The sequence below is a fragment of the Thermobia domestica genome, chromosome 18, assembly GCF_964235325.1.
Source record: "Thermobia domestica chromosome 18, izTheDome1.hap1.1, whole genome shotgun sequence".
In the NCBI taxonomy this organism is placed as follows: domain Eukaryota; kingdom Metazoa; phylum Arthropoda; class Insecta; order Zygentoma; family Lepismatidae; genus Thermobia; species Thermobia domestica.
In genome coordinates, this window is record NC_137471.1 from 160,036,595 (window position 1) to 160,108,683 (window position 72,089).

Here is a 72,089-nt window from a genome sequence, read left to right on the forward strand (position 1 = left end):
GGGATAAAATCGACCAAAAACCAAACACGTGGTATAACGTATTGCTTACGTTTATATTTTGGCAATTTTGTACCCTAGAAGGGAATGAGGTGGACCGCCCAAATTTATCACGATACATATTAGGGTCCTGTGCTATAATACCCAATGTTTAAATTGGTCAATTTCCAAAATTTAAGGGGTGGGCCAAGGTACCCCTCCCAAATTTTTAAAGGAGTGCACAAATATACCCATATCTTATGAAAGGTAATGGACCCCTGTATACGCCCATATAACTATATAAGGTAATAACACCTCATCCAAGGGGATAAATTAGGTCAAAAACCCCGAAATTTGAATTTTTGGCAATTTTTTACCCATGAAAGGGAACGACATAAACACCCAATACTGATAGAGGTACATACTATGGTCCTAGGCTACTATACCAAATTTTTAGATTTGGCAATTTCCAAAATTTAAGGGGTGGGCCAAGGTACACCTCGCAAATTTTTCAAGGGGTGCATTAATATACCTATGTCTTATGAAAGGGAATGGACCCCTGTATACGCCCATATAACTATATAAGGTAATAGGACCTCATCCAAGGAGATAAATTAGGCCGAAAACCAAGCACGTGGTATAACGTATTGCTTTCGTTTATATTTTTGGCAATTTTGTACCCTTAAAAAGGGAAGAGGTGGACCACCCAAATTTATCATGATACATATTAGGGTCCTGTACTATAATACCCAATGTTTAAATTGGGCAATTTCCAAAATTTAAGGGTGGGCCAAGGTACCCCTCCCAAATTTTTCAAAGGGTGCATTAATATACCCATGTCTTATGAAAGGTAATGGGCCCCTGTATACGCCCATATAACTATATAAGGTATTAACACCTCATCCAAGGGGATAAATTAGGTCAAAAAACCCCGAAATTTGAATTTTTGGCAATTTTTTACTCATAAAAGGGAACGACATAGACATCCAATACTGATAGAGGTACATACTATGGTCCTAGGCTACCACACCCAATTTTTAAATTTGGCAATTTCCAAAATTTAAGGGGGGTGGTCCTATGTACCCCTGCCAAAATTTAGGGGGTGGGCCAAGGTACCCCTGGCAAAATTTAGAGGGGGTGGTCCTAGGTACCCCTAGGTCATTGACCCCGGGCCAGGTCATTGACCTTTTACCCCGGTCATAAAAGAGAGTGAGGATGAGTCATTCGCGCCAACGCCGGTCCCTACTACTCTTGTATACGCAAGTCAATGACTCATGATAGGTTGAAAAACTTAGTGTTACTCTATATTGAGAATTGCTAAATCTTTAACGTTGATCTTTAACAAATTGTGGATATGTTTGCTCCTGCCCACACGAATAGAAAGATCCTCTTCAAGTAGAGGCATGAACCTATAAGTTATTTTCTTTACCTGTAAAAGTGTATTTTCTTCCACTTAAGTCAACCAGCTACACATATTTTAAACGCCATGATTACATAACTATTTACTTATATTAGAAATCAATTGCATTAATGAATCCTAGTTGTTTGAGGCACTAAATTCTCACATTTTCACTGTTTTCCAAAGAGTAAAATCATGAACAATAAAGATGGAAATATCTTGCTGTGCAGGAGGGCCCACAGGCATCGGGAGACCTATAAAGAGTAAAGGAAAGATCGAAAGAGGAGGCCCAAGAATTAGTAAAACAACTTTTTTCTAGGGGCCAAAATAAACGTATTCATGCATGATCCCCAGAAAAAATCTAAGCTACGGCACTGTCTCAGTGACGTTCGCCAAATATGAACACCAAATATATTAATTTAAAACAAAACAAATGCACCTGAATTTTCCACCACAAAGCACACTTGGCGTGAGCTGGAATCGAACCAAGGACCCCATGCAGCATAGTTCAACTAAACTTATTGTTCCTTGGTATAACTGGGTAAAAGTTTCTGTTATGCCACAGTTCAGTGAAACCTCTCTTAATGGACGCCTCTATAATACGGACAGATTTTCTTGTCCCGGCAAAAATATATGTTCTCCTACGGAACAAAAGCCCTCCCTTTTACGGACACTCTGATACGGACGCGAATTTTTTTCAAAGTTACAATAACCTCTTAAAAACGGACAAGAAATATTCTCGGTTCTGCGACATATTACAGTTGGCAGAAAAATATTTTCCCCACAAGCGTATCTCAGTCTAGACCTAGTGAACCATTAAACAGAACACTTCGACCTGAACTTGAAATTCTTTTTTCTGCCTAATAAACTGCCTTCTCGTGAAAACTCCAAAAAGCCTTCAATAAGCAATAACACTCATGCAGGGTCAATCGTATGGACAAGAATTTTAGGTGAAAGACCTTTCTGCCCATAATAAATTTATTCCTGTTTCCTCTCGACTTTGCATCTTTCCCGAACGCATCTTTTGAGAAGGTTCTGAGAATTTGAAATAAATGAAAAGCACTTTCCCTCCCATATTGAAGAATAATATGCCAAAGATGTTTGGATATTTTCAATCAGTTGATAGGCGGTATGTGAACGAATATATTAACACATTCCCCAGCAATAATATTATTTAAGAGATATGAATTTCTAATTCAGCCCTCCCAGCAATTCAAATACGTACTAAATAGAGAATTTTCATATTCAATTTTATGTATTTACCTCCATACATAATACATTCACTGTATATTACTGCATACAATTAACCGTTGTGAAAATTTCTGTAACTTCTCTATAGCGGAGAAAAATTCACGTCCCATTGGTGTCCATTATTCAGAGGGTTCACTGTATAAGCTAAAGCCCGGATTTTTATGTAGTACAAAGTACCGAAATATGTACATAAATATGTAACAAAAATCAATGAAATATGTAAGAAATATGTTAAAAAATATGAAAATATGTAAAAATATTTTTTCGTGTTTATTTTGTGTCTGTGCTATTTTCTTAGCTAATCAATATACTGTAACATATTTATGTAATAAAAGCTTAACAAGTGTAAATAACTTCTTACAGATATGTACAAATTTTCAGGAGAAACATATGAAAATATGTATCAAGAAAGTAACAAATCACATTAATGAACATATAAACATAAAAAATATTTATTTAAACAAAAGGCACTTACTTTTGGGACGAACAATGAACCACTAAATAAGTTTACGCAATGGAAAAACTTTGCCACTAACTTGTCACTGATACGTTCAAATTTTCACTAAGAACAAATAAAATTGTCTCGTGGAGAAATGAAAATCACATTATTGAATATCAAAAGAGAAAAAATATTTAAGAGAAAGAATGCTTACCTTTGGTACTTTGAAATTTATAACTGCGCGATTGAAAACTTCACTAACTTTCGATAGATACGTTCAAGCTTTAACAAGGAACAAATAGACTTTGTAAACACATTATTGTATATCAAAATAGAAAACATCTTCAAAACAAAAAGCGCTTACTTTCCAGACGAAAAATAAACCACTAAATTTTTTATATAATAAACTGCGTATTCAAACACTTCGTGTCACTAACTTGGCACAAATACGTCCAAATTAAAAAAAAAAAAAGAATGAAATTGTCTAGTAGGAAAATGAAAGTCACTGTATTGAATATCGAAATAGAAAAAAATATTTAAAATAACGAGCGCTTACTTTCAGAGCACTACGTATTTTATATGATGGTATTCAAAAAATTCACTGACTTGCCACAGATACTTCAAGCTTTCACTAGTAACAAATGAAATTGTCTCAGAAAAATGAAAACACATTATTATATATGATGAAAAAAATCTTACAAAAAAATGTGCTTACTTTGCTGATGCACAATGAACCACTACATACTTTTCCAGGTATTCAGGAGTTAAAGAGAGTCGTTGGTCAGTCAGGATCCTTTTATAGGCTGAGAAAGACCTCTCCACGTCGCAGGAAGTGACAGGCGCGAACTTCAACAAAGAACATTTTCCAGGGCTGATTTCCTCAGGGCCCTTCGTTTCTTCCCCATCCAATATCCTTCATGCAGTCCTCAATGTTAGGTATCCTGGATTCCTCTTCAAAACTGACTGGAACTTCCGGGCAATTTTCGCATCTGTTTCTCCCTGCACAATATTGAGTTTCTTCTCCACATCATCTATTGTTGTCATTGCTTCTTTCAAAGTAAGTCCTAATGTTTCAAGTTTCTCGATAACGTTTGCAATCCACCCGAAATTATTTGCAATGTACGCTAGTGAACATTGAAAAACATGATTTTTGAACGCACTTTGAGAATCACCCACTGCTGCACTGGACTCTGCAGGAAATGTGGTGACAACTGACTTTACAGTATCAAAATTTTCATTGTAGAAGTTAACAGCCTGTATCCAGGTGCCCCATCGTGTCAGTACAGGCTGTGCTGGTAGCGACACATTTGGTAGCTTTGTTGTAGCACTGCACACGACCAGGTGCGTTTTAGTTTGTTTTGTCGGCACACATCCGAGTGATGTCTGCTTGCAAAGGCGATAAGCACAAAAATCCTTATATTGTTTTCTTTCTTTATATATAAAAAACATCCTTTTCTTTCTTTTTTTCAGGATTGAAAGCGATAACTGACGACGTTTCGTTGCATATTGCACGATTTGTTTTAACCCAATTTTCCCGCAATTCAAATCGGTTGAACAAAGTGAGAGAAAAATACAGATATTTAAATAAAGTACTTTTTGAGTTATTTTTCTATATATAGGCCTATTTTTATTTGCGTATTATTTAAAAAAATTAGCGGAAAGGAGCAAAGAAACTGAATTCATGTAAAAATATGTACAGTAGATGGAAAATATGTAACAGACTTCAAAATATGTAAAAATATGTAACGTGATTTTGGTTTATATGGCTCCTTACTTCGTAATTTGCGAACATTTCATATTTTCACCAGCGTACATACAAAGGAAAAAATATGTGAAAACAAAAATCCGGGCCTTATGTATAACAAACGGTTCTGGGAACTCGAAATATTGTAACCGGTTCTAACGAACCAGCTGAATAGCACCACTGGTTATAGTGAGTTCACCTTAGAAGATTTGAAGTGACACAGAATACCTAAAACAAAATAAGTAAATTATGTGGCACTTCATTTCGCATTCAGTTCTTCTGCCAATGTCCTGTGCTGGCCACTTTTGACAAGCTAATACAAAAGAATAGTTGAAGCAAAAGTTGAGTTAGCCGTTTACAATAAACGTATGTGCATAACGTATGCCCTGTGGGTTATTATGAATCTGTAAGCAAATATTCGGCCATGCGCCCATCAGGGTAACAATTAGAACTAGCTAAACATACTCGTTTCAGGGTATTAGACCAACAATTCAGCCTCTTTCATCTTAATAAACGGAAGTTTCTAAAACTCGGACACGTGTCTGTTTATTTTTCCGATCTCCTTTCTCCCTCCATCGCCATCAAAGCCTCTTTTCTTCCCTTCTAGGACATATATTTAAAAAATAGAACGCTTAATTTCGTATCTATTTTAAATGAGAAATCCAAATACCAAATTCCATGATTCTAACCTTCAAACCATAACTTTTTTCTTTTCCCTTCATTACTTCCGATTTTTATTAAATATTAAAAACACAGCAAGACGTTCAAATTATTTTAAATTATGAGCCTAAACACAAAAGACCAAGTTTCTAAGCTTATGGGATTCAGAGAAATGGACATCTTATTAAAATACCTCCCACCTCATTCCCTGTCCCACTCATTTTCTTCCATTCTAGGCTAGTGTAAAAACTGAAATACGAGGCTAATTATTTTAAATGACAAGTACAAATAAATCTTCAAGTATCTAAGCCTAAGAGATTCAGAGATATGGCCACATTATTAAGGTACTTTCCACCTCCTTCTTGTAGAATTCTCCCTTTCTTGTAGAATTCTCAAAAATCCTCCCTTACTGGTACCATACGTCACAAATCCTACGTACTGTCCAAATTTCAAGTTTTTAACTTAAGCGGTTTGTCCTGTGCGAGGATCAGTCAGTCGTCACTAAAAATTTTGAATTTTAGGTGCTGATTTACTATTGGCGCACCACATTTTGGAAGATCTACAGGCAAACGATTCTACCAAATTTTGACATATTCCTTCCACTTTCCGGTTTCCTTTTTGCACAACATGCACTAAATGGGGAGCTCTAAAGACTACAGTGCATAAATCACGAACCAACTAAAAGGTACAAATGCTATCTCACCCAGTCAAGGCAGAAGCACAGCAGGGGGGGCCCGGAGAGGCAGCAAAGGGGTGCGTCTGCAGGTAGCAGGCACGTCAGGAACAGGGGGTATAGGCATAGACGAGGATGTGGTAAAACACTTAAAATATCTGTAATAATTCTTATCTACAAAAGAAAAAATAATTTCGATCCTTTAAACAAAGTGATACACCAGTGTTAGATTGTCTTCCTTTCTTACCTTTGCGACAGAAAATAGTGAATGTAGGGTTACTGCCCTTGTCCTTAATTTTTACTTCTTTTCCACACATTACACACTTGATTTTACGCTTCATCATACCATGACTCTGCAGAAACTTTACAATCCTTCTCTCTTTATCACACATTAAAAAAAAAGTGTGTTAGTATTACATCCATCGCAGATGTTCATAATCGACGTATAAACCGGAAATTCCCGCCTTTTGCTTCTACCCTATTTGCATACTTGCATTCTTCACCCTTCTGCTTCAGTAAATAGTTACATACAGAATACGTTCACTACCGTTTAAAATGTATTTCAATATGATATCCACTGACAGAAATTATTTATATTCACACCTGCTTCTTTTACGAAAAGTGTTTCACATCGTATTTTACCTATAAACTTTGTTTTCGGTAGAACAGTCTGCCGGAGTGAACCCTAATAATTACAATACTTCATTAATTATATCAAGTGGCACGCCAAACGTAAAACTGTATGCAAATTCTTATGACATGTCATTGAAATGGTAATGTACTCTCCTTTTCTCTTTGAAAGCATCCCCTCGCTCTCGCTCGAAACCCCCATCTTTGCCCTGCGCTGACTCGGTTAGATGTCATTACTGCTTTTTAGCGGCCAGCTACTAGAGATTGGCTTGTATTTTTTGCACTCTAGTCTTTATGCCATGCATCCGGCCTCGTATATATAAACGCAAATCATAAAAGAATAATTGGGGAAAGTTCTAGAACACAAGCCACACATATAGGTTAGCACATAGGTTGGTTCTTTTCTGTAGTGAAATGTAATATTTAATCGAAACAGTATTGCCGAGTGAGCGTGAGCGAGCGAAGGCCGGTTAGAGCCCCGCAGGGCACGTTGTTTCCAGTCTTTATTACAGCTAAAATGGAAGGGGGCCTTGCCGAATAATTATAATTTATTGACAATTACTTGCGATGCCCCTCTTGAATTTTATCTATGCCATGTGAGACATTTCAAGTCGCCTAGCGCAAATCATTTAGGCGACAAGAAGGAAATGAGTAAAAGAATCGGTGCAATTTTACTATACGGATCCACAGATTGTAAAATGCACGAAAAAACTTGGAGAAGTCTAATTTTCCCATTTTATGTCGAGAACAGAACCCAACGGTAAAGTTCTAGATCACAGGTCCCTCTTCCCATTTAGTTGTAATAAAGACAGAAAACGACGTGCCCTGCGTTTCTCTAACCCGCCTTCACAAGCTCGGCAATAGGCTTTTAATTAAAATTTGAACTTTGGTACAGAAAAGAACCAACCTTACTACTAACCTATATGGGGGGACCTGTGTCCTAAAACCTTCCCGAACCGAATGAACCAATGCGGGGCTTCTAACCCCTTCCCACTCCTATTGTTACCCCTTAGCCCTACTCCTATTACTACTTACACTATGGATCCGTATACTAAAACTGCACGAAAGAATCAATTTTTTAACTATTATTTCGAGTGGTTAGCCAAAAGTAAACTTGCGCGGAATTTTATGTATAAAGAAAAAATACAAATTTAAAAAATATAGGCGTTTATACCGAATTGAGAAGTCACTCTCATACGCACAAGAGATAGAATACTTTTCCAAATGTTCAGCAGCTCACAAAAAACGTTCAATATTTAATTCACAATACTTTTCCAAATGTTCTGCAGCTTACAAAAAACGTTCAATATTTAATTCACACGGTATTCGCTATTCCTGTATGCACTCATTCACTCATTCACTTTAATTCATTCACTCATTCACTCATTCAAAATATAATATGCACTCATTCACTTTAACCGCAGAGAGTTAAAGTAAACTAAAATTTTTATGATCGTTATACTTACCGACTTCTTTCTTTCTTCTTCACTATCATTAGTGTTGAAGGAGTGCCTCCGACTTCAGGACGACATTGTAGAACTTTGTATCACACCAACAAGAACTAAAAAATAACATTTGTCGAAAAATAAACTGGAGTTCGAGATGGGCTCTCCTATAAAGACGCAATATTGCCCCGGACCTTTCTTGTTGTTAGTCATCTCCAATACAAGTAGCGCGCGCGGAATGCTGGTACTTTTGATAAACAAATGACGGCTGTTGTGGCGATACTAATTTGCAACCACACAGATGTCTGTGTGATATCAGTCAGGATAACATAATTTTCAGATTTTTAACAAAATATATTTGTTTGATGCTGCTACAATTAGTACAATGATTGCTAATGTCACTACGATATTCTCATGAGAAAATTTGTGATGTAGGCTACAATTGGGGATATCACAGAGACGTCTTAGATATGTACCATTTGTTATTTTGGAAAAAAATAACATTAAGATTTCTCAGTAATGTACACTCATGTCCAAAGTGATTGTTGTATATCTATAACTGCCTTCTTGTAAGAATATATTTGGATAATGATTTTGCAGTGTACTTTTAATACTGATACTATATGTAGAATCGGGAAATGTATATTTGTGGTAAATTTCATAGAAAAAAATATTATAAATACGAAAATTAGAATGAGTGAAACAAAACGTTGCTAAATTGACAAGAAAGTTTTATTTTCGTTTTATTGTTCTTATTGACTGCTCTTTTGACAAAGTTCGCCACATACACGTTTTTGCCGATTATACACATACTATTATTATAAGAAATACCGGGCTAATTCGTTATCAAATTATATTCCTACAACAATATATTTATAGACATGCGACAATAATTTTGCACATGAGTGTACCACTGACATCTCTGGGCTATGGTGGGACATCTCCAGAACGTCTATTAGGGTTTGCAGCTGTCGGCGGCTGGCCAACTTCTTTACCACTATTGTGCCGCCATTCTCCCGAGTCGAAAAATGCGCTCATATCGACCGCCTATTGACTCACTCTTTACTTTCATATAAATTCCATTCGACTTACTTTACATTTCAATATATTTGTTTCAACGAATGTCCTACCTGAAGCGCCGACCCGTGGATAGGGATACATATATTACGATTTTAACGCGACACACCGGCTGGGAATACAGTGGCGGTATGTTGCCTGAACGATTGCACTGCTATTTACATAATAGCTGAAAACCACCGAAGACCTTCTTAGGGGGGGGTATTGAGAGACTTTGATCCTTCGCCAATTCCATTCTAAAAAAAAAATATTCTTATGTTGTATTATACAGAATTGTACACGAAAATGCTCAAAAACCGAGCTTTTATATTAACAATTCCCTGCGGGAAACTCTCAGACCCCCTACTTGACTAAGGTGTATTCCAAACTCCCGGAAGAATCACCCGAACAGCAGACAAACCCTAAATACGCTCAGCCTGAAAACACGACATTTATATGAATTAAGACAAGAAGACACACAAATTCATACGAAAGAAACAATTCAAGTGACACATCCTGACTATAAATAAAACTACATGAACTGACATAAATTAAAGAGGTACTTCCCGTTGACGTGGAAAGTTGAAATTTGGCATGATTGTAGCTTTCTTGGACTAACCGATAGGAAAATTGCCAAACGTTTTAATTTTTATAGTGTCTAAAAAGGAACGAGGAATTTCCCCGTGTTATTTAAATGGGTCTTTTTTTTTTACCTATAATCGCATGTTTCAGGCACTTGGAATCGGAGTAAAAACTTGAAAGTCGGTATGTTTGTTCGTTTTCGTTAGCATTACCTAACTAGATCACTAAAAATAAAATTTTCCAACTTTGGAGTGGCTTAATGGGGAACTGAATAATCTTTCCCATCTTATTTATATGGAACACCTTTTACCTCCCAAAATTATTGGGCACTTCCTGTAGGGCTACAATGATTAAATTTGACATGATTGTAGCTTTTCAGATAGAAAAATTGCCAAAAGTGGATATTTTTAATTTTTAGGGGTCTAAAGGGGAGATTCTTAATAGCCCCATGATATTTAAATGCGTCTTTTTTGGACCTATAATCTCATATTTTAGGTACTTTTAATTGGAATACAAACTTAAAATGCTGTATGCTTGCATGGTTTCGTTAGCGTTACATAAATAAATCACTATAAAATAAAAATGTCCAACTTTAGAGTGGTTTTATGGGGAACTGAAAAATATTCTCCATCTTATTTATACGGGATATTTTCTAAACACCAAAATGTTTAAGCACTTCATAAAACATTACTAGCTAAAAGCACAAACTATATTTCATAAACACGACGGAACACAGTTTCTATTCATTATTAATATCTGTTTTATTATTTTTATTCAACATTCAATAAAATATTCTGGAAATAATTCTAAAATATTGTATGAAAATATTTCATTTAAGTTACAATAGAAAGTAACAAAAACATTTCCATACAAAATGAATAGACGTTTTAAAAATATTTCTTATATTACGAACGAATTTATTTTTGAATATTCGAAACATTTTAAAACTTATGTTTCATATGTTTTCTCGTAACAATAGAAACGATTGCAAATAACATGTTGGAAAACGTTTGTAAAATATTGGCGAACCTTGTGCGAACTTGTAACGAACCTTGTGCCGAGGATTGTTTGACACCTACCTTAATTCTATTCAAGACAAATAAGCAAAGATTAAGTTTAGCCAAACTATCTTTTGACACGGTAATGATATCTGGCATAAATAAAAAAAGGAATCCCCCAATTAATGCAGGCTTCAAATCTCCCAAACGAAAATGCAAGGTTATCAAGATTACAAATACTAAATATTATTTTAAATAAAAGAAAATATTCAATTGGTTTTTTATTACAATCAAATAACTATTTAAAAAAAAAATACAAACTAACAATAACAATTTAAATTCTGTGAATGAGCCTCTTACTATGAAAATTAAAATAGTAATTTAAATGCAACTGAATAATAGGTGAAAATTACTTGAAAAATAGTTAAATATACTTTGATTAAATAAATAATTCCAAACAAGAACAATCCTAACGCTATTATCAATTACAAAAGTTAATAAAAAATAACCGCAATAGAAAGTGTCGAAACTTAGTCAAAAGCGACCGCGACTCGACCAAAGATTTTAATTACAATATAACGCGAAAAACTATCAAACGCAAAACTATTAAATGCAACTGAATAATAGTTGAAAATTACTTGAAAAATAGTTAAATATACTTTGATTAAATAAATAATTCCAAACAAGAACAATCCTAACGCTATTATCAATTACAAAAGTTAATAAAAAATAACCGCAATAGAAAGTGTCGAAACTTAGTCAAAAGCGACCGCGACTCGACCAAAGATTTTAATTACAATATAACGCGAAAAACTATCAAACGCAAAACTATTAAATGCAACTGAATAATAGGTGAAAACTGCTTGAAAAATAGTTAAATATACTTTGATTAAATAAATAATTCCAAACAAGAACAATCCTAACTCTATTATCAATTACAAAAGTTAATAAAAAATAACCGGAATAGAAAGTGTCGAAACTTTGTCAAAAGCGACCGCGACTCGACCAAACATTTTAATTACAATATAACGCGAAAAACTATCAAACTCGCAAAGCAAGAAACAAGAAAATTTAATTCGACGCAAAATTTAATATCTCAATGGAAATCTCAAAAAGACTATAATGGAACGATAAATACAATTTTTATTTCGATATCAAATTACGAATTATTTTCATACCAAGTTTTAAATCTAATAACAATAGCTACTTCTACTTGTGTTAGAAGGAAAAAATGTATTAGTCAACTGTTAGTTAATTAACCAATCCAAGGTTACCAGGGTTTAAGTCCTAGAAACTACAACTAGGTCTGTACTTACCAATTTTCAAATTGCTCTATTCTGCCATTGGATTCGTCTGTCCTCAATCACCTCTACTCGATTCTACTGTTCCCAATTAGTTCAGTTAAAAGAAGAAAACTTTGTAGGAAATCGGATGATTCTAAAGAACGCCAAACAGATAACTTATAAATACTTCGTATTATTCCGATCCGGTAATTCAAACGAAGAGAATAATTCGACTTCAAACTTTATATTCCTCCATACTCCATTAAACATTCGACCAAATACAACAGTCAGGTACTTCCAGATGGACGTTCGACCCAGCAACTAACCTGGCTCACGGCTTTCGCTCACGAGCGAGGCAGCCGCCCACGCGCAAACGACCAGACACTACGTCACGCGATTTAACTTTGAGTTTGTTACAAACAAACTCGCTTCAACAACCTTCGCTCTTCTCATTACCTAAGATTTTACTTTTTCTTTTTTTAAAAAAAGGCAAACACAATAGATTCTCTCAAACGAGAAAAATAAAAAATTAGGAGTAAATTATACAATCAGATATACATTTTTCTTTCTTTCTTTCATTTCTTGTCATTAGTCCATATTTTCATTTCACATCCAGAGACCAGCATATACAGAGTGTTCCAAAAAAGAGGCAGCTCCAACTCAATGTAGCAGAGCATGGACATGGGCATGCTACATGGACTACATTTCCTATTCTGCCTTTTTTATCATGTATGTAAGACATTTTTAGTATTACTTTGAAAACATTTTCCCTCTCAACATTGAAAACATATTACATTACATTTAACACAATAGGCCCTATGCAGAGGCGTTTTGACGTATGTTTAGCGTCATAATAAAAGCCTGACTACTGCAGAAACCATATGTTAGTCGAACTCTTTAGTATGGCAAAATCACGCGTCAGAATGTCTCTGCATAACGCCCAAAATTTGTAGTACAATTTATGAAAATTTTCCTTACATTATTTTCCTGCTAACGCTCTTAAAATGTACTTCCTGTACTTCATAAAATGTTTTCCAAACATTTCTTGAAAAGCATTTCCGGTAAACATTTGGAGTACTTTTCAGATATAACAAAGAATATGTTTATTTTCAGTATATTCTGAAAATAATGTAAAAATGTTTCTATAATATATCAGAAAATGTTGTCCACTAAAAACACAAAATATTTTCCAAAACACAACAGAAAACAATTCCTATTCATTTTTAACATGTTTTCTTTTTCCTGTTTTAAAGTTTTATATTAAAAATTCGAAAAAAATATTCTGGAAGTAATAATAAAATATTGTACGAAAATATTTTATTTAAGTTATAAGAGAAGATTACTAAAATTTTTTCGTAAAATTAAGTAAATTTTTTAAAAACATTTCTGAAAATTATTTATTACATTACGAAATAATTTATTTTTAAAATATTTTAAACGTTTTTTAAAATATATATTCAATATGTTTTGTCGTAAAAATAGAAAATATTGCAAATATCGTATTGGAACACATATTTTGAATATATGGAATATATTTCATTTCATTGTTTTCCATATCATATATGAAACACATTTTTAGTATCATTTCGAAAATATTTTCCTTCTAACAGTGAAAACATATTACATTATATCCAATACAATATTTCTAATACATTTTGTAAATATTTTCTTGGATTTACTTTCCGGCGAGCATTCTCAAAATGCACTTTCGGTAATTTCTAAAATGTTTTCAAAACATTTTTGGAAAAATTTTTTTCGGGAAATATTCGGAATACATTGGGGAAACCAGCATGGAAATCTCCAGAGAAAGAAAAACTTTTGGAAACCAACGAAAATATTTTCTTTTGGCTGAGAAAATATTCCTTGCTGTGTAGGTTGCTAGTACCTTCATATTTCTTTATGCGTTTAAATTTTCTGCTCATATTATCTCTTAATCTACATGCTCTTAAACAAGTAGAAAGAAAGTACGAAATAAATACAAAACTATTTAGAAGCTTGAAAACCGGTTTTATTTGTCTGCAAATTGTGGAGTTTTGTGTTGAAAGATAAAAGAGTTGAATTATTTTGTTTTTAAATGTTTATATATACTGTTGGTACACTTTAGAAGTTTATTAGGAAGATACATACGTAATAGATATATACATCAATACAAACTTTCTACATCTAGAATCAAAGCAAGATGAAAGAACACGCGTTGACATTCACAAAATTTGTGAACTAGAAATACATCAAGTTTCTAGAACTCGAAATACATCAAGTTTTTTCATTACAAAGAAATGAAGTTGTTATTTCATTTTATGAAAAAGTTTCTTTCTAAATATTAATGCTGTGCTATGTAATTAGTTATTTTATTTTTAAAAATACTTCACACAGAAAAAAATACGCTACAAGAAATTGATAATTATACTCAAGTACTGTCCAGCAACCAGATTTCTTAATAAATTTTACAGTCACTCACGAAGATACAATATGAAGCTCTGAAAGTCATTTTTAGACAGCTGAGCTTTTGTCCTAAAAATGCACTGATAACGAAAACAAGAACTGCTTCTTTACATATACAAATGTTTTTGTTTGCATGCAAATTTATGATCACAAGCCTGGGAATGTCATTATTTGAAATAATGTATAAATTACATAAATTTGCCAAAATTTACCAAAAGAGGAAAGTGAAATACATCTCACAGATTCATGGATATATCATACCTTTATTCTTCTTAACGACATTAGATCAAAAATAGCAAAAGCGCCTCTCCTCTGTTACAAGTTTCAATAACAATGTCACATTACTAATATTACTCTTATCTTACTTCACCATCCACTAACGTACCGTATATGCGGCGAAATATTAAAGCCCTAGGCAAATATGTCACATGCATCACATACGTCAATAGAACCAAGGACTACACTTCTGTTTACTTACGCAGCGGAAAAAAAGGTGCTGCAGTTCTCATCCTGAACTTAAACCAAAGTTAGAGATATAAGCTCCCTAAACTTATCGGCAGGTGAAGCATTTTCCATCCGCTAATACTAGTCAAACAAAAACAAATACAAACTGCATGTATATGCATTGATTCATTGAGATTGAAAGCGTTAGAAACAGTTAATTGAAATAAGAAAACGTTATGGATGGACATTATTATTTATTATGGGTTTAATTTGTACTTTATGAAAATTAACGTATTCATTCTGTATTTTATACATACTTTCCCCTTGTCAACTTAAAATTCAATGCAGAAATTGACGAAATTTCTCGATCTGCGAAACTGCTTAAGTTGACATGGGGAAAGTCAAACTACAATGCTTCAAATTTCCATATTTTGCGAAAGTTATAAGTTAACGGACAGTTGTAGTTTTTTTTCTTTTAATGAAGCAAGTTCAAAAATGTTCAGTAACATTCAATTGGAAAAAAATAGAATGTTATCAAAACCTAAACAAAGATATCAAATAATTATATTCATTCACCTAAAATTGAATACTTTACTTACGCCAGTAACTAAACCTACATAAAATAAACCCTAAGGATAACAACTTTTATTAGATAAACACTAGTGAATTCTATCAATTCAAAACAAGAAAATAAACTTAAGATAATATGCCGAAAGGAAACTTAATATGGTATTGATTGATATAGCTTAAGAAAAACTATCAAACTTTCACTAAACATAAATTTTACGAGTTGAGTTTGATTGTCAATGTTTGCATATTGCATTGTAAGCGTTTGTAACGTTTTTTTAATTTAAAATTTAATTCACCAGTGCAACTTGTGCCAACCTATTGCAGTTTGCAAGCGAGAGTTTTTAGATTTTTGTTCAAAAATATTAATATATCTGCATTTTCAGGGAGAAGTCTAGATCTACTGGCAGTAACGATATTACCAGCAAGTGCAAATACTCGTTCAGATTCGACTGAAGTTGCTGGAATCACCGTGAATCTTTTAGCAAGACATGCTAATTTTTGAAGCCGATGTTCGTTAAGTTTCCACCATTCAAGGCTGTTGCCACTTTGCGAAAGACACTGATCTGATTTATAAAGAGTAAGCTCATCTGTTACATTAGGACTTTTTGAACACGATGGAAATATTCCAAGCAAATAGTCTAATGCTGATGACCCACCAGACGATTGCTGTGATAAATCATCTTCTGATCCTACAGATTCTACGAGCATATCATCAACCAATCTATGGATCTTTGTTTGCATTTTAAAATTCAGAAATGTCACTGTTTGTGATTCTTGTGTGTCACTGCATGACACCACTGCGTGGTAGCGATTTGTGTTCATGCAAAACAGAATGTGCGTACATCAGCACAATACAAAACTGAAAAAAGCTATTTATTAATGCTTATTTTCATTACCGCAAACTAAACGCAAATATTACGTTGTGTCGAGCTCGAAAACCGCTAGTGAATGAGGGCTCAGAGCGCTTGAAAAAATTGATTTACACAATAATTTTGTACTCGGAGTCCAGGAAATGAACACCAATAGGCCTACATACATTTCAATTTCTTACTGGTAAATAGTTATCCGGACTTTCGGTATCCAGTTCTCAAACAAGCCAAAAAGTTCGATATAGTAGATTAATTCAACGACGGTACTAAGAAAGAGCTGTTTCAAAGAAACAGTACACAGTAATTTTTGAAAAGGCGGTAGATGAGCCTCCATAGGAATGCCTCCGTCTGTCTTTATTCGTGAAGACAATAAATCAAGCAATTTTTGTACTAGTATTACCATTTCTTCTATCTACTACATAATATTACGCAACTCTATCATACAGGGCATAGTGTTTAATTTCAGTATTCTCCCCAATAAATTGATCACTTATGACTATAAATATCTATATATTAAAATGCTAGGTTTATATGTTTGTGGGCAAAGAAAAGTTTATATGTTTGTCTCCAATCCTTTTGACAATGAGATCTCGAAAACCGCAAGTGCTAGAATCGTGCCATTTTTGCTGGTCGATTCCAAATTTTGTGTAGATTGGCCCAGTTCTAATTGGATATTTAAAAAACGTGGCCATTATTTCTTTAATACATTTTTTAGGGTACACTGGAACTGTTGACATTTTAAAAAATAACACATTCTATAAGTTATACACTCCAACACAACATGTTTGTATACAGTGGTTGTATATTTCTCAGGCGTTTGTTTCATGATCAATTGATAATGAAAATCGAAGAAAACTATTTCTCGAGTGATGGAGAATCTTTAACATTTAGAATGTTTTGCTAATGAACACCATATATCAGTGGCATTGTAATAAATTGTGTATGTAATGTATTTGCTTATTACATACTGCATGCAAGAAGAAAGAAAGCACTGATCATACATGAATTAGAAATTCCAACCAGCTTGCAAACGGTGCGAGATATTGAAAAAAATAATCGTAAAAATCTCTCCTTTGTGGTACCCCTTGCCGATTTTTATCAAGACGTCTTTCATTTATTGTGTCTATAAGGGGACATGTAGAGATGTTGTGAGGAATGACAAGGAGATTCATGCTCATATGTGAATGATGCGCTGTGTAGAGAGTGCAGGTTAAGCTAGTCTAATTAAAATAAATCCAGGTTCTGAAAATCTATCGATAATAAGGAAAGTAATTGTATTCGAAACAACTAGAGATTTACAGAAGAGTGAATATTGAATCGAAGGAAAAACATGTTTTTAAGCGTAACTAATAATAATAATAATAATAATAATAAAGTACCGTTATAACAAAAATCCCAACTGGGTTTTGATGAAAGTTCAAACTGGATTTAAGTAGAAGCTCAAAGGTAGTTCTTGATGAAAACGGAAGCCAATTTTGATTGAAAAGTAAGCCGATTTGAAGATCTAAGACATATGTAGATTCTCAAGGAACCAATACCGGATTCGGTGAACATCGCAATGGTTTTAGTAAAAACTAAAACTCAAAACTGTTCTGGAAAATACATAAAACTATCTGTGGAAAGGAAATGGGTTCCGGAGAACAACGAAAAAATTTCTAGTCAGAAATAGAACCAGTTTTGGAAAAACTGATACAGGTTTTGATGAAAAACTGAACCAGCTTTGAAGAAAACCGAAATCGGTTTCAGTACAAAAATCGTACCGGTTTTTGAAGAATACAAGAACCGGTTTTGGAGAAAACCGAAACCGGTTTCGATGAAAACCGAACCGAAAATGAAGAAAACCTAAACCGGTTTCGGCCAACCGAAACCGGTTTTTCGAAGAAAACCGAAACTGGGTTCTGAAGAAGACCGATACCGTTTTTTAAAACCGAAACCGGTTTTTGGAGAAAACCGGTTTCGGTGAAAAGTTTTTTTAAAATTTTGAAAAAAGGTTTAGGTTTTTCTTGGAAACCGGAAACAGAAAAACCGGTTTCTGCGCCTACCACTAGTATATACTGTATGTGTGTGTCGTCTTTTTAAGCGTATGAGTAATTGTATGTTTATCTGTTTATGTATATAATTATTTATTTCTGTGTATTTATATATATTTATAATATTATTTAATTATTTATGCCAATTATTTGTTAGTTTAGATTAGTTGTGCTAGGATCGTCCTTTTGATGTGTGTGTGTAATTTACAACAGATAGGAAGCCTCGGTATAGGGAAAAACGAATTAGAATACTTGAAGTGGATTGGCTGCTGCCAGGAGCCAATCAGAAGCAAGATATCTCAGCTCTTGTGTGTATATAAGACTGCACGTTTTTCATGTATCACATAGTGTCTGATGAAGCCAAAATGTTAGTTGACGAAACTGTAACACGTATGTAATATTTTGTTTTGCTCAGCAAATATTTTGTTTGTGTTTAAGTATATATAAAGCAAAGCTTCTACTTATGGAAAATATTACAGGTGTAAGGATAAAATAGTATTGTAACGCCGCTAGTGGCGCATCGAGCCGGAAGCTTCATATCGTGTGGAATGAGTTGATAGCCGGTAAATTTGCAATTAAGTTTGGGAGTGAGATGCGTTTTACTGATAAGTAATGTGTCAAATTGTTCCTCGTGTAATAACTAACTAACTAACTAACTAACTCCATGGCCTATGGAACCCGGAGGTTCAGTGCCGCGTTCACAAAAGCTCTCCACCGACTTCTATCCTTAGCCAACTGCATCCAGCTTCCACTTTGTATTCCTATCTCTGCGAGATCCATCTCAATATTGTCCTCCCATCTGCGCCTAGGTCTTCCTAATGGTCGTTTTCCTATGGGTCTACCAGTCAAGACTTTGAAAGCGTTTCCACTTTCTTCCATTCTAGCTACATGACCTGCCCACCTAAGCCTCCTAGACTTGACGACCCTAACAATGTTGGGTAAACCGTATAAACTATGTAGTTCCTCGTTATGAAGCTTCCGCCATTCCCCATTCTCGTTCCTCTTGGGTCCGAATATTCTTCTCAGGACCCTGTTCTCAAATACTTTCAGTCTATGTTCTTCCCTCAGAGTAAGCGACCATGTTTCACAACCATACAGAACAACAGGCATGATTATCGTTTTATATATTTTAAGCTTCAAATTTCTCGACAGAATTCGCGACGACAAGAGATTTTGAACCGAATAGTAACACGAATTCCCTGCTTTTAGTCGTCACATAATTTCTTCGTGAATATGATTTTCGTCTGTTAATATTGATCCTAAATATTTGAAAGTATCTACTTTATCAAAAAATTTATCATTTAATATTTTAACGCCTCCACAATTTGCCGTATTACGGTCCCGACGCACTTCCATGTATTTAGTTTTCTCTGCATTTACTTCTAAACCCATGTCCCTGCAAGCGTTTAATAAGATCTCTGCATTTATTTCTACTGTTCTCCTATCATCCCCTATTAAATTTACATCATCATCATATGCCATAACCTGGTGAACACCGTTCAACTCTAGGCCCTGGTTGCTATCTTTGATTTTCCTTATGGCGTATTCCAGCACAATGTTAAATAATAATGGCGACAACGCACCTCCTTGTTTCAGGCCATTTTCGACGTGGAATCTCGTGGATAAAAATTTTCCTACCCGGACTTTACTTTGGGATTCACTTAAACATATCTTAGTTAATCTAATTAGCTTTCTCGGTATTCCAAGTTCTGTAAGAACGTTGTATAATGTTTCTCTCCTAACCGAGTCGTAATCCTTTCTAAAATCAATAAACAGCTGATGTACCGGGGTATTGTATTCCCACTTCTTTTCGAGTATTTGGCGAATGGTAAATATTTGGTCGATAGTTGATCGATTTCGTCTAAATCCGCACTGATAATCTCCAATAATTTCATCTGCGTATGGGGTCAATCTTGCTAACAGAATATTTGAAAGGATTTTATAGGATGTTGACAGAAGAGAAATGCCTCGATAATTATTACAGTCAGTTTTGTCGCCTTTGTTGTGAATTGGAACAATGATTGATTCTTTCCACTCTTGTGGCAATTCTTCCTTGTTCCAGATAAGGAGAACGAGTTTGTGTATCTTGTTCCACAATTTTTCGCCTCCAGCTAAAATTAACTCAGCCGGAATTTCATCTACACCCGGAGATTTGTGTTTCTTCAATTTCTTTATAGCGGCTTCCACTTCTATTCGATTGTGTTCTGGAATATACGGTTCTGCGGTGTGTATCTCCTTTTCTCCACGCACATTAGTTTTTGGCTGCGTGTTCAGCAAATCGTCAAGGAAATCTTTCCATCTATTTAAGAGGCTATCCGTATCGGTGAGAACTGTTCCGTCAGATTTCTTTAATATATAAGCACGAGGTTGATAGCCTTTCTTAAATTCGCTGATCCCCTTATACATGTCCCGAATATTTTTATTTTTACTATTATCTTCAAGTTCCTTAATTTTAGCTTTCAAAAAATCCCGTTTCTTTGTTCTAAAGGTTTTGGAAGTTTCCCGCCTGATATCTGCGAAATTTTGTGTAGTTGTTTCATTCGGATTTTGTAGCCACCGTAATTTCCTGTTTTCTCTTCTCTGCTAGTTTAATGCATTCTTGGTCGAACCATGGTTTGTTCCTACGTATTTCCGCGTGTCCCAATTTTTCTATTGCTGAATTTTTAATACTATCTCTAATTTCAATCCAAGTATCCTCAACACTAGTGCATTCCGAGTCTTCTAAAACCGCGAATCTATTCGAAACTTCAATCTGGTATTCCTCTCTTACCTGGCTCTCTTCTAATTTCTTTAAATTAAATCTCTCCGTTTTCGGACATTGAATATTACCTTTATTCAACGATAATCTCTCCCGTATTATCGCTACTACCAGGTAGTGATCAGTGTCACAATCAGCCCCTCTAAACGACCGGACGTCAATTATGCTAGATTGTCTTCTTCTATCTACTAAAACGTGATCAATTTGATTATGTGTTTTCCCGTCTGGTGATGTCCAAGTGTATTTATGAACGTCGCGATGTGGGAATTTTGTACTCTTCACGATTAGGTTTTTGGATGTTGCAAAGTTCACGAGTCTAACACCGTTGTCATTACTTTCCTTATGCAAACTTTCGTTCCCTATAATCGGTTTGAAAATATCCTCTCGTCCTACCTTCGCATTGAAATCCCCTAATAGAATCTTCATATGGTATCGCGGGAGGTGGTCAAATATCCGTTCCACTTCTTCGTAAAAACTATCTTTTATATCGTCACCCTTATCTTCAGTTGGAGCATGTACATTTAAAACAATAATATCACACCACCATCCCTTAAGAGTAATAAAAGAAAGTCTGTCAGTAACAAATTCAACCCGTTTAATTGCTGGTAATATTCGTTTGTGAACGAAAAACCCTGTTCCTAACTGGTGATTTTTATTTCCTTCCCCGTAAAAGAACGTAAAATTTCCGGAATTCTCAGATCCATTTCCTTCCCACCTAACTTCCTGAATTCCTACTAAGTCCATCCTGTATTTCTCTAACTCATTCGTTACAGATTTTAACGCGCCTGCCCTATAAAGACTTCTAATATTCCATGTTCCAAATCTCATGTCCATTTTCTTTTGCTGATGTCGTGCCAAGTTATCAGTCCTTATCCGAGGCTTTTGTGAATGTTTCTGAACAAGTACCTTTTTTACAGGATGAGGATGTTAGCCTTACCCAAACCCCCAAGCTGGAGGACCACTCCTAGTCGTCTATCCGCGACTGCTTATTCAGTATATTCGCAGCTAACCTCTATATCTAGAGGCCTTCTCCTCGATCCGCAACCTGAGGACGCGCCATTCCGTGGTGACAGTTGTTAAAATATGAGTTTATGAGGTAAGTACAAGAGAATGTTGAGAAATAGAAATAAAAGTCATAGTCAAATAACTAGATACATAATCACTATGAAGTTAAATAGTTGTTACGGGTGGAGATACATGAAAGTGCACGTACGAACCACTGTAAGTGTCATGAAAATCGAGGTGAAGAATGTTGCGAGCTGCGTGCTGAACGTGTTTTAATATTAATGGTTGTGCAAAAGACGAACGTTTTGAAGAGTGTGGGTGACAAATGCTAATAGTTTATGCATATAAAGAAACTGATTAGTCTTTCGAAGTCTCACCTTTTCGATTTTGAACATAATGAGTCAATAGTGGTACTACAAGTTTCGGCCTGAATTCTTCTGGAGCAAGCCGAGACTTGCACTTGTAGCTGTATCTCGGAGGCGGGAATTGATACCAAGTGTTGCAGATTGGAACTTGTTGCAGATTCGGACAGTTTTCATAGGAAAAGGAAAAGTGTGCACCTCTTTGTAGGATTACAGGTTCATAGGTTGCACCTGTTAGTAGGATGTAATTTGTTTTCTTGACAGCGTTTACCTGGGAGAGGAATTGGTCGTAATGAGCAAGATTGTTCAAATCGGCATCTCTTCTTGAAAATTAAGATTTGTTTATGCAAAAAGTCGTTGATAGTATCCTGTGATGTTCTCAGAATTCGAACTATGTACGTTGGTCCCTGATTGTTCCGAATACGGATGTGATGAGAACAGGATAAGAGTGAAAATGATCATAATGATGATTAAAAATTATACTACTTGTGTACTCCAGCCAAATTACGCTCGTGAAAACTCTCAATTTCTTGCAACCTGTTGCCTGTTAATGAATTAGCATCACTGTGCGCCCACATGAGTGCAATAAAAAGAGTCTAGACTTGGCAGCTACGCCTCACTACATGTGCGCCAGCTGAGAAAGTATGTGAATGCACTACGTTTTACCGGCAAATCGAAGTGGCTAGCAGCCTATGAGAAGGTTACGCCCTCTATAACGTGAGTGATGGAAAAGAATTTATTTACAAAGTGTAAGTGGAGATCTGTGCTCTATCGAAATTTTACAATTATACGGTATAAAAACTAACAAAAAATCAAAAAGAAAAAGAAAAATGGGCGTATGGAACTTTGATCCTTAGCATTATAATGTAAGTAAATATATATAACAGAACTTAATATAGACAGATTGATTCAATATAAATACAATACAATTAGAGAAAATAAAAAATGTGTAAAGGGATAACGAGGACGGAGAATGAGGAGAGGTGCGAAGCAGAAGTTAACACATGTGTATTGTTAATCAGACAAATGAATGTGTCTTTTGCGTAGGGTCATCTCTATGTGATGATGGGAACCGGAGAAGCCAAACTGCGCAGAAAGTGATTACTGTGCAGGATAGGATGGATGAAAAAGTGGAAGATGCTAATGAATAACATAATCAGATATAACCTTCAGCCCCAGATTAGCCCCAACTCGTAACTTTTTTGAATTATTTGTAAACAACTGCAACTACAGTTTTCTTAATTTGTATGTTAGTAACTTTGGGTGAGACACTTGTCGGTTTGCGGGGAAGATGTGGATTTCGTATTGATATGCTTAAAAGACCTCCAAAATGTGGAATTAAAATTTTTATTCTTGTTGGTGAAACATTATACTACAAACAAATATAGAAGTGTATGTGAGGACACAACCAGAAGGCCCGTTCCTGATAGATAACAAACCTGAAGAAGTAGTGAAGAGATTGTGTCAACAGATTCATGGTTCATCTTGCAAAGAGACCTTTGTACAATAATCGGTTTACAAGCTGCAATTTGGTTAAATAAATGGAATGAGACAGTAAGTTAACTATTATAGGGACAATTCGTAAAAACAAGAGAGTTGCCCCCGCGTTTGTGAATGCGAAACGGAGGAAAGAATACAGTAGTGTATTTGGTTTTCATTAGAACTGCACCATTGGTTCCTATGCATCTAAGAAAAATCTGTGTTTAGTGCTGATCTCAAGTATGCACAATGACGTCAAATTAGATGAGAGTATCAGAGATAACAGGAAGCCAGATATCGTCACATTTTACAACGATACTAAAGGTGAGGTGGACATAGTAGACCAGATACCTACTGAATATGACGAAGAAAGAAATACTACACGATGGCAAATAACGTGATTTTATCACTTCTAAAATGTAGAACCGACTAATAGTAATGTTATACGTTTATACACATAGATATTTTGCCAAAAGTGCTGTAAGTGGATTTGCCTAAGTCACGCAAAAATGATGTGTGGAGACTGCTGCAGAATTGAAACGTGAATATACCACTATTAGGAGAAATCCTGGTTTACTTCTTTCTAGTTAATAAATATTTTATTTTCAGTACCGGTATCTAAGCAATAAAAGTCACATAATTATCGAACTTCATTTTAACAAGAAAGGTATTACCTCAATAAAATTCTATAGTTTCGCTTAAAGCGTATCCACTGCCTGGTGTTTGTATTTAATATTGTAAATAGAATACAAATTTAAATCCTAGTTCACATCTTATCAGACAAAAATGTTCCTGTGTCCAAGAGACAAAATGTTACCATTCATAAAAATGTTTTTCACCTTACCACTATAAGGTTAAGAACAATGAATCTCATATGGGTAAAGTGTACTGGCAGAGCGTAAACATTAGGGACAAGGAGTATGCTGATAGCGATTTGGTGTGGGGTCTAAAGTGAGGTAGTATATATTGCATGAATAAAAGGGTGCTGAGTTTAGAAGCGTTTGTTGATATAGGTGATATTTACTTTTTCGATATATTACTGTAAAACGGACAAGTTTTTCATTGGTATAGCTCCAGAGTGGGACTACGTAACCGGACAATGAAAGGTACGTGGAAAACTTTTCGTTAGAAGGTCAACAGTTTTTTTATAGATTTTGAATAATGAAGTTATCCACACTGTAAAACTGTATGTTGTTTGGCAGTAACAAATCTTTGTATGTACTTAGGATCGTCTATGCATAAAATAGAGAAAGACGGCATCAAACCGCAGAAAAGTTAAAGTTCGAGGAAAAATATTTGTGCTATCTCTATGCTTTATCATTTCCATTGTGAACCCAGTAGTAAGTCTACGGCTAGAGTCTGCGTTTGAAGTTGGAGATGCAGTGAAATATCGTTATCATTTATTGGTAGAGAACACTCAATTAAAATAATTTACAATGTTCAACTCAGATAGCAAGAAATGAGTAAGAGTGACTTGGACAACGTAATCCCACGCTAGAGAAGTGTGCCAAATCTTACGTTTTATATTCTGCGTTTAATGTGGTGATGTACAGTAGAATGCTGCTCAAAAGTGCAGTGAACAGAAAACCACCTTTAAACTATACTACAAAAACGTACAAAGTGTAACAAACAATTTTACAGACTGTGCCGTAAATATGGCTGTTTAGTGGTGAGCGAAACATGTCTGAAAATATCAATAAGGAACAGTGGAATGTCGTTTCTCAACCAATTCTCTACATAGAAATAAGACCGCAAGACCATAGAGGCGGATTGTTTGTAGTACTAAAACAAATGGGGCAGCAGAGCACAGAATGATCTCGTACGTGAGTGTGAAACTATTTGAGCAGAGGTAAGTCTGTCCAAAAACAGTCTTCGTCGGGTGTTTCTGCAGACCATATAGGAACAGTGCTCAAAGTTAACTTGAAAGATGCCACGAACATTTCCAGATATTGTGAGAAGGTGACAAAATTGCTCATTTTGGTGACTATAACTTGAGCTTAGATATGGATCTACAATAAACATGGGATAACGTCAGACACACATGACATCCCTCTGTCGACTATTCTAATCAAGCATCAATTTGGGATAGTACAATTTTCATAGCACGCGTAAAAATAACAGCGTAGATTATTTCATCTCTATTCCTCCAACAGAATTCTACATCTCATATAAACTCTCCGCACGTGTGAGATTTTTTTCCTTTGTGGATTATCATTTACTTTGCAATATGTGAACCTTGAGTAAACGCCTTGCTAAGATCTTTGCATCTCTTTGGTGATTGTCGTATGTTCAACTGCATTTCAAGCTTTGAACGTAGACTATATCGTCTTCCACACCTGTCACGTGTGAGGTTTTGATCCTGTGTGGCTCAGCACGTATGAACGTTGAATAAATTCTATTCCAGGATTTTTGCAAGGTGAGATTTTGCTACTGTATGGATTCACATGTGTGTAGCCAATTTCTAACGTAGATCCCCACACTCTTGGCATGTGTGATGTTTTACTCCTGCGCGGGTTAACATTTCTCTAGCCAAACATCAACGTTTATCAAATGACATACCACACTCAGGGCATATTAATGCATATTAACATGTGTAGCCAGAGTTGAACTTTGATTAAACTTCTAACCATCCTCTTAGCATACGTGACCTCTTTTTCCTGTATGGATTATCATGTGTGTAACCAAACTTAACGATATTTAAATTCGCCATCACACTCGTAGCATGTGTGATACTTTTTCCTCTGAGGATTAACATGTGTGCAGCCTAACTGGAACCTCGATTAGCCACTAATGACTGGAACCTCGACAACCAAATACGAACGACGAGTAAATGCCGTACCTCACTTTTGGCACGTGTGAGGTTTTCCTCCTGTGCGGACGAACATGTATGTGGCCAAAGTCGAACGTCGAATAAATGCCTCATTACACTCTTAGCACGTGTGAGGTTTTTCTCCTTTGTGGGTTATCATGTGTGTAGCCAAATTTGAACGTCGATAAAATGCCTTACCACACTCTTGGCACGTGTGAGTTCTTTCTCCTGTGTGGGTTAACATGTGTCTAGCCAAATGTGAACGATGAGTAATAACCTTACCACACTTTTGGCACGTGTGAGGTTTTTCTCCTGTGTGCAGCCAAAGTCGAACGATAATTAAATGACTTACCACACTCTTGGCACATGTGAGGTTTTTTTCCTGTGTGGATTAACATGTGTTTATTTAAAGTTGAACGTTCAGTAAATGCCTTACCACACTCTTGGCACATGTGACGTTTTTCTCCTGTGTGGATTAACATGTGTGTAGCCAAATGGGAACGTTGAGTAAATGCCTTACCACACTCTTGGCACGTGTGAGGTTTTTCTCCTGTGTGAATTAACGTGTGTTTAACCAAACTTGAACGATCAGTAAATGCCTTACCACACTCTTGGCACGTGTGAGGTTTTTCTCCGGTGTGGATTAACATGTGTGTAGCCAAAGTCGAACGACGATTAAATGCCTTACCACACTGTTGGCATATGTAACTTTTTTCTCCTGTGTGGGTTAACATGTGTGTAGCCAGATTTGGACGTCGCTTAAATACTTGACCACATTCTTGGCATTTGTAAACTTTTTCTCCTGTGTGGATTAACATGTGTCTAGCTAAAGACGAACGTTGATTAAATGCCTTATCACACTCTTTGCACGTGTGAGGTGTTTCTCCTGTGTGGATTAACATGTGTGTAGCCAAATTTGAACGATAAGTAAATGCCTTACCACACTCTTGGCACATGTGAGGTTTATCTCCTGTGTGGATTAACATGTGTCTAGCCAAAGTCGAACGTTGATTAAATGCCTTATCACACTCTCGGCACGTGTGAGGTTTTTCTCCTGTGTGGATTAATATGTGTGTAGCCAAAGTTGAACGTTGTTTAAATGCCTTTCCACACTCTTGGCACGTGTGAGGTTTTCCACTTGTATGAAGCACCATGTGGGTAGCCAAACTTGAACATACTCTAAATTCCTTTCTACATACTCCACATATGTGAGATTTTGCACCTGAATGCACAAACTCACCACTTGACATAGTTGAACTTCGACTAGAGCGTTTAAAACTATTTTGGTACGTATGATGCTTTTCACTTTCCTGTGTCACCATATTTGCTGTCAAACGTGATCGATGAAATCCTTTGCCAAACTGCGTCGAAGTATCAGATTCCTCATAAGAATCAGAAATGGTCTTATTTAATGTAGTAAATGTATTCCCGTCTCCGTGGAAAGCAAATATGTTATCGCGCCTGAAACAAATTCAAGAAACAATGAAATGTAAATGGACATAATGATTAAGTAGCAAGAAAACATGTAATCATTCGCTATATTACATGTTTTATTCCATTAAATATTGTAGAAATATGAAATGGAGTACCATATCACTATAGTCTCAAAATAAGTTGCTGTAGTTTGTTTCACTATATCAAATTAAACTATCATTTATACCGTGGCGGACATAAGTCTATGACCAGGTATTGTCGGCTGTCTTGAAACAAATGCACACTATGAGATTTTAATCTGTCTTATCTGTAGTTTCATCTGGAGAAAAAACCAACTTGCGATCCAAAGGTTTAAGAACAACTCAACGTATTAATAGAAACTGTACCGAAGATAATTCACTTATATCATCATAAGAGGAACACGAAAGACGTTTTGAAAAAAATTAAAAAATTACATACAACTTTCCAATCTGAGGCAGAGAAACTTAGAGTAACAAGACTAAAGACGAATCATTTACAGCGTTGTGATCGTGGTTCAGTGGTCTGGGGGCTTGACCAGTAATCTCGAGGTTCTTCGATCAAACACACGTTAAGCATTTTTTTCCCTTTAGGAATTTTGATGGAAATAGATCGGCGATAACACAGGCTTCATTACATTCAAATATTTGAATACTTGTTTGTTTCAGCACTTGAACTATCAAATTTTCAGGAGTAATGCTAATAATATTATCAATTATCTCGAAGAATATTTAAAACTTAAAAACTTATTATCGCTCAGGTCGTACCATTACAAGCAGAAACGTGATATTAGGCAAAAAAAAAGTTTCGGTTTTGTGTAATGTTGCGCATGAAAAGACGAATTTCTCATCTCGATTCTAAAACAAACCAAACAAAATCGGGATGAAACATTTTAATTCGAGACGGGACAAGGTTAATTCACACTATAGTCATGCTTTGGAGATGAGAATCGAGACGAGACCCAAACTATCGTAAACATTTCTCATCTTATCTCGATTCTAGGAATAGTGTATGCCACTCTTTAAGCAACAATTGCTCTGTAGACTGAATCTTATACATCATTTTGATAAGATTTCAGAGCTCACTGAATTATGGTCTGTGTATATATTTTTGTAGCAAAGCTTTTTTAATTGCATCTGCAAACTTCACAAGTTAGTTTATGACAAGCTTTAGTTTTCAATTATATTCAGTTCTTTTTTCCTGAAAACGTACAGTACAATATATTCTACACGAAATATTAGCGGAAATCTGTCGTTTAAATTTGAGTAGCTTTAGAGGTGTCTAATGATGGTACGGAACCCCTTTCCCGAAATCCCTTCGACATCTTCTGTAGCTTAGCCAGCATAACCATTACTTAAAAACAACTGTAATTACGGCTCTTGTGAGTTCAGAATCCCTACTTTCTACACCAAAATTACCTCGAAACTTTCCGTTATAACATTTAACTTTCCTTTATAACATTTAGCTAGTTGAAGGGAAACTTTCCGTTATAACATGTAGCTAGTTGTAGGAACGTATCGAGAGGGTATGTGCTGTTGGTGCTGACACTTCTCTCCAATCCCGACTATTTTGTAACTTATGGCTTACGCTACGGGTTATTTTACAGGCTTTAATACAATGTGTCCTCATACGGAATTTGTTACCTATACTATTATTATTACTGAATATTTGAGACCTCAATATTACGTCTCACTGCCGTAGCAAAGCTGGGATAAATGCAATAAACAAGTGACAAATCTTGGGAAAAAGACGAAAATCAATGTGAAGGTTACGATTATATTTACAAGAATCTAACAACTACCAAAAAACACGATTTCAACCACATGGCGACCGTTTTCCGGATTAAATTATAGCAGTCTTCTTACAACTGCTTTTACAATACCATTAGTTATACAGATTACGTGTTGAGTTTGGATCTGATTAGCCTAGTGTCGACAGTCAATTTCTATCAGATCCTCGGCGAACACAATTAATTAAAAATAAAGCAGAGTGATAGATAGAAACAAGAACTGAGTAATGTAGATTTTTCATGTAAGTTAAGTAAATATGTTTTGACCTTGAGAGCAACGGAGAGATTAATGTAGCTCATAAAAATTTTTCTTGTTGATTTTTAATTCTATGTAGATGTGAGTGGATAGCAAACAGCTGATTGAGTATACACACATACATACATGTTTTACACTATGCACCTTCATGTGCATTTATGAATAAGAGTAAATGTTTTAATACTAATACACAATAACACACTGAGCAAGGCTATGTGATAATATGTAAAAAGAAAACAGTATCACGTGACAGTTTTGTCACAGTAACTGTGCAAACAAACAGAGAACATATAGAGAATGTTTCTGAAAGCAGGAATTAGGACGTACAGGAAAAGAGGAAGAAGAATAATTAAACTAGTCAGAAGAAAAAAGAGAAAAGCAATAGCGAACAAAGATCAAGGGGAGTAGTATATAGAGTAGGGTGCGAGGAGTGTAACAAAATTTTCATAGGAGAAAAGAAAAAAATATAAAAAAAGGATTAAGCAGCACCAGGATGTTATAAGACTGAAAATGGACAACAATGCGATATACAAGCATCAGAAAGAAACAAACCACAGGATAGGGTGGGAAGGAGCAGAGGTCACAGAAGTAGAGAACAGGACTTTGGTGAGAAAATGGAAGGAAGCCAGAGAGATTATGAAAGCAGGACGCAAGGTGAACTGGAATGCAAGATTCTCGATAAATAAGGAGTGAGAGAAGATTCTGCTTAAAGAAGACGGAATAAAAAGGAAGAAGAAAGAAAGAGAAACAAAATAACAAGGATAATAAGGATAATTAGAGGACAGGACGCATCCAGCGGAAAAAAGTAAACCTCTAATTGGACACGTGTGCAGCTAAAAAGTGAAAGTGAAAACCAGACAAGTGTTATTTTTTAAAGAAGGGGCGGAACCTAATTAAAATTGACCTCCGGACAGTATATATAAGTGATGACCAACTCCCAGCAACCAGAAGGAGTGGAAGTCTGATGAAGACAGAGTTATTGTGTAGAAACTGTCACGTGATACTGTTTTTCAAATATTATCACACGGCCTTGCTGAATGTGTTATTGTGTATTTGTACACAATGGAATCAAAGCCTGATAGAATAGTTATAGAAACTATTTTATATATGGTACTAGTTTATATCTGTGTTAATTTTTATTGAAGCACTTCGCAAAATGAAACCTGAGTTGTAAAAACAAGGATTGGTTGTTAATGGTCGTAATATCAAAATTCTTAGTGTTTCACGTTTTAAGTGCATGTTTCTTATTTTCGTATTAAACTCGGATACTTATATTTTTGTACTTTGAATTAGTTGCTCGTATCTCATATCAATATGGAGGCTAGTGTTTTAGAACAATTTCGAGCAATGTTGACAGAGAAATTAGAGAAACAATTAGAAACCATTGCTCAAAAATGGTAATGAATATTGGATGCCTAGGACAAAAAATACATGAATCAGTAGGTGAACTTCAAAAGCCTGTAACAGAAACGATTTGGGAGCGTAGGAAAGAGCGAATCGAATGCCAAAGCAGACAGCTTACGTATTAATATCAACGTAACCAATAACTCCTTAACTGAAGTACTCTCTGAATTAGTTAACGCGGCCAATGATGTTGATTCAGTAACTGCAGAGTTTAAAAAAATTGTAGCGGAATGAAAGAAAGGTCTCACTGTGTTCTATGAATACATGCGAACGGCACAGATTTAGTGTAGGCAAACCAACAAAATAAAAGAGTGCAAGACGGAAAAGAAACCATCTTGAATTCGAGCCAGCCCAAGTTGTGAAAGATATGTGCCAAATAAACCAGAAAGTCGATTACAGTCAGGAAAAGGAAATATGCAGTGTAGAGATAGCAAGAAAGAAGAATCGTTACGCGTACCTGTAAAAAATTGTTTCTAATGTAATTGTTTTGCCGGCAAGGGATACCGATGTTTCACACATAATAAGCGGTAGCGTTCTGGTTGCGCTTATCCGCCCTCTCGAAAAAGCCAGGGAAGGCTTGAGAGTTCAATTGATGATTTTGTGTGATAACGAAGTTACAGTGTTGTCGCTTTTGTGTCGCAGGCAAATGGTTTTGCGCGAATTAACAAATTCGTATTTGTCTTTGTAACAGTGTATGTCTAAAGTAAGTTGCATTTTAGTGCTGCAAATCCATTCCGACTTTATCAGCTTTGAATATTGTAGAAGGAAACGACTTCAAATTCACAATAGACCCACCAAGCGAATTCTTTTTTACGTAGTGAAGGTCTCGTAGATAATACATCGGTCGGAAATGTTTACCGTAAACAAGCGTAACACTTCCAATAAAGCACACGCAGTCGAAAGTATATTTCCGTTATAGAACCAAAATGTAACACCAAAGTTAAGAAGAAAAATAAGATGGCCAATGATACCCAGTTGAGTTTTCGTAATACATTATTAACGTAAACTCGATTTCGAGGAGCATAATCAGTAGAATTAAAATGAGCAGACGTGATCATATCAGTACATCAGATGCAACATTTATTAATTTTCAGTTGCCGAAATGTTTGAATTTTCAAGCTGGTACTTCACTATTGCGAAATTGTAAAAAGCGAAAGTTTAAGTGTAGTGCTACACAAAATGTAGACATGTTGATTGCTCATGATGAAAACAATGTGCGTAGACCTCCACGTACAGCGTATTCTCAGCACGCACAACCACACATTAGGCGTGCAGAAGGAAATATGTTGAGAATAAAAGGAAAGTGCCTTGGTAAGCGTAATTCGGAACGCACTAAACTCGGTCAAAGACGAACTACATGCAAATTAAAGTCGAGGTGTAGGCGAGGTTATTTCGAGTCAAACATGCTGAAGAAGTATACATCGACTCCGAAGAGCACTAAAAACCTTAAGCGAAAACACGTACGAACATTGTATAGTAAACTACATGGCAAAATATAGTAATAGTAAGCGCAAACCTAAAAAGAAATTTATCGCAGGTATCGCAATGCAGCGTAAATCCAAACGTCGCAAAGGAAGGCGTGTCATTACGTGGAAGTTTAGTAAATACGCTGTAAAAAGGAGAAAAGTTCCGAAATTAAACAAACTAACTGGAAAAGTACACGTAACCGTGCTAAATTACAGCTTACAAGCGTAACCGGCACAGATGGAAAATTAAAATCTTAGCACAAAAAAAGCGTGAACTCCACCCCAACTCGGGTTAAACCCCGGAAGAGATGAGAGACCAGAAATACCGAATTTGAACTTTTAAACTTTTAGATTATGAAAAAAGGATTACTGTTTATTTATTTGATTATTTCCCCGAATTTCGAAGGTTAATTTTCAGAAACAAAGTGTGTGCCCACCGCCACTGACGCACCAGTCCAAGAAACCATCAATATCGCCTTACAATTAGGTACGTTTATTTAGATGTCATATTTTATGGTTTCCTTACAGCATTTGGAGATGAAAGATGAATGTTGAAAGGAGAGGAAAGACAGCATTGGAAATTTTAATTGATTTAGAACGCGATTTCCGACTTTGAAATTGTAATAATACCGCACCACTTTTGAAAAGTATGGCTATCCCGTTTTAAATGCGGACTTTCAGTATCGAGTTCTTATTAGGATGTTTAAGTATTGTATTTTTTTTCAGGTCTTTCCAGTTTTGGGATCCATACTTCATAATAAAATTTTATTATCAAATTTTGCTTGAGTTTTTAATCATTCTCCTTTATGTTTATATTAACATTAACTGTCCCCATACAATCAAGCATTTAGAGACATGTTAGGCAATTAGATAAATTACGAACATAATTAGAGAAGTACTAGTAATAACTACAATTAATCATAAAGTTAAAATTTTGGGTAATTAAAAAAATGTGCTCTTCAGATAGTGAAGTTTTTCATCTGATGTTGTGATTGCATAATGAGAAAATATGCGAAATTTGTAATGTAAAATCAAGTCGCCGTCAAAATACTGTAAGTTAAACACAATTTAGTATAATATTGAAAGTAATTGACAATAACCTTGAGTTTGATAAAGTTTCTCGTTGATTTGTTCGTCGTTCGATATATACATGCCGTCTACTATGAAAAGTCAATGTGCATTCAATGTGACTAATGATAGCTGAAGTTAATTGACTTCAGGGAAAGCGATATTATAAGTTAAGAAGAGTTGAAAATTAAAATATAGTTCATCCCCTAGGGACATCCCTACTTTCGTTATAAAATTAAAGTGATGAAACCAGTTCGACGCTAATGTGCAGATTTGGCAATTGACTAAAATTTCAAAATTTTGTTCTAATTTTTAATGTTTGGCATAATTAGAGAAGATTTTGATATAATAATTAGTTTTGATTTGGATTTATAGAAAATAATTAGAGTTTTGATTTGCATTTAGAGAAAGTAAATTAAATGCTATTCTTTTTGATATTTGAAAATAACTCTTGTATTCTTGTGCCGGGAATCATAAACCGATCTCGAGAAAAAGAAAAAGGGAAGCCCGTTTACGATTCCACGTTACCCTTTACTACGATAAACACCGGATACTATGATGTATCGATAGTACGGAGTGCCTACGTCAGTTACGTAGTATATGGTAAAATTAAGGATTATGTTATGAGAACATATTAAGATTGCTACGTACGAGTAGGCTCTGAAGAACAATAATGTTTAATGAACAAGTTAATATTACTGTTATCTTGTGTTTCACTATTGTGACAAATGCTCTCGGATGTGGCTTTGTTCTCGATAAAGATAAGTGCAATTGCTAGTAAGCCACACATAAGTATTAGCTAGCGCTCTTTAAAAGGTTACATTTGTAAACCTACCAATTTTGTAGGTACGAGCGAGCCTGAAGTAATACTAATGATTAAAAAATTGATGAATTGAAATGTGAGGCTGTAGCATTAAATCTCCTCCCAGGGTGTATTTCTTGTCGTCCTCTTCATTATATTTATTTTCTTAAAATGCCTCTTCAAGGCCTGAATGTTGACAGCCCAATTGAGGTTCGGAAATTAACCCTAATTTGTCACGACTTGAATACCGAAGGCATGCAACTAGGGTGGTATGTAAGGTCTTAGGGTAGAAGCGATTCATTCGAATCATGAGGGACCCTGCAAGCTTCAACTGTAAGAGGTTGTCAGCACTGTTGGTTTTAGGATCCAATTTATTAATCTGTAATTTTAATGAATGACCTACAACCTGTGTTGGCAAATAATTACGCACAGAATGGTGCTCCGTATGGCATAACCGCCGTTTTACTAATTTATTTGTATTTAAATGTTCAAACGGTTATTAGTTACGTTGTATAATGCAAGTTACAATATATAATATAGCGAAAGTGACTTAACATTGACGGAAATTCTTTTAAAATTTGGCGGTCCTTACAGCGACTGTTTTTCACGCCACTACAACAACAAAGCCTCCCTGTAATTAGAACTGATGCTGACCCCAACTTAACACCAAAATAAAGTTACATGTTTTATCGTACAGTGTAGTTGAAACTTCGTGTATACAGTTAATAGTTTAACCGACGGAGGACTGTGAAACTCTCTTCATATTTTGGCGAAGTAATGCCCGATTAGCAAAGTAACCGCTTGTCAAGTTAGCTAGTAACCATTGTAAGCGAACTGAAGTATCAAAATTTAGTGTGGCAAATCATAACACGGAACTATGAAAATGTTTGGGAATGAAGGGATCCATATAATTAAGAAGTTACATCCGTAATGTATTGTGTTACTTTGGAACACAAATATACAAGCAAAGAAAGCATTTCATCATGTTACCTATAAAATACTTAGGAACGTACAAGAACACATTGAACACGTAAGACATGTAAGTCATCCTAAATACAGAATTTTGCGCTATCCTTGTTTACCCACATTCTGCGTAATGCCCTAATCTGCATAGCAATCTTATTTTTACCGGCCATCTAGTACATGCTGATTAGCGTTGTTTTTACAATAATTCATATATTATTAATATGTACGTATACCAAGCCCCTAAAGTGATCCCAAATTGAAAAATGCAAGTCCATACCCTAAAAAAGATTCCTGGGAATGTAAAAAGTCGAATTCCTTGAAAAAATGAGTGCAGTTATGAAATGGATGTTGTATGGACCTCTACAAATAATGAACATCCATTGTTGGTTAAAATATTCTTTATCTTGTATTTTACTTATGTCTTTCGAAGCCAGCCGGAAAAATCAAGCTAGACCCATTTGAGCTAAATCAAAATAAAATCATAAACGTCCATAGTTTATGTTCGAATATAATAGGCTACATTACAGATTTTCATTTGTAAAATTTTAGGATAATTACCATTCTCATTATTTGGTATTTTACATAAGTCTCTATATAAATAAAACAATATCGTCGAGCACCCATATTTTAAATATGTGAAACAATTAGTGAGAAATGTGTAACCAATAATAAAGAAATAATTATTTTATCAAAATATGAACTACATAAGAATTGTATGGATCGTATCAATCTCGTTATTATTTTTATTTGGTAAAGAGCTTGTCAATGTGTGCCATGTCATTTCCAAATTGTAGGCTACTAACTTACGTTCACGATATCTCCCATACCTAAATATTTCTCGTGAAGTATTGCTTTTAACCAATAAAGTTTCCGAAACCATGTAACCGTATTATCAATCTGAACAAATTAGTTAATGAAAAATTGAACATTACCTTTCTGGCCGAACTGAATTTAAACTTTTTGTTGTTAATTGTTGGGAGTCATTAGAATACGACGCGCAAGTCTCCTGAACCACAATTTTTCTTAGCGTTACTATATTACTTTCAAATTCAGGATCTTCTTCTAGTGCTAATTCTGGTTTCACCCCAACAACGTTTAGTTTCACATCCAAAGAGCACATAGCTTTATCCTTGTCCACTGATACATCTCCTTCCGTTGTAGATAATATTAACTCTTTGTTGTCATTCATTAGTTCGTATGTGCACCCTCTCCCTTCGAGCGGATCATCACTAGGTAAGTCATAAGCAATTTCTTCTTTGCACATCAATTCCGACTAAACAGACGCCTTACCAGCCAATACTCCCCTTATATTTTACGCTGCCATCGTTAATGAAATGGTTTACAAGTACGTTCACAAAAGCAACTTTTTATTTCCAATAATCTTCTTCTTCCTCTTATTCTTCTTCATCAACCACTACTCCTCTCTCGGCAATTGATTGTTTGTTTGTAGTAAGCATCACAAAAGTTTTGCATAGTATCATTATCACTGTATTGAACAAGAATATCGGCAATTTAGAAAGGTAACTAAACGTGTAAAATGTAAAGATTAGAATAGTTGAAAAATAATAAAAAAGTAAAAAGATGTGTACAAAGTCATAAAACAGATAGAAAGTAGTAAGTATGATAAAGCGAAAATACGTTAAAAAAGAAGTGTCGCAGTCGGGAAAAAGTCAAATTTCAGGTTCCGGTTCTAGGTATTTTCCTTCCTTCTCTTCGGAAGTTTGGTTCTTGAAAAAAAGAGAAAGTAAGTACTGCCCTTTTGTCATTTAAAGTTTTTCATTTTCTTTTTCCACCAAAATTCAAGAAGTTCTTTGTTTTTTTTCCTATTTCTCTCTCACTTAGTTCCCTTCCATTTACATTAAAGCCTAACCTCCAAGCTAATTTAACCAAATTTCCTTCCTTTTTCATTTCATCGATCCATTTCCATTTTTCCCTGATTTTTATGGTTTCTTCACATTTTAACAATAAGTGTTCTAATGTTTCATCCTCTTTAAAACATAATTGATATTTCTCGTTCACTTCTTTAATTTTTTTCAATCTTACCCCTGTTTCAAGGCTCCCTGACCTGGCTTTGAAAATAAAAATGCTTCGCAAATCATTGTTCATATAATTTATTTTCTCATAAAGCCTTTTATATGTTTATATTCCTTTCAAACTGCTCTTCTTGACACCTTCTTCATGACACTTTTCCTGCGGTTTCTCTTTAATGGTTTCTTCTGTGATTTTTTGGAGGGAAGTGTGGTACAATAGGAAAAGATCAGAATAAGGAGAGAATTTCGAACAGATAAAGGGAGCTGAAGGCCAAGTTCAACAGAACAAGAGGTAGAGAAAATTGAGGAGTGTAAAATGACTGGGAAAAAGTGTAGAAAAAGGAGAGAATGTATGAACGTGTAAAGGAAAGAAAAAATGTGTAAGTTCAGTAAATATGTATAGAAAACCCCACAAAACTCTCGTCATGACAGGACGCACAAAGCACGATGCACTCGCCATAACGGCCACTCTACTCGATATTTCATGAATACTCTCCCGGCAATTATAGACGGTACTTGCAATCAAATGTACGATCAGGTTTTAATATGATACAGAATAATTGCTTATTGAAAAAATTAGTTCTTCTTCTTCTTCTTCTTCACAAATATAAAGCCCGACCTGACAAAGACCATTGGAAATTTATGATGTGTTTAAAGCCACTGTTGTAAACATGTTGAAGGCATGAGCTACCACTGACTTTATATTATTATTATTAATAATAATAATGATATGCATAACAATAAACGAAAAGTGGTTGGTGTGTTTTCTTTGTACTTTTGTTTTGATATCATTATTGTTTTCCACCGTTAATTAAATTGTACTAGTAATTTTTTTCCTTTATTCTATTTGTAAAATGTTAACTTTTACCAATGTCAACTCATTCAAGAATAGTGATAGGCAGTGGGAATATTTACGGTGGAAAGGATAATATAAAAACGGGAATATTCCCGGGTTGTTCTCTTGCATATCAATTTCCGGGAAGGAATTTATTTCCATTTCTTTATTTTATTTTCCAAATTATAAGAAAAGTATGACAAATTACTTTATTTTCATTTATTATGATATACTTCTAGGTTTTAAACAATTTGGAGGTTACAAAAATTGAAATTCTTTGACTGTATTTTATATAACTAGTCATATGATTTTTTCTAACAAGGGACATGATTCGGTAAAACCGCGATGATCGGTATAAAACTTGGTATACATATACAGGACTAAGTATTGAACAATGTATGATAAGTCATTCCCCGTGTAAAAGTCGTTTTCCGCCGACAACGCCAACTATCCTTCGAAACACTAGCAGTTAAATTCCTCGTTATAGGTGCTGAGTGACGATCAGTCTGGCGGGCCACTGTGTCGTAGTAAGCTCGGATTAGTGTTAGGTCAGTGTGGAAAAAATGGTGCGGGCTGCTGGCATTAACCTCCTTCATGTAAGTGAATTGTTAAAAGACAAACTAAGGCGCAGATTTAAGAATCAAATATCAGTTGGAGCAGAACATGAGTGATTTGCAACACTTTGATGCAATTTAATTATCAATGAGTACGAAAATAAATTAGAAATGATCATACTCGTCAGAGATGTTAAGAAAACTGGGCCATATGCAGAGTCCTTCTGGTTTGTGATTAGTACCATACTAAATCGTTCGACTTATATATGCTTCCTTCAGATGTCAGGCGTTTAGCATGACGCTAATCATTTGTCAAAACGACTTTGCATAAGGCGGATTAAATTTCTAAATGTTATAAACAAATTAGGTTGGATAACTGCCAGAACACAGATACCCCTCCATTTTGTGAACATTTGCGCTTAAATATGTATGTTCACAATATTTGCATGTCTTTCCATTTTTTTTTAATTTTGCATGTAACATTGCCACACACGACTTTTCTTCCTGCCTATTTCTCGAAATTCCATGCGTGAATTCACATGTAAGTTCGAGTACCTCTTCAGAAATTCGAGTCAGAGAGAAAAGACAGACTGACGTCTGTTAAAAACGGCAAAATTTGATGCAAATATGTTAGAACTGTTATATATATATATATATATATATATATATATATATATATATATATATATATATATATATATTACTAGGGTACTATTCACTAACTCGTGTGTGTCCATAGAGAAGAGGCACGTTAGCTGTGGTGGGTATACGCGTGCAAGATGTCGAAAAATACTAATTTGTTAAAGGCGGCCACTACAAGCTAGTTTTGATTACAATTAGAAGCAGTAAACCGTTTTCTATGGTTACAAGTGACCTATATAATTTCTCTTAATATTGCTGTTCCTTTCTAGCTTGACACGTTTCAGGTTGTAAGCCTGTAACAAGTCCTCCGAAAAGAATGAAAAGCACTTCATCCTTGACAGTACACAATTGCTCCTTCTGTGAAGATTACTTTGTACATAGTGTTTGTATTTGCTGTGTCAGTTCTTCACTATTACTTTTCAGCTATGTCGCCTGAGTGAAGTAACTATTCTGCACAGTCTTTTGTTGTGACGTGACTGATTTCACCTGGAAATGTCCAAATACTGGACCCCTTCTTCATTTTAAGCATGTCCCAAATAGCAAAAATGACATGCAACAAACTTGCAGTAGATTTGCAATTCAAGTCTGGCAAACTAGCAGCAGACTTGTGATGCAAGTCTGCAAGTTTGAAGCAAGTTTAATGCAAACTTCCTAGTTGACGCTCTTCGAACTTGCAGCACGCCTGACGTACAAGTGTATGGTAAGTTTGCAAAGCAAGTTTCTGCAACGGGGTTTACTTGCACAGCAAGTCTACTGCAAGTTTCCACTTGCACTGCAAATGCACAGCAAGTCGGCAGCAAGTTAGTGCAGGTTTGACGCAAGTCTGCAAGGATACCACTTGCACTGCAACTCTACAACAAGTTTGTAGTAAGTCTTCTGCAAGTCTACAACAGGTCTTCAGCAAGTGAGTGTAGTAAGTCTTCTGCAGGTATATACTAGCATTGCACTGCATGCCTTTTACAAACTGAACATTTACTGTATACGAACATACACACAGTATATTTTTCTCAACAACTTTGTCAAACAATACACGTTTAAAATATAAATTATTTCTACATGCTGGATACTTAGGTAATTATGTTAATTATCCACTTGTTTGAATGCATCACACAATTCGCACTTACTATAAATGCCGTTAGTGTATGTCTAACGTAAGTTGCATTTTAGTGCTGCAAATCCATTCCGACTTTATCAGCTTTGAGTATTGTAGAAGGAAACGACTTCAAATTCACAATAGACCCACCAAGCGAATTCTGTTTTACGTAGCGAAGGTCTCGTAGATAATACATCGGTCGGAAATGTTTACCGTAAACAAGCGTAACACTTCCAATAAAGCACACGCAGTCGAAAGTATATTTCCGTTATAGAACCGAAATGTAACACCAAAGTTAAGAAGTAAAATAAGATGGCCAATGATACCCAGTTGAGTTTTCGTAATACATTATTAACGTAAACTCGATATCGAGGAGCATAATCAGTAGAATTAAAATGAGAAGATGTGATCATATCAGTACATCAGATGCAACATTTATTAATTTTCAGTTGCCGAAATGTTTGAATTTTCAAGCTAGTACTTCACTATTGCGAAATTGTAAAAAGCGAAAGTTTAAGTGTAGTGCTACACAAAATGTAGACATGTTGATTGCTCATGATGAAAACAATGTGCGTCGACCTCCACGTACAGCGTATTCTCAGCACGCACAACCACACATTAGGCGTGCAGAAGGAGATATGTTGAGAATAAAAGGAAAGTGCCTTGGTAAGCGTAATTCGGAACGCACTAAACTTGGTCAAAGACGAACTACATGCAAATTAAAGTCGAGCTGTAGGCGAGGTTATTTCGAGTCAAACATGCTGAAGAAGTATACATCGACTCCGAAGAGCACTAAAAACCTTAAGCGAAAACACGTACGAACATTGTATAGTAAACTACATGGCAAAATATAGTAATAGTAAGCGCAAACCTAAAAAGAAATTTATCGCAGGTATCGCAATGCAGCGTAAATCCAAACGTCGCAAAGGAAGGCGTGTCATTACGTGGAAGTTTAGTAAATACGCTGTAAAAAGGAGAAAAGTTCCGAAATTAAACAAACTAACTGGAAAAGTACACGTAACCGTGCTAAATTACAGCTTACAAGCGTAACCGGCACAGATGGAAAATTAAAATCTTAGCACAAAAAAAGCGTGAACTTCACCCCAACTCGGGTTAAACCCCGGAAGAGATGAGAGATCAGAAATACCGAATTTGAACTTTTAAACTTTTAGATTATGAAAAAAGGATTACTGTTTATTTATTTGATTATTTCCCCGAATTTCGAAGGTTACTTTTCAGAAACAAAGTGTGTGCCCACCGCCACTGACGCACCAGTCCAAGAAACCATCAATATCGCCTTACAATTAGGTACGTTTATTTAGATGTCATATTTTGTGGTTTCCTTACAGCATTTGGAGATGAAAGATGAATGTTGAAAGGAGAGGAAAGACAGCATTGGAAATTTTAAACAGGTAATTGATTTAGAACGCGATTTCCGACTTTGAAATTGTAATAATACCGCACCACTTTTGAAAAGTATGGCTATCACGTTTTAAATGCGCACTTTCAGTATCGAATTCTTATTAGGATGTTTAAGTTTTGTATTTTTTTTCAGGTCTTTCCAGTTTTGGGATCCATACTTCATAATAAAATTTTATTATCAAATTTTGCTTGAGTTTTTAATCATTCTCCTTTATGTTTATATTAACATTAACTGTCCCCATACAATCAAGCATTTAGAGACATGTTAGGCAATTAGATAAATTACGAACATAATTAGAGAAGTACTAGTAATAACTACAATTAATCATAAAGTTAAAATTTTGGGTAATTAAAAAAATGTGCTCTTCAGATAGTGAAGTTTTTCATCTGATGTTGTGATTGTATAATGAGAAAATAAGCGAAATTTGTAATGTAAAATCAAGTCGCCGTCAAAATACTGTAAGTTAAACACAATTTAGTATAATATTGAAAGTAATTGACAATAACCTTGAATTTGATAAAGTTTCTCTTTGATTTGTTCGTCGTTCGATATATACATGCCGTCTACTATGAAAAGTCAATGTGCATTCAATGTGACTAATGATAGCTGAAGTTAATTGACTTCAGACAAAGCGATATTATAAGTTAAGAAGAGTTGAAGGTTAAAATATAGTTCATCCCCTAGGGACATCCCTACTTTCGTTATAAAATTAAAGTGATGAAACCAGTTCGACGCTAATGTGCAGATTCGGCAATTGACTAAAATTTCAAAATTTTGTTCTAATTTTTAATGTTTGGCATAATTAGAGAAAAGTATAATAGTAATAAAATTGATGCTCGGATTTTAGATTTTGATATAATAATTAGTTTTGATTTGCATTTATAGAAAATAATTAGAGTTTTGATTTGCATTTAGAGAAAGTAAATTAAATGTTATTCTTTTTGATATTTGAAAATAACTCTTGTATTCTTGTGCCGGGAATCATAAACCGATCTCGAGAAAAAGAAAAAGGGAAGCCCGTTTACGATTCCACGTTACCCTTTACTACGATAAACACCGGATACTATGATGTATCGATAGTACGAAGTTCCTACGTCAGTTACGCAGTATATGGTAAAATTAAGGTTTATGTTATGAGAACATATTAAGATTGCTACGTACGAGTAGGCCCTGAAGAAGAATAATGTTTAATGAACAAGTTAATATTACTGTTATCTTGTGTTTCACTATTGTGACAAATGCTCTCGGATGTGACTTTGTTCTCGATAAAGATAAGTGCAATTGCTAGTAAGCCACACATAAGTATTAGCTAGCGCTCTTTAAAAGGTTACATTTGTAAACCTACCAATTTTGTAGGTACGAGCGAGCCTGAAGTAATACTAATGATTAAAAAATTGATGAATTGAAATGTGAGGCTGTAGCATTAAATCTCCTCCCAGGGTGTATTTCTTGTCGTCCTCTTCATTATATTTATTTTCTTAAAATGCCTCCTCAAGGCCTGAATGTTGACAGGCCAATTGGGGTTCGGAAATTAACCCTGATTTGTCATGACTTGAATACCGAAGGCATGCAACTAGGGTGGTATGTAAGGTCTTAGGGAAGAAGCTATTCATTCGAATCGTCAGGGACCCTGCAAGCTTCAACTGTAAGAGATTGTCAGCACCGTTGGTTTTAGGATCCAATTTATTAATCTGTATTTTTAATGAATGACTTACAACCTTTGTTGTCAAGTAATTACGCACAGAATGGCGCTCCGTAGGGCTTAACCGCCGTTTTACTAATTTATTTGTAATCAAATGTTCAAACGGTTATTAGTTACGTTGTATAATGCAAGTTACAATGTATAATATAACGAAACTGACTTAACATTGACGGAAATTCTTTTAAAATTTGGCGGTCCTTACAGCGACTGTTTTTCACGCCACTACAACAACAAAGCCTCCCTGTAATTAGAACTGATGCTGACCCCAACATTAACACCAAAATAAAGTTACATGTTCTATCGTACAGTGTAGTTGAAACTTCGTGTATACAGTTCATAGTTTAACCGACGGAGGACTGTGAAACTCTCTTCATATTTTGGCGAAGTAATGCCCGATTAGCAAAGTAACCGCTTGTCAAGGTAGCTAGTAACCATTGTAAGCGAACTGAAGTATCAAAATTTAGTGTGGCAAATCATAACACGGAACTATGAAAATGTTTGGGAATGAAGGGATCCATATAATTAAGAAGTTACATCCGTAATGTATTGTGTTACTTTGGAACACAAATATACAAGCAAAGAAAGCATTTCATCATGTTACCTATAAAATACTTAGGAACGTACAAGAACACATTGAACACGTAAGACATGTAAGTCATCCTAAATACAGAATTTTGCGCTATCCTTGTTTACCCACATTCTGCGTAATGCCCTAATCTGCATAGCAATCTTATTTTTATCGGCCATCTAGTACATGCTGATTAGCGTTGTTTTTACAATAATTCATATATTATTAATATGTACGTACACCAAGCCCCTAAAGTGATCCCAAATTGAAAAATGCAAGTCCATACCCTAAAAAAGATTCCTGGGAATGTAAAAAGTCGACTTCCTTGAAAAAATGAGTGTAGTTATGAAATGGATGTTGTATGGACCTCTACAAATAATGAACATCCATTGTTGGTTAAAATATTCTTTATCTTGTATTTTACTTATGTCTTTCGAAGCCAGCCGGAAAAATCAAGCTAGACCCATTTGAGCTAAATCAAAATAAAATCATAAACGTCCATAGTTTATGTTCGAATATAATAGGCTACATTACAGATTTTCATTTGTAAAATTTTAGGATAATTACCATTCTCATTATTTGGTATTTTACATAAGTCTCTATATAAATAAAACAATATCGTCGAGCACCCATATTTTAAATATGTGAAACAATTAGTGAGAAATGTGTAACCAATAATAAAGAAATAATTATTTTATCAAAATATGAACTACATAAGAATTGTATGGGTCGTATCAATCTTGTTATTATTTTTATTTGGTAAAGAGCTTGTCTATGTGTGCCATGTCATTTCCAAATTGTAGGCTACTAACTTACGTTCACGATATCTCCCATACCTAAATATTTCTCGTGAAGTATTGCTTTTAACCAACAAAATTTCCGAAACCATGTAACCGTATTATCAATCTGAGCAAATTAGTTAATGAAAAATTGAACATTACCTTTCTGGCTGAACTGAATTTAAACTTTTTGTTGTTAATTGTTGGGAGTTATTACAATACGACGCGCAAGTCTCCTGAACCACAATTTTTCTTAGCGTTACTATATTACTTTCAAATTCAGGATCTTCTTCTAGTGCTAATTCTGGTTTCACCCTATCAACGTTTAGTTTCACATCCAAAGAGCACATAGCTTTATCCTTGTCCACTGATACATCTCCTTCCGTTGTAGATAATATTAACTCTTTGTTGTCATTCATTAGTTCGTATGTCCACCCTCTCCCTTCGAGCGGATCATCACTAGGTAAGTCATAAGCAATTTCTTCTTTGCACATCAATTCCGACTTAACAGTAGCCTTACCAGCCATTGTGAATTGAAATATAATAAGAATTTAACACTGTTCTTATACTCCCCTTATATTTTACGCTGCCAGCGTTAATGAAATGAATTAGAAGTACGTTCACAAAATCAACTTTTTTATTTCCAATATTCTTCTTCTTCCTCTTATTCTTCTTCATCAACCACTACTCCTCTCTCGGCCATTGATTGTTTGTTTGTAGTAAGCATCACAAAAGTTTTGCATAGTATCATTATCACTGTATTGAACAAGAATATCGGCAATTTAGAAAGGTAATTAAACGTGTAAAATGTAAAGATTAGAATAGTTGAAAAATGATGAAAAAGTAAAAAGATGTGTACAAAGTCATAAAACAGATAGAAAGTAGTAAATATGATAAAGTGAAAATACGTGAAAAAAGAAGTGTCGCAATCGGGAAAAAGTCAAATTTCAGGTTCAGGTTTAGGTTCAAGGTATTCTCCTTCCTTCTCTTCGGAAGTTTGATTCCTGAAAAAAAGAAAAAAGGAGAAAGTAAGTACTGCCCTTTTTTCATTTAAAGGTTACCATTTTCTTTTTCAACCAAAATTCAAGAAGTTCTTTGTTTCTTTCTATTTCTTTCTCACTTAGTTCCCTTCCATTTACAATAAAGCCTAGCCTCCAAGCTAATTTAACCAAATTTCCTTCCTTTTTCATTTCATCGATCCATTTCCATTTTTCCCTGATTTTTACTGTTTCTTCACATTTTAACAATAAGTGTTCTAATGTTTCATCTTCTTTAAAACATAATTGATATTTTTCGTTCACTTCTATAATTTTTTTCAATCTTGCCCCTGTTTCAAGGCTCCCTGACTTGGCTTTGAAAATAAAAATGCTTCGCAAATCATTGTTCATATAATTTATTTTCTCATAACGCCTTTTATATGTTTATATTCCTTTCAAACTGCTCTTCTTGACACCTTCTTCATAACACTTTTCCTGCGCTTTCCCTTTAATTGTTTCTTCTGTGATTTTTGGAGAGAAGTATGGTACAATAGGAAAAGGTCAGAATAAGGAGAGAATTTCGAACAGATAAAGGGGGCTGAAGGCCAAGTTCAACAGAACAAGAGGTAGAGAAAATTGAGGAGTGTAAAATGACTAGGAAAAAGTGTAGAAAATGGAGAGAATGTACCCACACAGCAATGAAATATTTTCAAAACGTTTTTAAAACGTGCCATCATTTTCCTTCAGAAAATGTATCCAACTTCCCTTAAGGAAATATATTCCATACGTTCTTGAAAACATTTTCCAATTAACACTGAAAATATTTTCGCAATACACTCAAAAACGTTGTAGAAATATTTTATACGCCGTTAGAAAAGTTTTCCAAAAAATGTTTTCCGTACGATTTCCAAACATTACTGAAAATGTATTTGAAACATTTTATACAATGTTAACGGAATGGTTTTTAAAATGTTTCGCATAGAATATTTTAAAATTATTTACTAATAATACAGAAAATAATTTGTCAAGAATGAAGAAAATTGTTTTCTAAATATTTTTTTAAATGTATTGGGTACATTAGTTGAAATATTTTCTGAAGGTTTGTAATTCATTTTTAACAAAAATTAATGATCAGTAAAATAATAATTTTAAAATGTTTTCCATACATAACAAAAAATATTTTCCATACATGAAAAAATATTTAGTGAATATTTTCTGTATATCACAGAGAATATTTTCTGTAAATGGCAAAATATTTAGAGAATATTTTCTGTACATGACGGAAAATATTCAGAGAATATTGGGTAGACATATCAAAAACATTTTCAAATTAGTTTCCTTGGTGTTCTGTAAAAGTAGAAAATGTTTAGAAAATACTAAACTAGTTTCAGATATGAATTTGTGATAACTAAGAAAATATTTACGAATCATTTTTCAAATAGCAATTGCTGTTGTTGAAAATATAGAGAATATTTTCTGTATATGGCAAAATATTTAGAGAATATTTTCTGTACATTACAGAATATTCGGATAATATAAGGTAGACACATCAAAAATATTTTCAAATTAGTTTTCTTGGTGTTTTGTAGCAGTAGAAACTTTTAAGAAAATATTAAACTAGTTTCAGATATGAATTTGTGCTAAGAAAGAAAATATTTACGATTCATTTTTCAACAATTTATATGTTTTTGATTTATTATTGTATGTAGTTTCAGAACGTACTTAAAATATTTTTCTAACATTTTCTAGTTTTCACAGAGACATATTTTAAATTCTTTCAGAATACTTTTCGTCATTACACAATAACACCTACAGTTTGAAATACATTTCTTTCTTCAAAACTGAAGGAAATGCATACTGCACAGTTTTCCAACTCTTGTGAGTTAAAATTTCCTGATTTCATTTACACAAATCCATGGGATGGTAGAAGTTTGTGTATGTTGGAACCAGTTTAGAATACACGGAAACTTCTAGCATCAAATAAATTTGTGGAATAAATTTCTAGTATTTAAGCTTACAGGTTGAAGAAAGAAATGTATTTCAAAATGTAGGTGTTATCGTGGTAATGACGAAAAATATTCAGAATTTAAAATATTTCTCAGCGAAAACCAGAAAATGTTAGAAAATATTTTAAGTACGTTCTGAAACTACATACAATAATAAATCAAAAACATATAAATTGTTGAAAAATGAATCGTAAATATTTTCTTTCTTAGCACAAATTCATATCTGAAACTAGTTTAATATTTTCTTAAAAGTTTCTACTGCTACAAAACACCAAGAAAACAAATTTGAAAATATTTTTGATGTGTCTACCTTATATTATCCGAATATTCTGTCATGTACCCAGGATCCCTTAATATTAGAAGGCGAGAAGACAGGGAACACTGTACAGTATAAGTGGAGAAAAACTAAATCATCTTGGACACACCACATTCTATATCTATGATAATATACATTGAAAAATATGGAGGAACAATAACAATCGGAACAAATCACATGCATTTTGAGAAAAGTATTTATAATGGAACTCCTAAGAAATACATTAGTACAATTTCTTACAGAAGTATTAAAATATAAGAAACTTACAAACACGTGTATATAATGAGTTTTTCTTTTAAAGAGTCATTATGAAACGTGGTCATACCACCATGAAACCATTTTATTGCACCATGACTCTCAACATAAGGACGACGTGGACCACTCATATGTTCACAGGTGGGGTGTCTTCAGTGTCCTCTTTGTTGTAGGTTTTACACAACATTAAAATAGCTATTGTAGTGCGTAAAATAAATGACAGAGCAAAAGAAAGACACCCCGGGTGTCAACATGTGAGTGGTTTATGTCGTCCTTGTAGTGGGTTCACCGGTGGTTAGATTTATATATGACAAATGGAGAAAATAACTGATTTTATATCATGTAAATATTTAATGTGATATACAATCGATTATTCCCTTGAGTTATCGTATATAATAGAGAAATTAAACCGTTTATCCTTAGAATTGTCTAAATTCCATCATTCTACATTACTTAGATTGCATAACAAATCGAAAGCCAAATAAAGGAACGAAGGTTTAAAAGACAATACATAAAATAACATCCTGTACATTTATTGAGAATAATTTCTTAATTTTACATCGAGTATAAATTTGTTGTACACAATACATTTAATGTGAATACATAAACAAAAAGTCTATAATAATTTAAGTCTAGTAATTGCATACCGTACATTAAAATAGTTTGGAATGTATATATACCTCAACAGTGTATCAATATTAACCAGTGTTATATATTTGGTCTAGGAATTAATTCGTGCGGTTTTACAAAAGATGGCGTAACTAGCTTATTGTCCCATAGTTTCGTTGATCCGAACATGCGTTGAAAACTACTGTCATTGAGCATCTTGTTTAGTATATGTCAGTTGCTTGAAGCGGAAACAACAACATTTTTTCTTCAACTGAAAATGGCGCATTTTGTGCCTGATAAAGTGTTTCTGCGGGGAGTTATTCTTCATTGCTTTAACATGAAGAAAAGTGCTACCGCAAGTCATCATATTTTAGTGGAAGTGTTTGGTGACCATGCTCTAGCTGAGCGAACGTGTCAGAAGTGGTTTGCACGGTTTAAAGGTGGTGATTTCAGCTTGGAAGACCAAAAGCAATTTGGACAGCCAAAAGAATTTGAAGATGAAGAATTGAGAGCATTGCTTGATCAGGATTCGTGTCAAACGCAGGACGAACTTGAGTTGAGCATTTGGAGTTGAGCAAATAACAGTTTCCAAACGTCTCAAAGCCATAGGAATGATTCAAAAGATGTCTTATTGGGTTTCACATGAATTGAAAAGAAAGACGTTGAAAGAAGAAAAACCGTTTGCGAATTGCTGCTTCAAAGACAGAAAAGGAAGGGATTTTTGCATCGAATTGTAACTGGTGATGAGAAGTGGATTCATTACGAGAATCTTAAACGAAAAAAGGCCTGGGTGAAGCAAGGTGAACCAGGGCCTTCACAACCGAAACGAGATATTCATTGTGCAAAGGTTATGCTGTATATATGGTGGGATTTGAAACGTGTGGTGTACTATGAACTTCTGAAACTTGGTGAAACTATTAATGGACACCGCTATCGACAACAATTAATGCGTTTGAAGCAAGCTCTGGCCTGAAAACGACCAGAATGGAATAACAGGCATAATAAACTTATGTATCAAGATGATAACGCTCGACCACATGTCGCAAAACCGGTCAAAACCTATTTGGAAAATGTCGGATGGAAAGTGTTACTCCACCCGCGATATTCACCAGACACTGCTCCGTCTGACTACTACTTGATCGATTGCATGAATAACGATTTGATTGGACAGCGGTTCACTTCTTCAGAAAATATCGAAAAATGGGTCTTTGATTAGATTGCGTCAAAAGATGAGGAATTCTTTTGACACGGAATCCGTAGATTGCCTGAAAGATGGGAGAAAGTAGTGGCTAGCGATGGACAATATTTTTGTTAACGTATTCATTTACTTTGTTTTTGAAATAAAGCTTCAATTTTTATTAAAAACCGCACGAATTAATTCCTAGACCAAATAACATTTAAAAAAAACACTTACTTTGTAAGAACAGTTCGAATAGAGTTGCAGCTTATCCATTTTCAGTCTTGTCCCCACATCCTAGCATTGTAGTTCAGAAGATGGCAGTACCAATAACCGAAAACCAAGCAACAGAATCATGCGTTTACTTACGTTCCCCCTTCCTTCACCACACACCCACAATATAAGTTAAACTATTTCTTGGAAAGTTCTCTGCTACCTTCTTCTAAGAATATATTTAACGATACGAAGTACGTATATTAACATTACTTTAGCATTTGAAGTGTGATTTAACTACCACAAATTAAAACTGAGCACAATATGCATGCAAATTAGCCTAAATGGGTACCATATACATCACACTAAACGAACTATGCCAATAAAAAAATCATAGTCAATAAGAATTACATCTTCAGTCTAGACTTTTAAATTGCTGCTATGTTGATGCTCTGAATTTTGGGCTCCCCACACTAAATGTCTCTATGCCAAACGTTTTTGGTCGAAGCTGTGAGCAAACCGCAGGCTAATGATCGGAAGATGATGATAGCATGCAGGCTGATGATAGTTCATTATTTATAGGAAGACAGTTCGAAGTACTAGGTGAGACAGAACACGCTTCTTTTTCCTGGGATTCATCCTCACTTACGGTCAAATTTAGTACCGTCTATGTAGTATCTATGTGCAGTGTACCTTGAAATCATCTCGGTTGATAGCCTCCACAGTGCACTCCTAAAATAAAGCAATTGTTTTAGAATTTGCAGCATGTGTGGCAAAATTTAAAAACGAAATACATCTCAGAATCAAGGTTACGTCAAACGAAGCAATTTATGCGTTTTTTTTGTTATATATCTTACCACAGGCTATCCAAAAGACTACAACATTGTTTCCTATACTTTTGGAAGTTATATATTAAATATCTTAGTAGCTGGCAATCAATTTTGGAACGCTGAATAAGTTGTAGTGTAGATATACAATTGAAGCTATGATCCAAACATAAAATAATATTACAAATAAACAAAATTATCTTAGGATGAAAATGGAAGCTGTAGACGCATGAGTATTACTGAGTGAAGGAAGGAAAATACCAACGTTATGGCATCTTCAGCTGGGTTACGAGTTTGACAGAGTTCATACACAGAAATCGTTCGGTGGTTTATATTTCCTGTTTCGACTTAAAAGATAAAGATTTGTTCGCTTTAAAAAAGTTAAAAAGTAAAAACTTTAAAAAGATTTAATTTATTGTATTTTTGTTAATGTAAATAAATAATGTAGAAAACTGACACAGAGCTTTCCCGATGGATCTTGGCGCCCTAATCCAACTGCCATTTATGTGCCTGACGTAAAGTAATAAAGATATAAACTTTTTTAAAAAGTGCAGATTAAAGGTAGCTTAACATTTACATTTTTTAACGATATCTATAAATTAATAAGGTAGAAGTATATGTGGTCCTTCTCACTATGCTTACTTATATGCACTTATATATATCTTAAAGCCTAGTGATAAATAACACCAGCCCTCTGCTCCTATACCACCCTGCGATACCGGAGCAGGACGTTTGGACGCAAAGCCATATATCTAAATAGGGTTATCTACTTAAATAGGTTATAATGTATTTCATAACCAGAAACCAAATAATTACGTAATAAAAGCCTTAAAAATATGCACTAATATCACAAAAACTCTTAAAAAATAACTGCATAAGCTAAAATTAGGAAGTTCAGAAAGGTGAAATTTGATCCAAATTTTCTTTAAAATGCCATCTTCAAAACTCTAAATTTTCGTTGTTATAGTATGTCCTATGGTAAACAGTCACTGAAAGTCTCAGTTGCAACAAATGCTTAATTTAGTTCTAATAAATTTTTGTGTGATGCACAAAGAAAACATATGGGTCTAATTATTTTGTTTTTAGAAAGATATATCCTAATTTCAGGAAAATCGGAGACAATGACTTGCAGATTTTTATTTTCAGCATGAATCTATCATGAGCTAAAATAAAACTTGCTGCAGGCATCCTATGACACCCCAAAATAAATTCTATGAAGTTACCTTTATAATATCTCTAACATAAAGGATATTCATAACTTCATACCAATTCATAACACTGCATTACTGCTTATTACTATGTATTTGCAACAGAGATAATTGGAAAGAAGGCACCAGAAGTAAACAGTGAAATCTAATAGACATATTGAATAATTTATTTCGTCTTATGTTACAATTACCATGACATTATCATTCCATGACGGAATTATGGGCCAAATTCAGCATTATTCTACAATTTCAAAAGTTTCAAAATTCTGTACGGCGAATTCTTTCATCTGTCTGAATATATTTCCTTTTGAGTTGATATTGAGATTAACGTCCCGTTCAGCAGCGAGGCTATATAAGACGTGGACCTACTGATTAACGTGGAATCCGAACCACATGGGCTCCCGACGGGAATTTTCTTCTTTTCACGGGCGGATCTTTTTCTCGAAGCATTGCCTCGTACACTAAGTCCTGCTTTTTTTTTTCTTGTCCGAAATGCATCAATAAAGCGCCAAATAGACCAATATTGTTCCTTTACCTTAGATATACTATAAAGAACATAAGTTCATTTATTTGGGGGTTTCACAGGCTACCTAAAGTAAATTTTATTTGGCCCATTCTTCGTATTTAAATGTATAGTTAGTGCCTATTTTTATCAAAATTTATTAATATTGTCTCAACTTTCTATTAACCCTTGTAAATTATGGCTTTTTTTATAGGTATTTTGTAGACTTTCACTCAATTATCTATTGCTTCAAGACTATTTATCGTAGGATCATGGTTCATACACCGTTTTGTTTTTACTAAAGCAGTGTTTCCAACCGGGTCCGTAAAATTTCCCTAAAGTTTACAAAATGCGAGAAATTTCCGCTCAAAGTAGGAAAAAGAGATTTTATTTTTAAAAATTACCTTTTTTTTTATATCGAGTATCTCCCCTTTGGTAAAGGGTTCGATCATGCAAATGCTACTAAAAAACTTTGCTTTATTGTGAAGAGAATGAGATACAAACAGCGGCCCTGGGATAAATAGTATTGATGGTACAGCCGATTTACATATTTTCCCTTGATAAAACTTTTTAGTGAATTTCTATACTATCACCATCATCATCATCAAGACTGTTCATTGTGGGAACATGAATTGTACCTCGTTTTCTTTGCCATTAACCAGTCTTTCAAACGGTACCACTCGCATGTCTCTAGCATGTACCATAGTGGAAAAAAATTGCGAAAAAGGGAAAATTTTGTCAAAAATCCCTTTTTCGCCAATTTTGGCCCCTCTGGCCGGCCCCTGTGACAACCCACAGAGCCCCAAAAAATTTCAAATATACTATATACTATGTGTAATAACTATACGAAGTTTCAATATTGTATCTTGAAAAATAAGAGAGGAAAAAAATATTGCCCCATGTGCAAAATGGGTTATCCATTGCTCACATAGGAGAAAGCTGGTGCTGTTTGCAAATTCCGAAGGTCGACGCTATGGCACAGGTGTTGTGCCATCATAATTTAAAAGGGTTAATACAACAGTCTCCACTATCCGATCTAATGGGCATATCAAATAACAAAAAGGTGCCTTCCATTTCAATTCAGGTAGAGCGTGTACCATCACCATCTCAGATATTGATGAAACGTTTTTATAGCAACCTGACATGTTCCTAAGTGACTCGTATTTTTTTGTTTTGTTTTGTCGAAAAAAAATTTCCCGTCAAGTAATGGGCCATCAAAGATGGGGAGTACAATTTATGAATTTTAGAAAAAATGGAAATGGTCAACTTCGGAGCATCACCATTCAGCTATGGAAGCAGATAGAGTTGTAATTCTTGTTGTGGTATGTACATAGGGATATAAATAAATATATTTTATTATAGTTTGGCTTCGCATGCGTATCTTTCTGTATATAAGTTAACAAATGAACTTCAGTTTATCTGAAAAGTCGAGGTTTGCGATTTTTCGAGCACTTGCGGTTCGAATTTTAAAATTCTGTTTTGACGGTTAGTGAGACCTAGTTACCCGCTTTCCGAAAAAAAAAATGCATCGCTTCTGTGTGCAACCGTTTTGTCGCAAAAAAATTCGAGAAATCGTCAATTTTTAAAAAAATTGCCATTTTTGAGCGCCATTTTCTCGAAAACACCATAATTTAAAATTGTGAAAATTTGTCAATGGTTCAACTTTACATGAATAATGAACACACCAAATAGCATTGCTTCATGAATTAACTACAGCCTTTTGAAATTACCGAAGATTCGTTAACTTTGATGTCACAGTTGGTAGCACTGAAAACAATGAAAGTGCAACAATTTAATGATGCTTCTGGTTCACATTCATTAAATAAAGAATAAAAAGTTTTTCTGGCTGCTTTTTATTACTTTGATCAAAATGGCTCTCTGAAATGGTAAAATGAGCCTCCAACTACTCCGTCTTCTTAAATCGATCTAATCTGAGATGGAAATTACGATTATGAAACACACACATTTTAAGTTTACTTGAAACGGCCATCCTATAGATCCTGATGATCTACAAACAGCCTGAACTATTACATCAGTGATGAAATGGAATGCTCCAGACAAAATCCCAATAAGTGCGATGTCACTACAGTGATCGAAAATAGACAAAAAATTTTAAAAATCGAAAGATTTTCTTACGCATTCTATCAAAGAAATTTAAGGGCTGTTTAAACAGATCAATCCCAGCATAAGAATGGTTCACTCGAAATTTTATAGTATTCGACCAAAGTGGGTCAGTCCGCAACCTGCGAGGGAGGTGTTTGTGTTTTGTGCAAATTTTAAGTTAGCTGCTACTGCGTTGCAACAAATCAAAGGAGCAGCCTGTATTGAAGCTGTCATGAGTGACCTATTTCCATTAGTAGTATGGTTTGTAGAAATGACGGCTGTCTTCTTCAATAATGTGGTGATTGTCCTGGAGCGGAAGAAGTAAGTGTGAAGTCTTTAATTATTGATCCTGATGAAAATGAAAATATTACACATGGGAAAATAATGATCTCGTTAAAAAAAAACTGTGACACTTTCTGTTTTCGTATTGTACGTTGCTGGTTAAAACTAAGAATTTTAAATCACGAGCACATCGAGAAAATCCAAAGAGAATTACTACCGAAAAGCATCGTGTAAAATTTCAAGACACAAATTCTATTTTATTGCATGTGGACTTCGTTGAAAACTGGACTGTTATTCTGCAAAGTGAAATTCAGAGTGATCACTGAAAAACGATCAAATCTCCATCTTTACGGCAGTGGTATATTATTAAGAAACAACTGACAGTTTTGCTGTAATAGGCGACGACAAAAAACACGATTCCGATCGTACTCATAGCCATGGATAAGATTCTAAAAATACTCGAAGAAAAGCGAAAATATAGGTTTTAGAAAAAGGTTCGAATACATGAAGATAAGTTTCTACTATTTACCAAACCGTTTCAGTGATTTCTAATGGTGCTGTATCCCACTTTAAAAATTGCTTTCAGATGTTCGAGACGCAGACAGGTCCGATAGCAGTGGCTTTTCAGTGAAACCGGCCGTGTCAAGGGTCTCTGCGACGGTATTTGGGGTGTGGGGGGAAAGGTATAAAGAATGTGGCAACACGGCATAACCATAGGCAAGAACAGATTCACAATATTAAAACTGCAGAAGAATTCGTGAGTATAGTGCAAGTACAAACTCCGGGTATTACTCTCGTTTTGTTGTCAGGAGCCGAATTTGACAATTTTCAAAAAAAGTGAGAATGGGAAAGTGTGCGACCGGTAACTGGTATTCGACGAAGTCATCTTTGGCTTTCATGGCAGTAACGGGTCACCATGAACTAACTTCGTGCTTTCCCAAAATCGAGCTGCTGCAATTCAAAGTGTAAATTTAAGAAATCTGCAAAAATTAACTTTTGTTACATGCATACATAATAACCAGTGATGGATAGGAGAAATATTATCAATAAATCAAGAATTACAGGAAGTTGAAGTGTTCTTTATGTTTCCACACAGACCGTCAACAGGGTACAGGTTTCCAGAAAGGCATAAGAGAAGTGAAAATACGTGTTTTGTGACTATCGACAACGTGCTAAGAGTTGTGAGTGCACCAGCACCTATTGGAGTATCTGCACGGTTAGATGCTACTAGCGAAGAAGACACTAAGCAAGTAAATAATTACTTCAGTTAGAAAAAAGCTGCGAAACTTTGTTTTCGAAAACCATTTTAAGTAAGTAAGTTTAAAATTTGTATGTTTCGTAATCGTAATTTTCATCTCTGATTGCATCGGTTTAAGAAAACGGAGGAGGTGTAGAGGGAGGTTCATTTTACCATTTCAGAGAGCCATTTTGATCAAAAGAATAAAAAGCAGCCAGGAAAAGCTTTTATTCTTTATTTAATGAATGTGAACCACACACGTCATCAAATTGTTGCACTTTCATTGTTTTTAGTGTTGCCAGTGTAGTTAATTCATGAAGCATTGGTCGAGAATACTGTTTGGTGTGTTTATTATTCATGTAAAGTTAAACCATCTGACAAAATTTCAGAATTTTAATTATGGTGTTTTCGAGGAAATGGCGCTCAAACATGGCAATTTTTAAAACATTGACGATTTCTCGAATATTTTTGCGACAAAACGGTTGCACAAAGAAGCGATACATTTTTTTTTCGGAAAGCGAGTGCAAACAGAATTCCAAAATTCGAACCGGAAGTGCTCGAAAAAAATCGCAAACTTCGACTTTTCAGATAAACTGACGTTCATTTGTCAATATATGTACAAAACAATACACATGCGCGAACCAAACTATAAGAAAATATAGTTTATTTATATCCCTATGTACATACCACAATAAGAATTATAACTACGTGTCTCCATAGCTGAATGGTGCGGCTGCGAAGTTGACCATTTTCCATGTTTTCTAAAATTCATAAATTGTACTACTCCCCGTCTTTGATGGCCCATTATTTGGTGGGATTTTTTTTCGACAAAACAAAATATACGGGTCATTTAAAAACATGTCAAGTTGCTATAAAAAAGTTTCAACAATATCTGAGATGGTGATAGTACATTCTTTTTGGGGGGGGCGGTGGCTGAGAGGATGGTATAGTTTTTTTGGGGCTGTTACAAATACAAAAAAAATTACATAAAATATAAAAACTTACTCTTTTCTTTATAATAGCACTATCTTATTCTAGATTCCTCGCTCTACTAAATGAGGAGCCGAACTTATGAAAGATCAATAAAAACTGTATTCTATAACCAAAGACGCCCGCTGCAGGAAACAGTTGCTTTCCCCATGGATTTTCAAAATACATATCAAAATTTTAAATTTTATTATTCACACGCAAGTTAGTGAAGTTAGCAGTGAATGTAAATAATTGTTTTTTACATTAAATATTATATGGTTCTAGGTATCTCCATTCGTGACTTTCTTTGTTATGTCGGTTCTTTTTCCCCCTCCCGCCTGTAAGAAATCCTGTGGGAGTTACTATGTCTACATTTCCATTTAAAATTCGCTTATATACTACATATACATCTATATAGCAACTAGTTTTCAATAAAGATGAATATATTTATGATTACGCCAACCACACGATTAAATTAATCGAGAGCCGTAATTAGTAGACAGTACTTTACTCGGTTAGTGCATCGCATACACGACAATGACAACCAGCATATCTGAGAATATTTCATACTGTTGACAGAAAAATTTACTTCGAAATATCCCATACTGCAGCTAACTTAATATTATATAAGAATTTCGATACCCGAAAAGAAAGAGCAATTAAGACGTGCTAATTTATCTTGAATAACCAAGTCCTGTAACCAACGAAGAGGGGTTAAAATAGCTAATTGTCTACAACAGCTCAAGTGCCCGGCAATAATTAGGTGGAACGAGCAATTACAAAGAGACGGTTATGGTTACCGCAAAACTGTACAATGGCTATTCCTCTTGCTTAATGTAACCAAATAAGTTGGTTAACACCTTTTGCTCATTTTCTTGGTAACTAAAGTCCAGAAGGTATAACGTCATTGACTTCCCGCACTTGGACATGCTCGTCACTGGGGGTGTGATAAGAGGATAGCCAATCACCAGCCACCATTCACTGCGCTCAGCGAGCCACGAGTAACCAAGCTGGCAATTCCCCAAAAACGTCACAACACCTTTTCACGGGAAAGCAACGACGTTATACCTTCCGTACTATAGTAATCCAGGAAAAGGCAAAATGTAGTTTCACTGAGTACTGCTCGGTTACTATTTGGCTACGCGATTTCTAGCGTAGTTTTAACCGAAATTCGACTACCAGTAGCTAAGTTATCATTTAATTCTTACTATGCACACGATAAAAAATAAATAAATAAAAAATCACATGGACTCGTGATGTGAGTTATTAGTTAAAATTTATTAGTTATTTGTTACAATTTTAGACAATGCCTTTCTTTTCAAAACAAGACAATACTACGTAAATTCTAAGGGGAGAAGTGACACCAGTGCTTATAGTGTAAGTCTTCGTACATATACATATAAGCTCTAAGACAGGCTTTCCCAACCTGGGGTGCACAATCCAATCTGAGAAAGACAGGCAGACAGACACACACACACACACACACACAGTGGTGAGAAATACACCATTTTAAACTAATGATAGAATTAATAATGACAAGTCAATCTCTAAAATGCTGCCACGAAACTTAATGCCGTTTGTCATGACATTCCGTTCTGAATCAACGTTTTCTGCTCTTTCTTATTCGAAGAATAAGAACAGGATCAGACTTGATGAAAAATGAAATCTTTAAGTTTTACGTCCCACGGTTATGCCGATTAGGCTAAAGGAGACGATGATGATGAGAAATGAATGAAATGGTGGAATGAAGAAAGTGGGAGAAGCCTGAGAAAACCCACGAGCAAGATGTTTGCCCAAAACAAAGTCTACACGGCGCGAGCTGGGTTCGAACCAGGAACCCCAAACACCGGAGCTGAACGCTATACCACTGACCCACCGCGACCCCCGGATTAGACTTGATGTTGAGGCGGATCGTCGCTTAAAAGGTTCTTCGTTTGATCCTGACATTTCCAAGTTAGTGGCTGGAAGATAACACCAACCATCACATTAACGAAGTTGTGTACCCCGGTGAGTCATACACTTACGAGGAAGGTCCATAAACCGTGAGAGTTGGATTTTGATGAAAATTTGTGACAAGATTCAGTTCAAGTTGCTAAGTAACGTAGGAATAGTCACTCGATGCGCAAATGCTTCGTTGAGCTGCTACACCGACGCCATCTTGAAATCCTGTAGACAATGTCCAAGAATACCCTTTTAGCACAAAAATGGAAAAGCTTTTGTTATATCTGACTTCAGTATTGTAAACCAAGGTAAATCATCTATATGTGAGAGTAGTTCCAGTGCATGACCGCAATCTTGAAAGGCGCCATATTGAATCGCCGTCAAATATGATAAATGGCAAGGGGGTCATGTGGGGTATCAAAGAGCACTGGAATTTACTCCATAATTCATTTCCGTAACCAAAATTTAGCTATCTGTTTTCACTTCAGAGTTAAGAGCCCTCTTACCCACAGGAACATATAAAAACTGTGCGAGTTAAACTTGTCATGAAACACGGTCGTGCGAGCACTTGCATGATTTTAACTAATGCAGTAGTTAATGTAGTACAATAGCAACCATACCAATCAGATCTTGAGACTAGTAAGAAAAATCGTTAATTAAATTGAAATTTCTGTAGTGAAAAATGGAATATCAGCATGCTACAAGTTATACCTATTTCAAAGTGCGATGGAATAGACTGTTGGTCGATGAAACACATGCCTAATAGTACTGACAAGCAGAGAATACCAAAGGGATAGTTCGGATATATATTAGAAAAATTATATAAACTGGTACATATTAGTTGAACGACCAAAATGTTTCGGATTCCACTATAATCAGTAGCCCACGTCTCCTTTAGCGTAGCAGGTGTAGGACGTTGAATTGTATCAAACCAAAAATCTCTTTTAGGCAATTTTACGTGGTCCATTATAGTGTGTTAAGTTTTATTCTCCAATCTAGAAACCTTACGCAAAGACCATCATTGTTGCAGAATATTGCGTTCCTTGACGACCTATAATTTACAGTGCATATTACGAAGTTAAAATACTTTAATGTATTTATTGACAGTTTCTCTAAATACAATCGATTTATTACTGCCACATTGAACAATGAAGGAGATTTAAATTATCAGTTCACAGCCAATTCTTAGAAGATACACCTGGAAACTCAGAATTCACTTTTCTTGTGTCTGTTCTGCTATTAGTGATAAGAGAATGCATGCACAACTGCTAAGAATATGTGGCAGTAAAGATTATTATAAGATTCAATTCCAAGTTGCAATCCATAAAACAAGCCTCTTTCTTCCTTTTCCCTTCAATATAAAATAATTAAATATCTGCATCTTTCCACCTTTAACGATAAAACACTTGCTTATAATAAGGGCAAGACTAGTTTTCATATCAAAACTGTGATAAATAACTGATTGTAGCAGGTGTTCACTTGTTCGGTGTACAAGTTATATCGCAGAATTTTCATAAAGAAAATGCATTCTGTTGTGTATCATCAATTCTGTGAGCCCGTTCTAAAGGACATGCTTGCATATGCTTGGCAGAAATGTGAGTACGTAACAGGAGCAATAGTTGGTTCATTTACAAATGTTCTGAAGACTAGTAGAAAATAGTGTCTGTGGTCATGAAGATTGTGACGAAAGTGCATTTGTTAAGTGTTTGCACTGCTCCATGATGCTGTGTGCTAATCACTATGTTTTGGATCTCCATCATCACATTGAAGAGCAAAAGGTTAGTAGGTTAATATTTGCTTATGTGCAATAGTTTATATTATTTTTCCAATATTTTTTTTCTATTAATTTTCTAATAACTTCAAGACAGATTCTTTAAAACCATATGTGCCGTTCCACCTAACTTATATTACAGCATTTAAATGCTATGCATAATCGCAACACACACAGACTCATATATATAGCGATTTTGAAATAGGTATAATTTGTTACAGAGCTGCTATTCCATTTTTCGCTACAGGCATTTCAATTTAATTAACGATATCTCTCACTAGTCTCAAGATCTGATTGGTATAGTGGCTATTGTAGATCAAATAACTACTATTGCATTAGTTAAAATCATGCAAGTGTTTGCACGACCGCATTTCATATCACAAATGTTACTTTCTCAGTTTTTGTATGTTCCTGTGAGCGAGAGAGCTCTTAACTCTGAAGTGAAAACAGATATCTAAACTTTGGTTACGGAAATGAATTCTGGAGTAAATTCCAGTGCTATTTGATACCCCACATGACCCCCTTGCCATTTATCATATTTGACGCCGATTCAATATGGCGCCTTTCAAGATGGCGGTCATGCACTGGAACTACTCTCACATATAGATGATTTACCTTGGTTTACAATACTGAAGTCAGATATATCAAAAGCTTTTTCATTTTTGTGCTAAAAGGGTATTCTTGGACATTGCCTACAGGATTTCAAGATGGCGTCGGTGTAGCAGCTCAACGAAGCATTTGCGCATCGAGTGACTATTACTACGTTACTTAGCAACTTGAACTGAACCTTGTCACAAATTTTCATCAAAATTCAACTCTCACGGTTTATGGACCTTCCTCGTTAGTGTCAGGTTAATTTGTTGAAGTTAATACATTTTATATTTTTCCAGAAAAAATATTTTTCTCTACTGGACGGGTAGGCTATTGTGGTTTTGTGTTGTTTACGTACTGGATTTATTTGCAACATTTTAGTCAAGATATCCGGCCTGAGATTTGATACCAAGAACCACCTGATTACGTGGTTGGCATCATACAACTCTAACATGATTATAGCATTGCAAAGAAAAACAAACACACCCATATATGCACTAACATGGGAAAAAATATAATACTAACCGTATATTATTTCAAGGGGTCCTTCACATGCATTGTAGACTCTAAAGGAGGCCGCAGCGTGGAAAAGGTTAAAAAAGGCTGCTCTATCTGCGTGGATTTTCCCGTTTCCTCCCACTGTCTTCATTTCACCCTTTCGGTCATTTTTCATTATCATCGTCTCCTTTAGCCTAGCCGGAATAATCGTGGGACGAAAAATTTTTAAAAAGAAGATTTCTACGATATCAAATAAAGAATATATCAATTAAATAAATTTCCGGTATATCACATTACAATTGTAGCATATATAAGGGGCAAATTTTTACTTTGGTTCGAACAGTGACTGTAACTAATTCACCTGAAGTGGAATCACAGTGAAGTTTCTCCACCAGGTCGTGATGTAAGGTTATGTGGTATTATCATGAGGTAAAAGTCGAATGAAACGAGCCCTGCGGGATTTCTAACCCAATTGCTCGCTGAAGCTCGCTCAGCTACGTTTCGTTGCGTAAGTATCGATATCACTTTTTTTTATCAATAAATTCGTGTTTGCAAAGGCGAGCACCAAAAGCAAGAACATTTCCAACAAGTGACTGAGGCACAAAACATTTCCAGGAAGTGACTGAACTTATAAGAACCAGGGTTTGCCCAAGTGGGCCCAGCCCGAAAAAACCCACTTTAAAACCCACCTGGGTTTTTAACCTATTTGTTAGTATATTATTGGTAAAACTAAGGTGATCACATTCTAAGTGATTTTTATCAGATTTTAGACTTTCCTTGGACGAACTAGAGGCTTTCACGAAGGTATACAACAACATTCAACATAAGACCTTTATACTGTTCTGAAAGCACTAAATGAATTAATTAAAAAAAAGCTTAAAATAGTTGTAGAACAAATTAATGTATGGATTATGCTTATAGCCTATTTGAAGTAAAATAAGCAATTTTGTACTTTATAAAATATTTTCCGTGAATATTGTCCCCGTCGACTTGGCGACACCGAGGGACATTATCACTCATACGTTTCACGTGTTTAAGGTCATAGGTGCCGGTACTAATAGTATATATGTAAAAATATTAGTAAAGCTAATAGTATTATTTCTTACATTTGATGTAAAACATAAGTTTCTTCAACTAAAATTTGGTTTTTCAACAATAACTGTTTAGCTCAGTCATTTGTTACTACTCTTCAAATAAGCATTCTGTAGAATCAACACCAGCAATAGCGTAAAAATTCTTGTCAAATTTAAGAAGCTTAATGCACGGGGTTCCGAAGACTATGTAACGCTTAATATTTCAAGTGCTGAGTTCAAATTTCCGTACTAGTGGAAGTTTTGGTGTACATGCCGTAAAAGAAGTGCTCGGGAAATTCACGAATTAAACGCAGAAGGATCGGAAATGAATACTTTAACAATAAAACTATTTTACGCTTAAGCCTGCCATACGTCCCGTAAAAAAGGCGACAGTCCCGTTTTGGGGCCCGAGTGTCCCGCGTCCCCGTAAATTTAGTCGGGACAGGGAAATGTCCCGTATTTTAACTCTGTTCCATTTCTGCTATCAATATCAGCTTATTCGAAATGTGAAAAACAAAAAATTCTGATTTGGCTCGGAATCCTGTAATTAATGAATGGTGTTTCTACATTCACAAACACAAGGAAGATGACTGTCCATTTCTCCAGCAACACATTAGATAAGTTAACAATAAATCTTTTTCAGAGGCTAGGGGCACAGAATTGTGCTTTGGTCCAGATCTTAGAAATAAGTAAATCTGGTCCTGACAATTACACACGGCACAGGGAGAAAAATCAGCTTTTCATCAGATTAAACTGACGAACGTAATTTTGGCAAATACAGCCATGTAAATAAATATTGCTAAACGCGCGAAGAATATTGTAGGTAGATTTATGTACCGCTGATTTAAATAATTTTATATTGTTTTCCTGTAAAGCATTTTTATAGCACATCTTAAATTTTTAGGCATCTTCAGTCTGTACAATTAATTGCACGGTACAAACAGAGAAAAGCAGCTGCTGCTTAGTGAACTTCCGTCAATTATAGTCTTAAAAAAAATCTTTTAGCTTTAGTCTCACGGTTATGCGTGCTATACTCAAGTTGACGGTGATGATGAGAAATGAATGAAATGACGGAATGAAGAAAGTGGGAGGAAACGTGAGAATCATGAGAAGTTTTCAAGTTACAATCGTAGGTGACAAGCATTCTGTTACTGATGGAATAAGCTGAATTTGGAAATATATTTTTATAAAGAGTCTAAATATCTGTTTTTTTTTATCCTATGCATTCCCATTACTGATATAAGAAGAATTAAGGATTTTTCTTTTTTAATGAGAATCTGCAACGTCTTTAGGCACAATAAAGCCAGTAGGCCTATTTACCGAAGAAATGGAGAACGAATTAGTGGAATGTATCACATTACTGGATCAATTCTTCAATGACTTAACTTTAAAAGATCTAAGAAGAATGGCATACAATTTTGCTGAACGTAACTAGTTGCCCCATATCCTTTAGTAATGTGAATCGAATGGCAGGAAGAAATTGGACAGAGTCTTTCCGTCGTAAACATTTAACAATTGCTTTACGACAGCCTTCAAAGACTGGTCTGGGGAGAGCTCGTGGTTTTAGTAAGCCACAAGTTGAATGCTTTAATTGTCTAAAAGATCTTGTAAGACAAAATGCCTCTCTTCCACGGGATATCTACATGTACGAAACTGGCATAAATACGGTTCCTCTTAAAGTTCCAAAAGTCGACTAAAAATCAGTTGTGAATAAAACTGTATCTAGTGATTTTGGAGTTAACATAACAGCTGTTTCCTGGTGAGTGCATCTGGTGCCTTTATTCCCCAGTTCCCACAAAACAAATGAAATAAGAATTATTCGATGGCTCGCCGCCGGGTTCCGTGGGAATATCTAATTCTGGTTCATCACCTCACAACTTTTCATAGAATGGTTATATTATTTACACCAACATGTGTGATCAAATTTGGTTACGAAAAAGGTATTGTCACTTGTTGACAACCAGACCTCTCACATTTCAATTGAAGGGATTGATTTCTGCAGGCAAAATGGCATAGTGATGTTGAGTTTACTACCAAATCCCAGCCATAATTTGAAACCATTAGATCGCTCCTTTTTTGACCCGCTGAAATCCTGGTATTCAACAGTGTGTGATAAATGAATGAGGAATCATCCATCCCGCCTAATTCCAAGTTGCGAGTTTGTTTACTGAGGCTTATTACAAAGCTGCAACCATCGGTATCCAGCCTTCAAGAATCTGAAGTTGTCCTACTGAATCCAGATGTGTTCACTGAAGAAGATTTTCTTCCTTCTATTGTGGATGTGGTAGACTTAAATGTAGAAGCCAAGTCTGAAGACGAAAGCATTCCTGAAGCAAAAAATCAAGCATCAGACCTGAATAGAGCCCAAAATCGTTCATCGGATGATTCACTGGAAGTAAAAAGGGACCCATGCGGCACATCCAGATCAAACACTCCTTTGCCAGTTGCTCGTCCTCCTCCATATGTTACCAAATCTTCAACCAGTAACGCTACATCCTCACTAGAAGCAAGCAAGAGCTCATGCGGACTTTCCACTTCAAACACTCTTCATCCGGTTGCTAGTTTTCATTCATATGTTACCAAATCTTCAACCAGTAACGCCACATCCTCACTAGAAGCAAGCAAGAGCTCATGCGGACTTTCCACTTCAAACACTCTTCATCCGGTTGCTAGTTTTCATTCATATGTTACCAAATCTTCAACCAGTAACGCCACATCCTCACTAGAAGCAAGCAAGAGTTCATGCGGACTGTCCACTTCAAATACTCTTCTGCCGGTTGCTCGTTCTCATTCATCTGTTACCTAACCTTCAACCAGTAACGCTCGATTCTCACTAGAAGCAAGCAGGAGCTCATGCAGATTGTACACATCAAACACTTCTCTGCCGGCTGCTCGTTCATCGGTTACCAAACCTCCAACCAGTAAAGCTGGATCTTCATAGGAGGTAAGCAGGGGCCCATGTGGACCGTCCACATCATGCACTCCTTTGGTGGTTATCAGTCCTCCTCCGACTCAACCAAAAAATCTTATCTTCTCGATGTCAATCAGAGATTCTGACAACCTCTCCTTTCAAGTAGAACTTACTTCCGAAACGGCGCCCTAAAAAGAGCAAAGGCAAACATCATCTTGCATCAAGAAAGCTACAACCGAAGTTGTAGCTACAACTCCTCAGGTCAGTGAGGAAGTAGTGTAAGAGTGTCCATTATGCAATATCATCTACAGTGATCCACCAATAGAAGACTGGATCAAGTGCGCAAGATGCCATGAATGGTGGCATGAACAATGCACATCATATAAAGGAGTAGGCACCTTCATCTGTGATAATTGTTAATGCTCTTTTGGGTGCGTACTCTTGCCCCTTTGATTTCGTACTCTTGCCCCACATATTGGGGCAAGAGTACGAATTTGAATACTTTCATTTTACGAATTATAGTTCATCCAAGGGCAAAGGTATATAAAAGTTGAGTTCACATTTCGTAAAGGAAAGTTCAAGTTTTGTGTTCCATGTAAAAGTTTTCCGTTGTAACTATTTTTTACCAAAATATATAAGTTTAATTAAAATTTGCGAACTCTTGCCCCCCTTTCCTATATATATATATATATATATATATATTCTCCAAAATATTAAAAAATATCCAACATAATATCTAAGGATATGCAATTGAAATTAGAAAAATGTTTCAGAAACATTTCCGGTAAAATTCATTTTAGGTACAGCAAGGAATATATACTTTTATTGTAACTGAAGATATATTGTGAGAATAATGTGAAAGTATTTCTTTGATATATCAGAAAATATTATTAGCTAAAAGCACAAACTATATTTCAAAAACACGATGGTAAACAGTTTTTATTCATTTTAATATGTGTTTTAATTGTTTAAATTAAACATTAGATAAAATATTCTAAAAATAATTCTAAAATATTGTATGAAAACATTTCATTTAAGTTACAGGAAAAGGTTACAAAAACATTTGCATACAAAATTAATAGGCGTTTTAAAACATTTCTGGGAAATATTTCTAATATTACGAACGAATTTATTTTTAAAATACTCGAAACATTTTAAAAATTACATTTCATACGTTTTCTCGTAACAATAGAAAAGATTGCAAATAATATGTTGGGAAACATTTATAAAATATATGGAATACATTTCCTATTCTGTTTTCTATATCATGTATGCAAAACATTTTTAGTATTACTTCGAAAACATTTTCTCTCTCAAGATCGGAAACATTACATTACATCCAACACAATATTTCTAGTACAATTTGAGAAAATTTTCTTTCCAGTATTTTGCTTCTAACTTTCTAAAAAATATACTTCCTTTACTTCATAAAATGTTTCCTAAACATTTCTTTAAAAAAAATTCCGGTAAATATTTGGGATATTTCTCAGATATAACAAGAAATATATTTTCTTCAGTAACGGAAGAGTATATTCTGAAAACAATGTAAAAATGTTTCTATAATATATCAGAAAATGTTGTTAACTAAAAACACAAAATATTTTCCAAAACATAACGGAAAACATTTTCCATTCATTTTTAATGTGGTTACTTTTCCCTGTTTTAAAGTTTTATATTCAAAATTCGATAAAATATCCTGGAAATAATACTAAAATATTGTACGAAACTATTTCATTTAAGTTATAAGAGAAGATTTCCAAAATACTTTTGTAAAAATTAAGTAAACCTTTTTAAAACATTTCTGAAAAATATTTCTTATACCACGAAAGAATTTATTTTTAAAATATTCTAAACCTTTTTAAAAATATATATTCAATATGTTTTCTCGTAAAAATAGAAAATATTACAAATAACATATTAGAAAACATTTTTTAAATATATGGAATATATTTTGTTTCATTGTTTTCCGTATCATATATGGAAAACATTTTTAGTATCATTTCGAAAATATTTCCCTTCTCAACAGTGAAAACATATTACATTACATCCAAAAAAACATTTCTAATATATTTTGTGAATATTTTCCTGGATTTACTTTCTGGCAAGCATTCTCAAAATGTAATCTCGGAAATTTCTAAAATGTTTTACAAACATTTTTGGGAAAATATTTTCGGGAAATATTCGGAATACATTGGGGAAACTAGCATGGAAATCTCCAGAGAAGGAAAACCTTTTGGAAACCAAGGAAAATATTTTCTTTTGATTGAGGAAATATTCCTTGCTGTGTGGTTATAAGTCGTTGCAGTTTACGCGTAAATGACTTTTAGGGATTATCCCAAAAAATGATCAAAAGATTGAGATCTTGGCTAATAATTAGTTTTCGGATCAGGGATCACAAAATTTTTGAACGGCCTCTAAATTGAGTTTTCGTATTTTTTACGGAATGAGCACATCATACTGAGTTTAGAGATAGTTTGGGTTCAATTGGATTCAATTGGCTAAGGATAAAAGTCAATGGAGAGCTTTTGTGAACTCGGCATTGAACCTCCGGGTTCCATACGCCATAGAGTTAGTTAGTTAGTTATATGTAGTTCTCCAGATGTAAGGCATACAAGAAAATTTTTGATTGAAATATATTGGATATTTAGATCCAAAAATTGTGGGTTTTTTTTTACAGTGTCTGTGTTGCACTATTAGTACTTGCTATAGCATATTGTAAACATGTTTATTTACAAATACAAATATTTTGAAAAGTGAGATATATATACAGTGGCGTATTTAGGGGGTTTCCAGGCTTAAGCCGCAGCCCCGAAATCTTACTTGCTATAATAAAGTATATGTAATATCTTGCAGAATTTTCACATTTTCAGGCAAAGCCCCCCGAAACAAAATCGTAAATACGCCACTGTATATATTAACCGCGATTCTTAATTATTGATTTATAAGGATAATCATATCCTATAAAACATTTTAGAATATTTTTTACGTCAAAGTTTTTACGTTTCGATGATTAACTTAAAACCTATTTATTCAAGTTGAAAGAGTATATAGTAGAAACTCACTATATTATTGTCACGATAACCAATCGACATATTACTTCACCTACTTCGACACTTCCTACTTCACCTACACTCAATATACATTTCGTTTTTTTAATCTCTTTAGAAAATGACATTTTTTCTTACTTAATTGCAATTAAAACATTTTTTCGAAGAAATTGCAACTTCCATAAATATAAACAAATCTCCATAAGTATAATCAGAATAGCACTAAACAAGAATGAAGTATTGAAGAAAGTATTAATATAGCATTAGTAAGAGCACGTGTAATGAAATTATTAACATATGGACAATAGCTTTATCCGCAATTCTGTGATACATATAGATCTTTCTTTAGTAATTGTTCTTTTTTTTTTTTTTTGGTAACAGTTGGTTAATAATATGCCTGTTGTTAATAGCTATTCTTGTGTTTAGTTTGTTTCGATGGCATTACTGTATATGTGTGTTTAATATGATCAAATAAAGAATGAATAGAAAGAAATTAGGCTAGTTTTAGACGGAAGCATTTATCGTAGCATTTCTCGTAGGAAATATCGTATCACTGATATCCTACCGTGTAAAGTTGCAAATGCTATAGCATTTCCCATGCCATGGCATATCCTATGGCATTTCTTATCGATGGAACCTGCTCTATTTCGTAGCATTTTCCCCAGCATTTCTGCTCCGATTGCAGCGCCGTGGTTTGTTAAAAGGAAGCGATTTTTTTTGTCAAATATCCATGTTCTTTGTTTTGTGTGGGAAATTGAATTGTAGTAAAGAAAAATGAGTTGGAGTAGGGATACTATTATTATGTTGATTAAAAAATATGAGGAACATCCTTGTTTGTACAAAGTTAAAAGCTTGCAGTTTCACAATACGGATCCACACAGAAATTCATTTTTAAAAAAATTCTCGTTTCATTTATTGTACCTTCAGCAATCATTTCTGAGGTGTGCTCTTGCATTCTCCGGTGCAGGTTCACTTTGACAGGTGGCAACGTGTAGTTTTACTATATGGATCCATAGTATATGTAGTAGTAGTTGTAGTAGTAGTAGGAAGATTAGTAGTAGTAGAAGTAGTAGTAGTAGTAGTAAGAGTAATAGCAGTAGCAGTAAGTAGTAGTAGGAGTAAGTAGTAGTAAGAGTAGAATTGGGAGTACTTAATAATAGTAAGAGTAGCAGTAGGTGTAGTAATAGTAAGAGTAGTAGTAGTAGTAGCAATAATAGGAATAGGAGTAGAAGTAGGAACAGGTAGTAGTAGTAGTTGGAATAGGAGTAGTAGCAGTAGTGGGAACTTGTTAGAAGCCCCGAAGGGGTTGGTTGGGTTCTGTTCTCGATACAAAATGGGGAAGTTACAGACTTGCAAAATTTTATGGCAGCTTATTGAAGGTTACGTGCATTTCAGGTTCGACTTTAATTTCTATATTTCCACGTAAATACGCATTTCAGATGTAAGTGTACACCTTATTTCCATTACTTATACACTACACTATTAAATATTAGAAATTTCTTCTGTAAATTTTAAAATCTATGGATCTGTATAGTATAACTGCACCGTTAAAAATCCTTTGTATCATAATAAGCATATGCGAAAAAGGGCTTTAGAAGAAATAGTGACTGAAATATCTGTTTTTAGTTCTTGAGCCATAATTGCGCTCTTCTCCAGTGATTTCTTTACTACATGACGACAAAATGCTTATCAAAATGCTACCGTGTAAAAGCAAAACATACTTTTGATGCCATAGAATATTATATGAAATATTTGGCAGCATATCTGCTACGAGAAATGCTACGATAAATGCTTTTGTCTAAAACTAGCCTTAATCCTCATCACTGTTTCGGTCCAATATTGG

General features: G+C 34.8%; 1 protein-coding gene across 2 annotated transcripts; it reads right to left on the reverse strand.

Annotated features, from left to right (window-relative positions):
* Window positions 1-23,349: 23,349 nt before the first annotated feature.
* On the reverse strand, window positions 23,350-46,670 carry LOC145676139 (uncharacterized). Of its 2 annotated transcripts, none has more exons than XM_081747046.1 (2): window positions 45,896-46,670; window positions 23,350-28,365 (listed from the first exon to the last, which is right to left on the reverse strand). In XM_081747046.1, the coding sequence occupies exons 1-2, from the start codon at window positions 46,258-46,260 to the stop codon at window positions 27,183-27,185; spliced, it is 1,548 nt and encodes a 515-aa protein (XP_081603172.1). In that variant the 5' UTR covers window positions 46,261-46,670; the 3' UTR covers window positions 23,350-27,182. The 2 variants fall into 2 exon arrangements, with proteins under 2 accessions (XP_081603172.1, XP_081603173.1); XM_081747047.1 differs by lacking the exon at window positions 45,896-46,670 and adding an exon at window positions 37,040-38,718.
* Window positions 46,671-72,089: the final 25,419 nt, after the last annotated feature.

Coding starts and splice junctions, on each gene's coding strand:
- LOC145676139 (XM_081747046.1), bottom strand. CDS start 46,260: ATGGCTGGTAAGGCTACTGTTAAGTCGGAATTGATGTGCAAAGAAGAA. Junction 28,366..45,895: donor AATTCAGTTCAGCCAGAAAG/GTAATGTTCAAT, acceptor AATTTGTTTCAG/GCGCGATAACATATTTGCTT.